Genomic DNA, 72089 nt, shown 5'->3' with positions numbered 1-72089 from the left:
CAATAAATCTAATAATGTTTCCTTCTGATTCAATATATGCCAAAGTTTGCAATTTCTTCATCTTACTAATACTTGATGGTATTCTTACAAACACAATTAACATAGAAGAAAGTACAAACACACCGAATATAAATGAATCCATGATCCAAATCTTAAAAGCTAATCGTCGACATACGCCTGCCCATTGTTGAAGCGACATATGAAATTTTATGAACATCAACTTTGGTATTATTTGATTTTCAAAAAGAGTAAAAAGAGTACTCATGGGTAAATTCTTCAATCAGGGTGGACTTGTTTCTGCAAAATACATAAAAAGACAAAAGCGATATTATAATAACAAACAATTTATAAGGCTTTACATCCAAATCATTAATTTTGGAAATATTCCAAATCATTAGGTTTAGGAAAGTCAATGAAAGGATAAAAGACACTTACATATGTTTCTTACATTTCTCGTCGACGAGTAGCATCCTTGGATGATCCACACCTCCTCCTTTTATGGACTCTCTAAACTTCTCTGAAACATTATCAAATCTGTATCCTCGTAGTTTAATAAGGTGCTCAATACCCTGTGGCAATGTTTCTAACGTCATGCAACTACGAATGTCTAAGAACTCAAGATTTGGCATCGTCCCTTTTTCTATAGTTATCTTATTTAATAATGCGAAATTCTGAAACTGCAAATACCAAAGCTTCACAAAGCCTCTGTTGAAACATAACTCTTTCTTAACAGAGGTATTATCAAGCCAAAGAGAACGTAGAGAGGGCAATGCTTCAATATGAGGTAGAAAATCTTCTTCAAGTCTAGACCCACGCAGATTCAAATATGCGAGAGAGTGGAGTGAACAAAACCGTTGTGGTACCTTTTCCAGTTTGCCGACCAATCTAAGTCTATCAAGGTAGGGAGGCGGTGAAGACAATGCGTCAACTCGAAGAAATTCCTCTCCATCAGCTACAAATAAAAGCAAGCGGGAAAGGACCTTCATCTCTTGAATTGAGGCACATAGGTCCTCCTCGTCTCTTTCTTTCACATTTGTAATGCCGAGGAACTTAAGCTGGGTCATACTTCCAATAAGTCTAATAATGTTTCCTTTTGATTCAATATTTTCCAAAGTTTGCAATTTCTTCATCTTACTAATACTTGATGGTATTCTTACCCCAATTATCTTTCTGGAAATGAACCTACCCATAAGTAAATGGCGTAACTTTAGCAACTTGGAAATCCCTCTTGGAAGTGCCTCTATTTTTGTCCCCGTGATGTTCAAGGTCTGAAGGTTGTGGAGCTGCCTAATGGATTCCGGAAGCTCCGTAATTGGAGTTCGACTCAAATTTAAGTATTTTAAATTAAATAAGGATGTTAGATTGTCTGGCAGATTATCAATTGGGACATCCTCCAAATCTAGAACCTTCAACAATTTAAGGTCAGAAGTAAATTTATTTGGTAAAGAGAATGAGGATAAGTCAGTGGCAAAGACGAGAAACGAACAAAGCCGTGATATACCTGTGCATGATCCAATTTCTCCATTAGTTGTTTGAATTGACAAACGGAGTGCTCCAGTTTCTTCTACTGTTTCACTCCCATCATGTACAGTGCAAAACTTTTCTTCTTTTGCTATAGACAAGGCAATCTCCCGCAAAAGATCATGCATCTTACATGCTGGGAGGGGTCCTCGAAACCTTTGCTGTAGCATGTTACGAAAAAAGAGTTCCATAAGATAGCTATTTGCAACTTCTTCTGGCGTGAGCCCTTCGACATGTTCAACAAATCCTTCAGCGATCCACAATGTGATGAGCCTAAGATTTAAGATCACATGATCTTCAGGGAAAAGTGAACAATATAGAAAGCATTGCTTCAATCGGTATGGCAAATCATTAAAACTAAACAACAAGATGCGCATCTTCATAGGTTCTAGCAAAGGACTGTTTGTTAAATGCCAATTTAAGCTGTTGTAGACTGTGCTCCACTCTGTAAGTGACTTCTTAGAAGACATGAGACCACTCAAGGCTACGATCGCTAGAGGTAGACCTTCACACTTCTCCACAAGTTCCCGAGCTAAAGGCAGAAGTTCAGGTGAACAAGATTTGTTTGGATAACTTGAGAATGCTTTCATGCTGAAGAGCTCCCACGCATCACCTTTTTCCAGCGGTTGAATCTTGTGAACATGGCTTTCAACTCCAAAAGAAGAGGATGCTATGTCTTCTCTTCGAGTTGTAAGCATGACTCGACTTCCAAGTTGTTTATCTGGAAATGAAAACCTTATTTTCTCCCAAAGGTGGACATCCCACACATCATCCAATACAACTAGGTACCTTTTAGTCTCCAAGTAGTTCACCAAAATCTCCAGCAATTCGTTATAACTCATGGCATTCATGTCTGCAGGGAACTCTTCCTTCTTTGCTTTGTGGAATTCTTTGATCAATCTTCTAAGTAAGTCTTCAATCACATAAGACTGGGAAATAGTAATCCACGCATAGCATTCGAAATGTCTCTTTACAATTTCATCTTTGAAAGTCCTTGCAACTAGAGTTGTCTTCCCCGATCCTCCCATCCCGACCACAGACACAACAGTTTGGCGTTGCTCTTCGTTCGTCAGCCATCCTATTAACAAGTTCTTATCACCTTCAATCCCGACGAGTTCATCCTCCTTATGATAAAGAGAAGACACCGCTTGAATCTGCACCCATCTGCGAATATCCTCAGAAGAAGTACTTTTTCCTTCTACAGCTGCACCACCACAATATCACTGACTTCTCTCTGTAATAGCTCTAATTGCCATCGCGATTTTCTGTAACTTGTTGGCTATTTTACGCTTAGACCAAAGGTGCTTTGGAAAGTGAATGGTTTTGTGGATCCACCTGGCAAATCGACAGCCAATTTGCTGCTCGTACACGTGATACATGAATTCATCAATGATGTTTTCAACATCATTGACCAAGTCTCGAACACTTACGATCCACACTTGCTCTACTTGTGTGTGTGCTTTGTTGCCCTCGTCAGCATTCGCTAAGAAGGCTTTCATGAATTCCAGCTCCCGCTTAATCTCATCAACATGATCACCAACACCCGCTATGGAGGCTGCTTCACTCTCGAGAATAGCTACAAATTTGCAAATGAGGAGGTCTGCTGAAACTGACGCCATAATGGCCTTATTTTGATATATGCTAACTTAATCAAAACAACACATCTAGAATTGATTCTGGGGAGCAATCAATTTAAAATTTTAAAAATCAAAATACATGAGAAGATAAGATTCCATTGTGTGGTGGTGGATTGGGGCTCAGCTCAAATTGACTAGAAGAGAGAGATGAACAGAAGTTATTGCTATGTTTTTATTATTGCTCTGGAAACCCGAAAAAGTAGATTCCATCTTGCTATGGGTCTATTATTGCTTTAAAAGTGGGCTTGCTTTCATCATGTTGCTGAAAAACTAGATTCCATCATTTTGCCCAATAAATGATATATTTATTTTAAATTAATAAATATATCTATATATATAAAGCAAAAAGCAGAGAATGGTGAAACATTCCAAATACTAGAAAATGCTCTTGATTAATGCAAACATTAAGAATTCAAATTATTAATTAAATGAGGATAATACGGTAAATTCACACTTTTTCATATTTTAAAAAAGAAAAAGAAAAAGAAAAAGCATATAATGGATCATATTTTTATGGAACACAACTACCCATTATCTTTTTTAATTCTAAAATAAATTTAAATTTTTTTTAAAAAAAAGCCTCTCGCAAGCGCGGAAGCGCGTGCAGATAGGCTAGTATAACATAATATATATTTTATTTTTAGAATTAAAAAAAAATAACATGGTTTTTTTTTTATATCAAATACATGGGTAGTTACGTTCCATAAAAGTATGACCTATTATCATATTTTGTTTTTAATTTTAATTTTTTTTAGTATGAAAAAAATGTGAATTTACCATATTATCTTCATTTAATTAATAATTTCAATTCTTAATATTTGAATTAATCAAGGGTATTTTCTGGTATATATATATAGATAATAATTAAAAAGTTTTAATGTATAAATAACTAATTAAATAATATTAAATTAAGTTAGATTACTCTATTAAAGTAGCATGGCCGCTATGATTTAGTAGCTGTATGTATAATGTACAGCCACATATCCTTTTCTTGTGCAAGTTTTTTTTTGTTTTCCATTGAGTGAGGATATTCATCTTGACGATGAATTGTTGATGAAAACAATATGTTGTATTAGTTTCATTAATTTTTACCCTATTTTTTCAAAGAAAATTATATGATTTTATTATTTATGTCAAATTGAATTGAAATGAATTTGAGTAGTTTAGTGAAACTTATAGTTCAATTGAATTTAATTAAGTTGAATGATAGTTTAAGGTGAAAGTGAAATGTAATATGGATAGTTTTTATATTTTTTAAATATATATAATTGGGGATTCGGGCGTGGTTTGGGGTATAATCCTTGAATGGGGACGGGGTCAGGGATTCCCCAAAATTTCATATCGGGGATGGAAGTGAGGACAATACCATCCCCATCCCTCTCCCATCTAATGTGTTTTTATTCATTTTTTTTAAAATTAATTTTTCTGCACATGTTGTATTTTTTTTTTTTGGCTGAAATATAGTAATTTAATTCAACTAAACTAAAAATGCAAGGCTCACATTTTAACAATCAACATTAAAATATTTTAATGCGAACTTTCTTTTTGTGCGCATTAAAAACATAAAACATCAAAAACACGATGACAGTGATATTTCTATACGTGCGAGATGGGCATGCACATGATGCAATATTGTTTTTTTTTTTTCCTTTCTTGAAGGTGTTCTGATTTATTTCAAAAGAGAGAAAAAAAAAAAAACTTTGGGCTCTTGGAAGTTCTGATCTAATTGAGCAAATGTTTGTCCACAATATGCGCTTACTTAAGGATAATTATACTTTATAATGTGTTAAAAGGCTCCAATTGGAGCTGTGATAATGGTGTTGAAGTGAGTCTTCTAATTAATCAAGGAGATTTACTTCCTTGATTAATTAAAGGATTTACTTTCCTATTTTTTATATAAGTGATAAATCATTGTACAATTAGGAGATACTTTTCTAATTCTTTACTATATCTAATTCCTTATAAAACCTTCATATGTAAACTCCTATATATACCTCCTTATGGAGAAGAATAAAGAACAACTCAAAGTATTCAAACCATATTCATATTTTAACAAATGGGCACTCAAGCGTTAATGGGAGCTATTATGGAGTCAAAAGGCGTGCATTGACCGGTTAGACAAACCTCACCGAACGACCTTAACTACGTGTAAAATAAAACGACCTGTCCCGAAATTTCTTTTCAATAGAGAAATTTTTGCTTACTTGGATGATTTTGCCCCTAGATTTTCAGATTTGAATTTTGAAAGGATCTTTTTGCATCCTTTTATTGTCAACAAATAAAATGCCGGAATATAGAGTGAGAAAATGATTAGTAACTCCAGAATGCGAGCCCACTTGATTAAGGACAGAAATTTTGAAATTTTACTTCACGGTATGTGCGGCAAGAAATTACTGATCATCCGGTCCTATTTTCAATAAAGCTGATGGTTTTATTTCTTAAATTGTCTCTAATACCCTTGTAATCATAACACGACATCTCTATAATTATCGTATGGTTTTTACATTATTTTTTCTCTTTCTGCTACCCAACACACACTTTTGCTATGCATACAACACATGTAGAATTGATTCCGGGGAGCAATAAGCCGGATGTAACACAAAATTTAAAAATCAAAAATAAGGTAAGGCAGTAAATGATATATTTATTGCTAGAAGAGAAATAAATATAAGATTCCATTGTGTGGTGGTGGGTCGATGCCCAAATGTACAGAAATAGGGTAAGGCAATAAATGATATATTTATTATTGCTAGAAGAGAGAGATGATCATAAGTTATTGCTGAAAAAGTGGGTCTGTTTTCATCGTGTTGTGATCACAAGTTCCTCATCCTCGAACCCAGCCCAATAAATAATATATTTATTTTAAATTAATAAATATATATAACATAATATAATATAATAATTAAAAAGTTTTAATGTATAAATAACTAATTAAATAATATTAAGTTAAGTTAGATTAGTCTATTAAAGTAGCATGGCAGTTGTAATTTAGCAGCTGTATGTACAGCCACATATCCCTTTCTTGCGCAAGATGTTTTCGTTTTCCATTGAGTGAGGACATTCATCTTGATGATGAATTGTTGATGAAAACACTATGTTGTATTAGTTTCATTAATTTTTACCCCATTTTCTTTAAGAATAATATATGATTTTGTTATTTTTCTCAAATTGAATTTAAATGAATTTGAGTAGTTGAATGAAATTTTTATAGTTTAATTGAATTTAATTAAGTTCAATGATAGTTTATGTTGAAATTGAAGTGTAATATGAATAGTTTTTATATTTGTTTAAATATATAATCGAGGATTCGGGTCAGATTTGGGATATAATCTCCCGATGGAGACGGAGACCGGAATTTTCCGAAATTTCATACCAGGGATGAAGGGGGGAGACGGGGATGAGGATGGGGAGCAAGGACGGGGACGGGAATGTTTTTGTCATATTAATTGAGCAAATATTTTATGTTTGTCCATAATGTGCGCTTACTTAAGGATAATTATACTTTATAATGTGTAAAAAAGCGCCAATTGGAGCTGTAATGATGGGCACTCAAGCGCTAATAGGAGCTGTTATAGAGTCAAAAGGCATGCACTGGCAAGTTAGACAAACCTCATCGAACAATCTTAACTACGTGTAAAATATAACGACCTACCCCGAATTTCTTTTGCATAAAGAAATTTTATCTTACTTGGATGATTTTGCCCCTAGGTTTTTATATTTGAATTTTGAAAGGAGCTTTTTTGCATCTTTTTGTTGTAAACAAATAAAATGCTGTTATAAAATAAATGAATTCCACATTAGGTAAAATTAGGTGGGAATTAGTGGAGATAATTAGGTAAGATTAGGTGGGAATTAGTGGAGATAAAGTTAGTAGGTATTAGTCAAAAGATGAGATAATGGGGTTGGGGATAAATCATTATGTCTCCATTAATTCCATTTGCTTTGCCTATAAATAGGCATTATATTTGCTTGTAAACACACATAGAGAAGAGGAAGAGAAGGAAGAATGAGGGTGAGTGAGTTGAGAAGAAAGAGAGCAAGAGAGAAATTCTCCAAGAGAGAAAATTGAGTGAGCCATACATATTGTAAACACAAAGTTGTAGCCCTATTATTTTACATAGTGGAAAAGTTACTGCTGCTGCTCTCCGGGGATGTAGGCATAGCCGAACCTCGTTAAATACTGTGTCTCATCTACTTTACGTGCAGCTCAATATTCGCATATATACCAGTTCATTTTACAACACGTTATCAGCACGAAAAGCTCTCAGGTATAATTTTTGTGTTGCACTATTATCTATACTACTAACCCTTATGTTGATGTAAGGAAGAAAAGTAGTGGAGGAGATGTGGTCTGCAAGAGAGATATACGAGCAAACCAACTGTGTGCAGATTACAGGTGGAAAGCATTTGATTTAAGAGACAAGCATGATGCCTTCCACAAACGATAATAATATTATCTGCTATACTATTTGATCGTGGTGTTGATGAGAACCCACCAATAATTGCCTTTACCTTACCGCAAATTTACTTTTACTTAAAGTAATATAATATATTATATTTACTGTATGGTGTAGGCTTATTACCCATACAACAGTATTTATTTAAAAGGGTGGTGCGGGTTTATCGTCCACGCCTTTACTTCTATTTAAATGTATGGAGCAGAATTAGTGCCCATACAAGCACCATTTACTTTACCGCACATTTAATTTTATTTAAAGTATGGTGCGGGATTAACGTCCATACAGCAAACAATTTAATTTATGAATTTAATTTACCGCACATTTACATTTATTTAAAAGGGTGGTGCGGGTTTATCGTCCACGCCTTTACTTTTATTTAAATGTATGGAGCAGAATTAATGCCCATACAAGCACCTTAACTTTATGAATTTAATTTTACCGCACATTTACATTTATTTAAAAGGGTGGTGCGGGTTTATCGTCCACGCCTTTACTTTTATTTAAATGTATGGAGCAGAATTAATGCCCATACAAGCACCTTAACTTTATGAATTTAATTTACCGCACATTTACATTTATTTAAAGTATGGTGCGGGTTTATCGTCCATACCAGTAATTTATTTACTAACAATTTATTTTATGGATTAAATGTGTTGTATGATGAGTTTTTTACAGTATGCAGATCAGGACCAGAAGTTCCTTGATCCTCATCATATAATTACATCAGGACTTGAAGATCCTTGATGATGATGTTAACATGAGAGCTGGCAGTCTCTCCGGTACTATATTTGTAAACATGTAATTGGACTTGAAGGTCCTTGATCCCTGACATGTAAATAAGGACCTGGGGTTCCTTAATGATGTAACAGTACCGTATTGGTTCATAATGCCGTACACATGGATGATAACTGTACTGGCAAATGTATTGTACACATGAATAGATACGTATTCATGACTTGATGAATAGTACCGGATATATGAATAGTGACGTATACATAAATATTAATCATTTTGGATAAACCATCACTATTCAAAAAGGGGAACCTGCAGTTCCTTAAACTCATGGATGAGCAATTAAATGAGATGCCAGAAGTTTCTCAAAACATGGACAATTATGTAAGGGCTTGAAGTCCAGAAATATGTACAGAAAATTGTAAAAATGTTCATACCATGAGAATATGTGATTTTGGCCCGAAGTTCAAAATCTAAGGGGATTAAATGTCCATACCATGAGAACATGTGATTTTGACTTGAGGTTCAAAATCTAACAGTGTTGAGAACCTGAAGTTCCAACAATTAAATGGACAGCCCTTGAGGTATTATTGCAAATTGTGGTACGCCACATATTTCTTTGGCATAAGAGAATGATGAATTGAGGCTCCCCTCACATTTTGTTATATCTGGGCCGGAAGCTCATGAACCCAAATATATAAGATATTAGCGTGGCTTTTACTCAATTCATATTTCATGTCCATTTGAAAAGGGTGAATAAATTCTGAGTTTTGTGTTTTGCACAGGCCAAAAGTTCCATACATTGAAATATGAAATTTGGGAGAGTCGATGTGGTTATTTGAACCTATAAGGCACAAGGTTCCAAACCGTCATTTTGAAAAGACGTAAAAACCACAATTGCAAGTTTAAGAATGTGCGCAATTATTATAACAGGAACATACAACAGATAGATTTTTTCCTGCAATAAAGGTGCAGGCCCTGTAAAATCTATAAAAATACATTATGTTCCGGAAGCCTCTGAAGAAAGAGGACGACGCCTCTTAAGCTTAGCCATGAGCCTCTCATGGTCTCCCAAAATTCTTTCATTGGAGACCTGCAGCATGTCTAGCCTTCTCAGTGTATCAACAGAGTACGAACTCACCAGTTTCAACAAGGCATTATTCTCTCCTTTAAGTTTCTCAACCTCCTGTTGAGACTCATGAAGCATTCTTTGGAGAGACGAATTTTCAGTTGTTAAATTCTCAACTTCGTTTGCTCTGGCACGCAAACGATCAGCCATGTTAGAAACAGAAGCAGCACTCTGAATGCTAAAAGCCATTGAGTCATCAATAGCCTCTTCCTCTGATCTCCCTGTCAACAACATTTCATCCATTGGAGTAATGAAATTCCTAGCTACTATGACAGCAGTAGCATCATTCATCATCGCAGAATCATTAACTGTGAGATGACGATTTTTGGATACAAAGGATGGACGCCAAACTTGGGCGTCACTGGTTGTTGTGGGAGTATCATTTAAATTGATATAATTTGGGCAGGAAGAAGAGGAAGTCATTTTTAAGAAGGTTTCGAAGAAAGCCTTAAGAAAACTAAAGTTTCAGAAAATGAAGGAAGTTAAGTTGAAACGCAGTTGCTCCAATCAAGTTTTGCAAAGGCAATATCTATAGGAGGAAATATGGCTACAGTTTTTCAGGATCCCAATATCTTTTCGGATCCCCATATTATCTTTTTCTTTCTCAGATTCCAAAACTTCACGTGGCCTCCATTAATATTTGTCGGCACTTTCTGCGTTTTCAAATTATTATTTTCGTCAAAAGCCGATCTTGCTTTACGGATTTCACGGAGCTACTTTTTCAAAAGTATCCCGAGAATCTCGCAATTTTCCTATGGTTAATTTGAAATTCACCGGTTCTACCTATTCATTGTATTTGTGTATAAATGTGTTACTAACGAAATTTTCTTTGCAGAAGACATCCAGTTTACTGCATACCTAGTGATGTGATATCTACTTATTTTTCTTATCAGTGAGCACTTAATATGCCCAAGAAGCAAGACTATCTCTGATCATCCATTCAGGAAGCGAGACTATCCCTGATCACGTTTTCGCCACATCCGGGAACTGTGAAGGCGACCTTATGCTCTAATATCCTGAGGTCCTTCTAGACTAGGAGAAATGAGAGCTTGTTGTTTGCTCCCACCAGCTTCCTTCCCTGATTGCTTACCTTCTCTTGCAATCAATATCACAATTTTTTGCATTTTTTCTCTTTTTGTAACTCTCTGAGGGTTATTTGTTTTTGACAGAGAAAAGAGTTGTGATTTTACTCTTGCAGGATATAACTAGATCATCAAGCGCTACATTTACTGGGCCGATACAAGCTTGAATGATACTTGAGAAAAGTTTCTCCCACCTAAGGACGTAAGCAATACTTGTGTTATTTTATGCTTATATACTTATTTGATATTTTATCTTGAAAGATAAGTCCGTTCCAAAAGAATGGCTTGTATGTATCCATGAATTATGAATGCAAATTTTACAGATTGCAAGTTGGATACATTGATAATACACTGCACAGATTAATGTACCATAAGAACAGAATATGGGTATAGCAGTGATCAATATGATGCACGCCTGTTGCGTAGCAAATGATGTGGATTGAAGTCCCGAAAGGACAATCCTTTGACATGTCAATATTGATATTATGCACGCCTAATGCGTAGCAAATTATATGGGTTAAAGTCCCATCATATGGGTTAAGGTCCCAGAAATTAATTGACATGTATGTATTAATCTGTAACATGCCTTCGGCATAACAGATATATGGGTTCTAAATGTTCCAACTCCCTAAATGGAGATTATCCACGCCCTACTGCTAAATAACGCTCCAATGGAGGTTATAATCCACATTCTCACATAATAAAAGCCCCATGAAGTGGCTTGGGTACCCAAAGGCAAATAAATGCTTATAATTGATGCATGCGCATGCACATGAGAATTGTGAGATCATGAATTGATGAATGACAATTTTTGGTTTTGGAGTAGCTACTCAAATCATCAATGGGCTGTGTTGATTGGAACCGCGTTCAATTATTAAATGTCGACAATATCATTGGCCAAAATGGAATGAGGTAATTCCATTATAGATGAGAATGAACGTGAAAGAACAAACTCACAGTACGAACCCCAAAAGATGTTAATACTGAAATTTATACTTGGGTGTTCGGAATAAAAGGGAATATACCTACTTTGTATGACACACTGTTTTCTAGCAGAAACAAGGAATGTTGGGTTTTCTCCATATTTACAGATTCAATTGTGCCCCCTCTTATTACACAATTACGGAGACCAACATATTATCTTTAAAGGTTATTAAATGCACGGAGCATATCGCCAAAAGCGATTTCCTAAAGATATATAAATAGCTGGGTAAAAGCTATATAATGTGTCATAAAGTTTAAACCCTTTTTAGACAAAATCCGTTGAGAGGATTGACATTGCATAAAGCAAGTCCCTAAAGGACATGTGCTTGAAGCACAAAATTTGTACTCAATATTAATAAGCATAAATTACCTCAGTGAGTACATTGATTATAATGTGATTGCAACACATTAAAGCTTCTGCAGAGTTCAAAGAAATATTTGTCTCGACTTAAGGATCGAGCATTATGCCAACGAGATTCTTGCTTATACTAAGAAAGTATTGAAGCATTTTTATGAGGATTATCCGTTGGACACTTTAATGATTTTCCGGAAGTATATTGGACCGGACATCATATTTTCCAGATAGGGCTCAACTCCATCACCATCATTTTGGGATGATGTGAGGTATATTTGATGCTATCTCCGCATAACACCATGTACGGGCATATTCTTTCAAGTGAACTTACAAATAGCCCAAGTTTTGTTAGAAACGCGGACTCTGAAAATTTCTATGATTTACATAGAGATAGCTCACTGGAAATATATTTACTTACTCAACTACGAGAATTATTAATGGCTATATCCTCCACTCACTCCGAAAGATTCTCACTCCAAAAGATAGTCATGAAGACATCAGGGGGAGATATTAATCAGGGGGAGCATCCAGAAGTATGCTATACAGATTGCTGTACTTTTTTTTTCTTCCTTCCATCAGTTTTCTACCTCACTGGGTTTTTCTCCAAGAAAGTCTTTAATTGTGCAACTAACATATCACATGTGGTCTTCAAGGGGGAGTGTTATAAAATAAATGAATTCCACATTAGGTAAAATTAGGTGGGAATTAGTGAAGATAATTAGGTAAGATTAGGTGGGAATTAGTGGAGATAAAGTTAGTAGGTATTAGTCAAAAGATGAGATAATGGGGTTAGGGATAAATCATTATGTCTCCATTAATTCCATTTGCTTTGCCTATAAATAGGCATTATATTTGCTTGTAAACACACATAGAGAAGAGGAAGAGAAGGAAGAATGAGGGTGAGTGAGTTGAGAAGAAAGAGAGCAAGAGAGAAATTCTCCAAGAGAGAAAATTGAGTGAGCCATACATATTGTAAACACAAAGTTGTAGCCCTATTATTTTACATAGTGGAAAAGTTACTGCTGCTGCTCTCCGGGGATGTAGGTATAGCCGAACCTCGTTAAATACTGTGTCTCATCTACTTTACGTGCAGCTCCATATTCGCATATATACCAGTTCATTTTACAACAAATGCCTGAATATAAAGGGAGAACATAATTAATAACTCCAGAATGAGAGCCCACTTGATTAAGGACAGTACTTTTGAAATTTTACTTCACGGTCCTTTTTCAATAAAGCTGATGGTTATTTATTTCTAAAATTGTCTCTAATACACTTGTAATCATGACACGACTTTTTTTTGTTTCTCTACAACGCACAATTTTGCTACTCTCTCACACATAAACCTTACCCATGCATACATTGTACCCCCACTTAGTGCCCGTTTTGTATTGCTTATTTGGGGTAATAAGTGATTTTTAAAAAATTTTGAGAAGTCCAATCCTTTTGGTAAACTGTGAGAAAATCACTTATTGTTAAAAATTGCTGTGAGAGAAAGCTATAAAGGAAAGAAACTAATGAGGTGCTTTCATTTTCTGATTATGCAGGAATCAGTTTCGAAGAGGCGCTGGGTTTAATGATTATGCGGCAATCATTTTCTAATTATGCATAAAATCAATACCAACAACACTTTTAACAAAAATTTTACCAAACGCCAAACTGCTTTCTCTCACAGCTAATTTCTCTCACAGCAAATCTGACAACGATTATTTTCACATCACAGCAATGCCAAACTAGCCCTTAATGATATTAGTGCATGTGTTTCCTCTTTTTTTTTTAATTTATTTTTTTTGGATTTTGTATGTTATATTTTATTTTATTTTTAAATAAATATATATATATATCCCTACATAATATTAATGGTTCTATTTTAAGTTAAATAATATGGGTAGAATATTTTTCAGGTTGTATTTTATTCTTCAAAAGAAGGTATTTATAGTACAAAGATGTAACCCTAGTAGGGTCAAACTAAGAAAAAGATAAAATCCTAATTACACAATATCTGTACAAAAGGAAAGAAATATAATCCTAATAAACTAGGAAATAAATATCCTAATTAAGCTAGGATCTCGCTAATATTTTACACAATTTTTTGTATGTTACTCCAAATATGGTTTCTAGAGGTTTTTTTTTCATTTTCCCACTTCTCTTTTGTCTACTTACCCTCTTTTTTATTTTTTAAATATTTTTTAATCAATTTTGTTCTTTTTTGTTCTCTCTCTTTCCTATTTTATTCTTACTTTATTTTAATTTCTTTTTAGTTTACTTTTATATTATTTCTTTTTTTTTATATACTTAATTTTCTAACTTGCACTCTATTTTCAACAGTGTTAATTATTTCTTACTCGATAAAAGGAAAAAAATATATTAAAAACCCAATTCTTCAAAATTTGGGTAGGTAATCTCAAACGTTTTATTCAGGTTTCAAATCAGATTCTCGAAATTGTTTTAGTTTCGATGAACTTTTCCAATCGATGGGCTTTATCAATTAATCTTAATGGATTATTTTTTTTTTCTATGTTGTTGCTTAATTCTCAAGTGGTATGGATCAGACAATGCCCACAATTTAAATTCAACTTTTTTCTTCTTTTTTTGTTGAGAACTTATGGGTTGTTTGGATTAGATTTGAAGAAAAAAAGGGTTGACGTAGGCCTTAGTTGAAGTTTGAACAGCTTAAAGTGATATGATTAGGATTAAGCTCCTTAATTCTTTGTTCATATGGTCTGGGTTTGTTTTCTTTGGCTTTATATTCTCAACTACGATGAGAATTTAACAAATTTAGGGAGCATATAGCTAGTTATTTATGATTCTAGAACCCTTATTTAGACCAATAAAGTAGTTGTCGGTATTGTTCCTAATTATATAGTCTTGGTTTTATTATATGTTTCACTAGGTGTTCTTTACAAACCTATCTTTTGTTTTTCAGTGCATCACCAACTGGACAAACATAATCAATATTTCGCCCAGTTTTGTTCTTTCCAATCTTTGTTTCTCTTTTTCTTATTTGTTTCCATGGAGTAGTATCCCACGGAAATGGCATTTTTCTCAGATCATCTGATTCTGAATTTTTTATTCATCCACATAGCCAAGAAATCAATGAACTAGATAGTGGCTAAATCGAAAACAATCTATGCGTCTGAGTGGCTTTTCTTCTTGTCGAAGTTTGGCTGGGTTGCTTTGCATTTGTGCAATAGGCTAATCCCCCTTGGGTTTCCATTATTTTCTTTTGGCCGAGGCTGTGAGTGCAGAGATTGGAAATTGATTTATTTTTCTTTATTTTTATTTTTTGAATTAGAATAATTAGGGTTTGTTTGGGTAAAACAGAGAGCAAGAGTGAAAGGTTTAAACTACTATCCACTACTAGCAACACCGATATTACCCCCAACTTAACCACTTATAAAGCCCAATAAGGGTGGGGTTTTATTACAAAAGGTCTCGGTGCAATTAATAGTGGAATCACTTATTATAAGTTGTAATTTATTTTGTCAAGTTTTCAATATGATATTTATATATTCTTCAACATGCTCCCTCACGTGGGATCACCACATAGTAGGCCACACATTGAGCCAAGTTCATATCAGAGTCAAACATTCAAATCCAACACATGAGCACTATATATTGGGTAAGGTAATTATGAAACAAATTAACTTCAATGCATGTATATATAAAGGAAAATACTTGCCTCATTCCCGTGGAAGGTTCGAAGATAGTCTCTATCCTACAAGCCACACAAGCCCACCAAACAATTAAGTTTGATTAATTTCTAATAATTGACTAAAATAAACATATATCTCAAAGGTTTTTATTTAATTTTAATTGATATTGATGTTTTATTGATATTTCCGTCAAAATTTGTTAGAACTTGCTTAACGTGTATCAGTTGGCATAAACTTTTAATATCTTGAAGGAGAGATCCTAAACGCCAAATACCTTGGCAGGCATTACTTGTTTACCATTGTTTACTAGGCGAATGTAATCGATTCGGATGACTTAAAGTTATCACAATCCATTCATCATCAAATGCATTGGAGAATCCCCAACAGTTGTTTAATCTCCGTACTTGTCTTATTGCGAAATGTGATATTGGCCAGTTGAGAGAGCATATTCCCAACAGTTGTTTTATTTCCTCTTATAACAACGATTACTTAAATGCTTTTTCGAATATACATAAGATTGATTGCTCCCCTAAATCAATGTCAGATTTGTTCTTTTGATTAAGCATTTACCAAAATTAGGCCATTATGGCATCAGTTGCTGCAGACATCTTCATTGGCAAATTTGTAGCCATTCTTGAGAGTGAAGCAGCCTCCATAGCGGGTGTTGGTCATCAAGTTGATGAGATTAAGCAGGAGTTGGTGGTCATGAAATCCTTCTTAGAGGATGTCAATGGCGGCAATAAAGCACACACAGAAGTAGAGAAAGCGTGGGTCGCAAGCGTTTGAGACTTGGCCAATGATGTTGAACACATCATTGATGAGTTTATGTATCACATGTACGAGCAGCAAAGCGGCGGTCCATTTGCAAGATGGATCAACAAAACCATTCACTTTCTGAAGACGCTTTGGTATAAGCGTCTGTAGAAGGAAGAAGTACTTCTGAAGATATTCGCAGATGGGTGCAGAACCAAGCGGAGTCTTCTCTTTACCATAAGGATGATGAACTCGTTGGGATTGAAGGCGGTAAGAAAATTTTAATGGGATGGCTGATGAACAAAGAGCAACGCCAAACTATTGTCTCCGTGTTGGGGATGGGAGGATCAGGCAAGACAACTCTAGTTGCAAGGGCTTTCACCAACGACGCTGTGAAGAGCCATTTCGAGTGCTATGCTTGGATTACTGTTTCCCAATCTTACGTGATTGAAGACTTGCTTAGAAGATTGATCAAAGAATTCCACACAAAGCAAGGAAAGAAGAGGTCCCTGCAGACATAAATGTCATGAGCTATAACGAATTGCTCGAGATTTTGGTGAACTACTTGGAAACTAAAAGGTACCTAGTTGTATTGGATGATGTGTGGGATATACTTCTATGGGAGAGAATAAGGTTTTCATTTCCGGATAAACAACTTGGAAGTCGAGTCATGCTTACAACTCGAAGAGAAGACATAGCATCCTATTCTTTTGGAGTTGAAAGCCATGTTCACAAGATCCCATCGCTGGGAAAGAGTGTTGCGTGGGAGCTCTTCAGCATGAAAGCATTCTCAAGTTATCATAACAAATCTTGTTCACCTGAACTTCTGCCATTAGCTCGGGAACTTGTGGAAAAGTGTGAAGGCCTACCTCTTGCAATTGTAGCCTTAAGTGGTCTTTTGTCTTCTAAAAAGTCACTCACAGAGTGGAGCAGAGTCTACAATGATGGAATAAAAGAATGATATTTTTGGTGGTGGGTACGGTTATGTGGAAGTAATAATGGGTAAGAGAAGAAACTTGTTCTCTTGTGATAATCAAAAGTCAGAAAGTAGTGGGAAGAGTAGTGGGACACTATTCTAGATATGATAATGTTCCTTCCTTGATTGATACAAATGAAGAGAAAAGGGTGGCTTTATATAATAGCCACTACCCACCTAACACGTTAAAAATACCCACCTAACACATTAAAAACACAACTAACACCAAACATAGTTAATTCAACTAACTTCTACCACACCATTAATTTAACACACAACTACTAACAAACTGCCAAATATTTCAAAGTTACCAGCCGACTATTAATGAAGTCTAGATTACTTTAACATCCCCCCTTAAGCTAGACTTCATTTACGCCAATTAATTTTCTCATCTTGATGAGCAGCTCCTTCTTCAACGGTTTGGTGAACAAATCTGCCAGCTGATCTTGGGACTTGCAATACAGAACCTCAACTTCTTTATCTTTGATTAGCTCTCTGATGAAATGAAACTTGATCTTGATATGCTTACTCTTGCTGTGAAACATTGGATATTTGGAAAGACAAATAGTTGATTTGTTGTCGCAGAACAACTTTGTAGGTCCTTCTTGAACTTGACCCATCTTTTCTAAAATGCTTTTCAGCCACCTAGCTTGACAACCCGCTGATGCAAGAGCAACATACTCAGATTCTGTAGTTGAAAGTGCCACTATAGATTGCTTTTTGGAGGACCATGAAGTCGTACTTGAGCCAATGCTAAAGACATAACCAGATGTGCTTTTGCAAGTATCAACATCTCCACCCAAGTCACTGTCACTGTAGCCAGTCAAATTTAGATTCTGAACAGGATTATAATGCAAACCATAATTGATAGTTCCAACCACATATCTTAGGATTCTCTTTCCAAGCTCCCAATGAACATCTTTTGGTGACTCCATGAAACGGCTGAGGAAGCTTACTGCATATGTAAGATCTGGCCTTGTTGTAGTTAAATACAAGAGGCCACCCACTAGACTTCGAAACAAAGTTTGATTTACCATTGTGCTTCCATCATTCTTACCTATCTTAACACCAACCTCCATTGGAGTAGCAATTGACTTTGCATTTTCCAACCTGAACCTTTTCAACAATTCCTTTGCGTATTTCTTTTGTGAAATATAGATACCATTCTCATTTTGTTTGACTTCAATTCCAAGAAAGAAATGAAGCAAACCAAGGTCTGTCATTTCAAATCTTTGTGACATAATCATCTTGAAATTATCACACATTTGAGCATTACTCCCAGTAAATATTAAGTCATCCACATATAAGCAGACAATCAAAATCTCACCTTGAGAGTTCTTCTTGGTGTAAAGAGTATGCTCATATGGGCATTTGTGAAACCCATACTCTTGGAAAAATGCATCAATCCGACTGTACCAAGCTCTTGGAGCTTGTTTCAAACCATATAAAGCCTTCTTCAATCTACACACTTTTGTTTCTTCATTTCCCTGCACATAACCTGGAGGTTGAGCAACATACACTTCTTCTTCCAAAAAACCTTGCAAGAACGCTGATTTAACGTCCATTTGAAAGACTTTCCAACAATTTTGGGCAGCAAGAGCTAACACCATTCGGATGGTGTCAAAGCGTGCAACTGGAGCAAAAACTTCATTGTAATCAATTCCATAATTTTGCTTGTAGCCTTTAGCTACCAAGCGAGCTTTGTATTTCCCAACTTCTCCTTGAGCATTCAACTTGGTCTTATACACCCATTTTACTCCTATAGGCTTCTTTCCTTGAGGAAGATCAACCAGCTCCCATGTGTCATTTTTCTTAATGGAATCAATTTCTTGATCCATAGCCTTTACCCATTTTTCATCCTTTGAAGCCTCTTCAAACATAATTGGGTCTGCATCTACAAATAGAGCAAAATTTGTGCCACCATTAGTGATCAAAACATAATCACTAGATGGGTACCTTGTGGATGGTTGATGAGCTCTTGTTGATCTCCTTTGTCCTCTGCAAATTTCTTCTTCCTCACTGCTATCACTAGAAGAAGTTGATGATGACCCTTGTGATGAAGATTCCTGTGATGATGGAGTTGTTGGTGGAGTTAAATTTGGATTTTCAAGGCCAATGTCTAACAGTATTGGACTTTGATTTTCAGCTTCACTCCAATTCCATGCTTCTTCTTCATTGAACTTGACATCACGACTAACAATAATCTTGTTAGTCAATGGATTAAACAACTTATATGCCTTGGCCTTTTCACTATACCCAACAAGAATGCACTTTTCTGATTTGTCATCCAATTTTCTCCTTGTTTCATCAGGAATATGAGAATAAGCAATGCTGCCAAATATCCTTAAGTGACTAATACATGGCTTGAGGCCACTCCAAGCTTCTTGAGGAGTCTTGCCTTCCACACTATTGGACGATGCACGGTTCAAGAGATATACAGCACATGCCACTGCTTCTGCCCAAAAACGATTAGGCATTGCTTTTGCCTTCAACATGCTTCTTGCCAATTCCATAATGGTCCTATTTTTTCTCTCGGCCACACCATTTTGTTGTGGGGTGTACCGAGCTGTGAACTTATGCTTAATCCCTTTTTCTTTTAGAAAATTTTCGAACACATTGGATGAGAATTCTCCACCTTGATCAGACCGCAAGGTTTTCAATGCAAATCCACTTTGCTTCTCAGCCAAAGCTTTGAAAACTTTAAAGTAATCAAACACCTCTGATTTATATTTGAGAAAATAGACCCATGTCTTTCTGCTATAATCATCAATGAATGTAAGAAAGTAGCGGTTACCTCATGTTGATGTTGTGTTCATGGGCCCGCATACATCTGAGTGCACCAGCTCAAGAGGATGGGATGCTCTCCAAGAATTTCCTGTAAGAAACGAATTTCTCTGATGTTTTCCCAGCACACATGCTTCACAAACTTATGTTTGATGCTGTATCGTTGGTAGGCCTCGTACCATATGTTGTTTCCCCATCAATGATAGTGTATTGAAACTCAAATGCTCATAGCGTAGATGCCACAACCATGAGGAATCCTTGATAAGTGCACTTAAGCAAGCAAAAGATTCATACTTTATGTTCAGAGAAAACATATTGTCTCCTGACATCTGGACCTTTGTAATTAGAGAGTTGTACTTGTCTCTAATTACACACTGGTCTTCCCTGAACTGAATATTATGGCCTTTACGAAGAAGTTGCCCCACACAAAGGAGATTGTAATTTAAATCTGGAACATATAACACATCAGAGATTCTTTTTTGTTCTCCAGACTTGGACAGAAAAAGAATATCTCCACATCCTTTGGCCACTAGCTTTCCACCATCACCAATCCTTACTTCTGAGTTGTTGGTATGCTTGAAATTGACAAAGGCACTTTTGTTGCCTGTCATGTGATTACTACATCCGCTATCAAGATACCATTTTTCTGCACGCACGTTTCCTTCCCTGGCAGCTGCATATGCAAGTAGAACCACATTATCATTTTCCCTTTCAGAAGCTTTTTCATGCACAAAGCTTGATTCGGCTCCTCCATTTATTTTGTTTTTGCATGTTGACTTGATGTGCCCATATTGCTTGCAATTGTAGCACTGAATATTAGAAAGAGAGGAACCTTGTTCTCTTCCTCTTCCTCTTGAATAACCACCATAATCTCATCTTCCTCTTGGAAAACCATAATCTCCTCTTCCTCTTGAATAACCATAATCTCGTCTTTCTCTTGGATAAACATAATCTCCTCTTCCTGTTGAATAACCATAATCTCGTGCAGAGCCTTCATCATTAGTTTCTTTCTGGTCATTTGCATAGCCACGTCCTTGATTATTTCTTCCTCGTCCACGAGCAAAGCCGCCTCCTCCTCTTCTAGAACTTCCTCTGAATGAGACTTGAGATTGAAAAGCTTGCTCAACAGGGCCAGAGTCAAACTGCTTCAGTCGTAACTCATGGGATTGAAGAGAACCCATTAAACTGTCAAGAGACAAAGTAGACAGATCTTTGGATTCTTCAATTGCCACCACAATATATTCAAACTTTCGGGACATACTTCGAAGAATTTTTTCAGCAACTCTCTGATCTTCAATTTTTTCTCCATTAATTCTCAGTTGGTTGACTAGAGAAATGACACGATTGAAATAGTATTCAACAGATTCTGACTCCTTCATACGTAACATATCAAACTCACCTCTTAGAGTTTGCAGTCTTGCCATCTTCACTTTATCTTCTCCTTTATATGATGCAAAGAGAGTGTCCCACGCCTGTTTTGATGTAGTGCATGATGAGATTCTTTCAAAGATAGCTTCATCCACTGCTTGAAAGATAAAGAATAAAGCCTTTTTGTCCTTCTTACGTGTCTCCTTCAGCTCTGTGAGTTGTTGTTGAGTGAGGACTGCTTGATCATTTGGCTCAACAAAGCCATTTTCAACCACCTCCCACAAATCTTGAGCAGCATACAACACCTTCATTTGGATGCTCCATTGACTATAATTCTTCCCTGTAAACTTTGGAAGTTGGGGCTGTAACAAGTTGTTGTTTGAAGCCATATGATTCTGAGTTTCCAGCTCTGATACCACTTTGGTGGAATAAAAGAATGATATTTTTGGTGGTGGGTACGGTTATGTGGAAGTAATAATGGGTAAGAGAAGAAACTTGTTCTCTTGTGATAATCAAAAGTCAGAAAGTAGTGGGAAGAGTAGTGGGACACTATTCTAGATATGATAATGTTCCTTCCTTGATTGATACAAATGAAGAGAAAATGGTGGCTTTATATAATAGCCACTACCCACCTAACACATTAAAAATACCCACCTAACACATTAAAAACACAACTAACACCAAACATAGTTAATTCAACTAACTTCTACCACACCATTAATCACTACTACGATTTACTATTTGCGCGACGGACGTTTGCGCGACGAACATATTTTCGTCGCGCAAAAATCACTATTGCGATGAAAAAAAAATACCGTAGCGCAAACAGCAGAACACTAGCGCGACGAATAATCTTCGTCGCGCAAACAATCTATGCGCGACCAAAAATAATTTCGTCGAGCAAAGGTCGGGGAAAAAACCCCAGTTTATGTTTTTGGCGCCAGAATCTTGCGCGACGACAACAATCGTCGCGCATGACAATATTGCGCGACAATCCAAATATTTCGTCGCGTAAAGATGGACAGAAAATTGTGTAATTTTTTTTGCTGTAAAAAACTTTGCGCGATGAACATGTTCGTCGCAAAAGACGCCTTAGCGCGACAAAAATATGTACCGTCGCGTAAGAAAACGAGGGTTACTTAATTTTGGCGGCAAAATGCAGGGTGGAAAAAACTTTTTTTGCGCGACGGAATTACCTTCGTCGCGTAAAGTGTAATGCCGGTGCTTTCTTGCGCGACGAAATAAATGTTATTTGCGCGACGTAATATAAACCTTGCGTGACGAATAATGTTATTTGCGCGACGGATGTTTGTGCGACGGATAATTATATTCGTCGCGCAAAAAACCTGATGTCGGCAGGTAATTGCGCGACGGAAATGTTTTTTTGTGCGACGGAAAAGTGGGTTTTCGCGACGGCATTTTGCGCGACGGATTGTATTGTTCGTCGCGCAAAGTCCTTCTTCTTCATTTTAGCCAATTCCATTGCAGAGGTGCATTCTGCCTCTCTCTCACTCTCCCACTGCATTCTGCCTTTCTCTCACTCTCTCTGCCGTTGCTCTGCTGTGAATTCAGTACGTTCATTGGGTATGTATTTTTTGTCGTTTGTTTAAATGTATTAATGTAAATTCGTAGTAACGCTATTAATTTTGTTATCGTTAGGGATATTTGTGATTGGTGGAGAACGATTGAGAAGGTATGTTATTGTAAAAGTTTGTTTGTTATGTTTGTAATTTTTTTGTGAAGTTATATGTGTATAATGTTGTGAAATTGTGCGTGACATAGCACAATGTGTTGTGATGTACGAAGTTAATTGAAATTAACTTCGTACTTTTATTTTTATGTTTAGTAACACGTAGTTTCCCGTTCGAGATTAGTTGGATTTCGTGCATGGATGCGTAATGCATGACTGCGGTCTAATTAATTCTTGAATTGTCCCATTATTTGGACAGTTTGGTAATGCATAGTGTTGTCACATAATCTTCGGCTACAGGATTAGGTTTCGATTGTGGAGATTTCGGTGTCATCTCGGTACGTTCTTCGGGTGGTACGTAGGTATTTATACCTATGCCCACTTCAAGAACTGTGTCGAGATGCTGCCGAAATTAATCCACGTCGAAATCTAATCTCATGTAGCCGTAGGTTACGTGACAGGACTATGCATTCCCGAATGGGATATGGCCCTTACCGGAGGCATAAGGTGACATTATAACTTCGTATGAAGTTGTTGTGATTGTTGTGTCGTGATTGTGGTTTCAGGAATTATGAGCAGAAGGTGGATACAGAACCCGAATAGATGCGCAGACGAATACTTGGATGGAATCGAGGATTTTATTGAGTTTGCACGTAGACACAACCCGGGTGCAACTAGAATCCGTTGTCCTTGTAGGAGGTGTAACAACACGTTGTGGGAGACAATTGAAAATGTTGGATTTCATTTAGTAAGGAATGGAATGATTGAAACATATAGCATTTGGAACCTTCACGGCGAACAAGTAGACCATGCTTCGTCTTCAAATGCCCCGAGAGTGGACAATGTTGAACCTATTGTGGATCCTAATGATCAAGTCATGGGTATTATACAGGATGCTTTTCCATTCGCATCGACCAACATCAATCAGGAAGGGGAAGATGACGTGCCTACACCAATAGATAGTGCGGAGTTTGAACAGTATGAAAAACTGTTAAAAAATACCAACCAAGAGTTATACTCGGGGTGCGAGAGCTTTTCCGTTCTCACTGCCATTGTGGAGCTAATGCACGGAAAAATAAAGTATCGTATGTCGAACTTGTGTTTCGATTACTTTTTGGGGGTTTTCAAGAGAATGCTTCCGACGGACAATTGTTTGCCGAAAGACCATAAACATGCACAGAAGGTGTTGCACGGTCTTGGATTGGGTTATGAAAAAATCCACGCTTGCAAAAACAATTGCATGTTATTCTACAAAGAGCATGAAACGTTGGATACATGCCCTATATGCAATGAGTCGAGGTTCAAAATGACATCCCAGAATAGAACGACTAAGATACCACAAAAAGTCATGCGTTATCTGCCCCTTAAACCTAGGTTGCAGCGATTGTATATGTCAACGCATACTGCCACAGACATGAGATGGCATAAGGAAAAACGGGTAGACGATGATGTGATGCGGCATCCTGCAGATGGGGAGGCATGGAAAGAGTTCGATCGAACGTTCCCCGAGTTTGCTGCTGATCCCCAAAATGTTAGATGACGGATTCAATCCGTATGGGGTTCTAAACCAACACCACAGCACTTGGCCGATTTTCGCATTCCCATATAATTTGCCGCCTTGGAAATGCATGAAAAAAGAATACATGATGATGACTGTTTTGATAACTGAGGATCCTGGCAGGTCAATTGATGTGTACTTAAGGCCTCTGGTTGATGAGCTGAAGGATTTATGGACAAACGGTGTTCGCACGTACGATAAACCAACTGGGAGGATGTTCACTTTGCGAGCAGCAGTTATGTGGACTGTGAATGATTTTCCAGCATATGCAATGGTTTCTGGGTGGAGCACAAAGGGTTATATGGCATGTCCTGTATGCAAGGAAGATGTAACTTCTGGTTGGCACGCGGGAAAAGTTTGTTACCTTGGTCATCGGAGATGGTTGCCATGGGACCACGAGTGGCGAGAAAAAGATAAAGAGTTCGACGGGAACACAGAGCGTCGCCTCAGACCTAGAGAATGGTCCGGTGATGAGATCTTGGAACAGCTGAACCGTTTGGATTTTGCTCCATTCGGGAAAACAGTTAGTCGGACCCGACCTTCTACACATTTGAACTGGATGCACAAGTCTATGTTTTTTGAGCTCCCATATTGGTCGAAACTGAAATTGAGGCACAATCTAGATGTGATGCATGTTGAGAAAAATGTATTCGACATATTGGTGGGCACGATTCTAGATATCGAGGGGAAGACGAAGGACACGATCAAAGCTCGTCTTGATTTGGAAAGAATGGGCATACGAAGGGGTTTATGGATGAATAGGGACAGTGATAAAGCTAGAAGGGATCTTGCATTCTTTTCTATGAAACCGAATGACAAAAAGGAGTTTCTAAAGTCTGTATCGTCTGTCAAATTTCCCGATGGGTATGCTTCTAATATCGCACGTTGCGTGAATGTCGATGGGGGTAAATTTACTGGACTTAAGAGCCATGACTGCCATGTGTTCATGCAACGCCTACTTCCTGTGGGTATTCGACACTTACTGCCGGAAGATGTGGTGAAGCCAATCATGTTGTTATCCAGATTTTTTTCCCAACTGACGGCAAAAACATTGCGAAGGACAGACATGTTTCAGTTGCGCCATGACATTGTCCAAGTCCTATGCAAGTTTGAGATGATATTTCCTCCAGCTTTCTTTACAAGTATGATGCACGTGATGGTTCACTTGCCAGAAGAGGCATTGCTTGCTGGTCCTGTCAACTATCGCTGGATGTATCCAATAGAAAGGTATATAATCTTTATCATTTGTGTATGCATCATTATCGACACTTTGCTAATTTGTATCATATCGTTTTATTTTGGCAGGCTTCTCGGAGAGCTGAAAAAAAGTGTACGCAACAGGGCAAAGCCCGAAGGATCAATTATAGAGGCTTGGGTTCAATATGAGTCGCTTACTTTCTATGGAATGTATTTAAAAGATGTGGAGATGGTTTTCAATCGTCCTCACCGCAATAATGACGGAGGTATGAGAAATGAAAAACTTTCTGTTTTTGCCCAAAGCGCACGACCATTTGGAGATCCTGGACGAGGAGAGTCGTTTTCTAAAAATGACATGGAGGTAGCGCATTGGTTCGTACTGAACAATTGTGATAAGATAATGGCCTACTTAGATGAGCATGAACAGATGATGAAGCGAGAACATCCATCACATTTGGTTGCCCGGAAACACCGTGAATTATTTCCACAATGGTTTTTGGATTCTGTAAGTTATAAGTGTTTTGTAATTGACAAATATAAATTGTAGTATTTAATTTTGTCAGACTAACATGTAAATGGTTTTGTATACTATTAGGTGAATAAATTGAAATCATCGAATTCCCCCACTTACAGTGATGAGTTATATAACTTGGCGTTCGGCCCAATTCGCGCTGATTGTTCTCGGGTTGTAATGTTAACGGCGTCAAATTTTTGGGGGCCGCACGAGATGACAAGTTGTGTACGCAAAATAGCGGTGTTCATGTCCCAGGTGGAGGCGAAAGTACAGACATTGATTTCTATGGCAAACTGACAACTATCGTGCAATTGCTTTACAAAGATCGATACCAAGTCATCATGTTTAAGTGTCGATGGTTCGATACAAACCCAAATAGGGCGGGAAGTGTTAAAATCGACCATGGAGTACTGTCTGTGAACATTAACAGAACTTGGTATGATGACGACCCGTACATTTTGGCAAACATGGCGTCCCAAATTGTGTATCTAGATGACCCTAAAGCCGGGAACGGGTGGAAAGTTGTGCAGAAGATGGATCATAGGAACGTGTATGATATACCAGAACTAGACCCAAGTGACAACGACGTCGACAATGTGGCTGACCAACGTTTAGAATCTTCAATGGAAAATGATGCGGAAACACTTCGAGATACAAATGTTATACAAGAACCGCTTCAAATAGAAGGAGTGTCTTCAGTCGAAATACCGATTCAGTCAATTACAATTGACCTCGGTGATCTTCCCCGATACGATGTTGCAGTGGGCCCTAGCAACGCCGATGATGCAGTTATAGAGGAGGAGGAGGAAGAAGATTGGGAGACCGAGAGTGATGATAGCGACGATAACGAAAGTTATTATAGTTCAGATGATGAATAATGAATTTATTTGTAAATTTATTATGTTAGTGTATTAATTTTGTGTAATACAAATCTTTGAATATGTGTAGTTGTCCATATGTAGTTGTGTATTCATTCTCCATATTTCATCACAAACTTCATTGGAATTTTCTGCGGAACAGAACAAGTTAAAGCTTCAATAAAAATAACAAAAGAAATGAATATTTCAATAATCAGAAAACATTCTTAGCATAGAGAGAGAGAGAGAGAGAGAGAGAGAGATGCTTACAATTCTGATGTTTTTAGAAGTGTCATCTACAATGATCTTGAAGAAGTGGGGTATGGGAGCTGAAGATGTTGGAGTGTCATGAAGAGAAGCCATGGCTGAATTAACTCAAAAGCTTGATTGAGAGATGTGTTCAAAATCAAAAGCTTGATTGAGAAATACAAAGCCTTTCCACAAAATACAAAGCATAAAAAATGATGAATACAAAACCTTTCTAAAAAATACAAAGCATACACAATTTGAAATCAATGAGGATTTATGGCGCCAAATCCTTGCGCGACGAAGGGCTCCTTATCGTCGCGCAAACATACCATACGCGACGCATACATAAGCGTCGCGTAATGTTTGCGCAACGAATACAACTGGTCGCGCATAGTTTCCGCGACGCATATATACATGCGTCGCGTATGGCATTTTTGCGCGACGATAAGCAAACCTTCGTCGCGCAAATATATATTAGGTAACGTTATAGTATAATATATACACACATATATATTTAAAATTGGCGATCGAAGTAGTTCATTGTATTCATATGGAGTGTAGGACTGTAGCTGCAAAAAATCATCAACATCGGAGTTAAAATAACCGTTCAATCATCACTTTTTATTTAGAACCGTCGAAAAGTTTTACCCCGTTGCTTAATCTCTGAATGTTTTTTTTGTCCGATTTTTGCTGTCTATGATCTCGAAGTCTAAAAAAACAAGTTTGACGGCTAGATGACTGAAACTTGTTTCGTAGACTGCATGTGCTATAACAATCATATATTCACCAAAAACCCTAAAATTTGTTTATACATTTGTGCAAATGTAACTTAACATTTATGTGGTATCCCCTAGTGTAAAAATCTGAAATTGAAGATCAAATTCAGTCATTGTATTCATATAGGGTCAACAAATGTTGCTGTCAAAAATGATCAAAATCGGAGTTACAATAACCGTTAAATCATGACTTTTCATTTATAACCGTCGAAATATTTAGTCCCGTTCCCTGATATCTGAATGTTTGGTCTTCTTGATTTTTGGCGTATATGATCTCCAAGTATCAAACAATAAGTTTGCCGGTTGGATCATTGAAACTATTTTAGGGTTTAGGGTTTAGGGTTTAGGGTTTAAAAGGGGGTTTAGGGTCTAGGTTTTGCGCGACGAATAATTTAACCGTCGCGCAAAGTGAATAGATTGCGCGACGGAAATATGCACTATTCGTCGCACAATCTGGGCGCCAGTTTTCACACCTCCATCCCCTTTGAACACTTAGTGAAAATTTCAATGAAAATCTTGAACTCGCGCGACGAACCAACATATGCGTCGCGCAAAGTGAAAGTGAAATAGATTGCGCGACGGAATATCCTCTGTTCGTCGCGCAATCTGGGCGAAAGTTTTCACACTAAACCCTAAACCCCAAATTGTTGGCGGAACGACAGCGTTTTGCGCGACGTTTACTGTCTTCGTCGCGCAAAAGCACAAACCCTTCAGTTTCAGCAGACAGCCTTTTGCCCGACGTTTACTGTCTTCGTCGCGCAAAAGCACAAACCCTTCAGTTTCAGCAGACAGCCTTTTGCGCGACGTTTACTGTCTTCGTCGCGCAAAAGCGTAAACCCTTCAGTTTCAGCTTCCCGCTAAACCCTAAATCCCAAAATTTTAGCGGAAAGACAGCCTTTTGCGCGACGAATATAATATGTTCCGTCGCGCAAGGTTACAATTGCGCGACGTTTACTGTCTTCGTCACGCAAAAGCGCAAACCCTTCAGTTTCAGCCTCCCGCTAAACCCTAAATCCCAATATTTTGGCGGAAAGACAACCTTTTGCGCGACGAATATAATATGTTCCGTCGCGCAAGGTTACAATTGCTCGACGTTTACTGTCTTCGTCGCGCAAAAGCGCAAACCCTTCAGTTTCAGCCTCCCGCTAAACCCTAAATCCCAAAATTTTGGCGGAAAGACAGCCTTTTGCGCGACAAAGTATGTCTGTTTCGTCGCGCAAAAGTTACAGACCCTAATCCACTTTCAGAATTTGGCGTTCTGACAGACCTTGCGCGATGGATATAGCGTCGCGCAAGATTCATTAATGGCATTTTGCGCGACGAATGATGTTCTTCGTCGCGCAAAGTCGTAAAAATTTGCAGAAACGGCCCGATGCCTCCTTCTTCCCCATTTCTGGTTTTTTCCTCTGTTTGCCTCTCTCTCCGCCGTCACCTCAGCCCTCTCTCACCGCCGTCACCTCAGCCACCGCCGCTCCTGCCGTAGCCTCCCCTGCCTTCGCCGTCGAGCCTGCCGTCGCACATCGTCGGTTTTTCCCCGATTCCTCGCCGGCCGATTTCTCTCTCCTTCGGCCACCATTTCCGACGCCTGAGGTATGATTTCTCGACTATTTTTTGTGCTCTAGCTGATGGTTGGTTAGGATTTGTTGAATTTTGGCTATAGGAAATAGGAATTAAAACCCTAGGTTTTGGCCGGTTTGGGAATTTCAAATCCGGCCACTTCCGGCCATTTTTCGGGGTAGGTCCGAGAACAAAAGTGGCTCCAATTATTGTTTTCAATCTAGGGTAGGAACCTTGGCCGTTAGTTTTTAGAATTTTCCGGCGAATGTTATCGCTTTGGACACAAACGCGCTGCCGGCGCGTGTGGTGGTGCGTGGGATGCTGTGGCAGTGGGGCATTGTGTCCCAGAGCGATCCCCTGTTTGTCACGAGCGCGTAGGTTTGCTCGGATTTGAATTTGGTTACCGTTTGAGTCTTGATCGAATTTCGCCTATTGTGCGATTTCCAGGTTTGATATGTTCGGACCGTTGGATCGAACTGAAACTCACGTAGTTGTACCTTTGTGTTTCTAGGATCGTTTAGGATTCGACCGATCGTTGATCGGAGTCCCGGATACTCCGAAATTCCAAACCCTAGGTCAGGCTATGCTTTTAATTAATTAGTTTAAATTCTGAATGAAATTATATGTGCAGATGTCAAACTTGATTAGACGTGGTAGGTCGATGACGACTGCACCGAGTTCGGATCCCCCAGCTCAGTTGGCATCTGCTGCCACTGCTCCTGCTTTGTTGGACCACGTGGTGGTTGGTCCCGGGGCGCCCCAGGCGCCTGTGTCATCTGCGTCATCCGTGGCGCAGCCAGCTAGTGCTAGGCGGCGGCACCGGCCCACCGACACCATCGACACGACATCGACCGACGGTACTGGTGCCTCGGGATCACAGCCAGGTATAACTACACTTTTGTATTGTTAATTTTATATTGAAATTTGACAATGTTTTTTTATTTAACATTAATACCTTATTTCTTTGCAGCGAAGAGGAACACCCGAGGACCGTGTCGTCAGCTGAAGACGGCGAAGGTCACCCGGGTGACCAACAGTCGTATCAGCATCGGATATGACGAGCGCCATCGGGCTGCACCGACGGCGGAGTTGCATAGCTCCTTGGCCCACGACATTGGCCACGTCGTGCGGACCCATTGCCCGATGCAATGGAAGTCTTGAAGGGTCATGCCTGACGAGATCAAGGCGGAGGTTCGCGGCCAGTTGTCGGTATGTACCTTACATTTTCATTATTTTTCTTTAAAATTGTGTATATTTCTATTACTTAACGTATCTAATTAATTGATTGCAGACGAACTATAACTTGGAGGATCTCGACGAAGAGTCGTTGACGTACGTCAACAGACTCTTCGCTGAGAGGTACAGGCAGTGGAAGAGCGACTTGCACCACCATTTTCAGGCCTATGATGATCCGCAAGTCGCTCTTCATGAGGGTTGCCCGAAGGAGCTTGAGGGGCGGGAGGATAGTTGGGAGTGGCTCTGCGCTCATTTTCAAGCGCCCGAATTTGCGGTATTTTTTTAATTATATTTGTTTAATTATTACTTATTATTTATTAATGTTTATTTTATTTTTTTATTTCATTATTATTTAATTTTTTATATTTTAACTAATACGTTTCATTTTTTGTATAACAGAATAAAGCCCAAGTGAATAAGGGTAATAGGAAGAAGAAGACCCTTCTCCACCATTCCGGCTCCAGACCCTTTTCGTATAGGATGGATGCACGGCGTCGGGTAATAATCACAAAATTTTTATTTCATTTTTAATGTCATTTTTATTAATTTATTTTTTTCATACTAATATTTTTCTTCTCTTGTTCAATTTAGGAGGGGTCCAAGTTCCCAGAGATCGACGTCTTTGGTGACGTTTATGTTCGACCCGGGAATGAGTTGGCCGAGTCCCTTCATGTAAGTATTATTTAATTTTAATTCTTATGTTACGCATTCAATTTATATGCATGTTTTAATTTATATTTTATGTTATGTTCAACAGACGACGATGGTGGAGAGAAGCCAGCTTGTTCTTCAGGAGTCCGCCTCCCAGCTTCCTCCCGAGACTCCGATCGAGTCTGTGGCTCCTCCACAGGATGCTGGATTTCAGATCTTGACGGAGACGTTGGATCATACTCTCGGGAGGAGGCCGGGGACATATTGTCGAGGGATGGGGAATGCCCGGCGGAGGGAACCTCGACCTCGTTCATCGGCGCAGTCAAACAGTCAGGTCACTGCTTTGACAGCACAGGTGGCCACTCTTCAGAGCCAGATGTCGGTCATTCTGCAGTCCCTCGCATAGTCCGGCATTCCAGTCCCGCATTTTGATGCGCCGATCTCTGAGCCCGTCCATCCCGGGCATCCCCACCAGACCACTGCCCCGGTGAACGCCCCGCCCTCCGAGCCGCATACTGGCGACGACTCGGTTGATTTTGATTCATTATTTGATTAGTGTATTTATTTTATTTGTAATACATTTATTTTATTTTATTTTATAACAAAATTTTATTCTAATTTATTTTTATTGCAATTTCATTGTTTAATCAATAAAAAGAAACCAATTTTATTTAAAATAAAAAATAAAAAAAATAAAAAAAAATTGTAATATTATTTTTGCGCGACAGAAAATATTTCGTCTCGCAAACCAACATGTAACAAAAAAAAAATCAAATTTTTTTTATCACTTTTAATTCATGCGCGACGAACACATACGTCTCTCAAACACGTTTTGCGCGACGAAATGTTTCGTCGCGCAAAATATTTGGCCGACAACATAATTTTTCGTCGCGCAATTATATGTGCGACGAAAACTTTCTCATCGCGCGAATTGTTCTGCGACGAACATATACGTCTCCCTAACATATTTTGCGCGACGAATAATATTTCGTCGCGCAATTCCCGTCGTCTCGCAAATATACGTGCGCCGCATACTTGATCGTCGCGCAAATACTTTTGCGACGAACGGTTGTTTCGTTTCCACACCGTTGGTGCAACGATGGTTTACCCGTCGCACACTTTTGCGCGACGAAGGGTTGTACCTCGTCGAGCAAAGGCTTTCTTCACGATCTTCGCGCGACGGAATATGCGCGACGACGTTTTTGTCGCGCTGAAATTGGGGCGACTAAATGCGACTTTGCGCGACGTTTTTTTCTTCGTCGCGCAAAGTGTAAAATGTAGTAGTGAATTTAACACACAACTACTAACAAACTGCCAAATATTTCAAAGTTACCAGCCGACTATTAATGAAGTCTAGATTACTTTAACATACAATAGCTTAAATTGGCATCTAACCAACAATTCTTTGCTAGAACCAATGAAGAGCATCTTGTTGCTTAGTTTCAATGATTTGCCATACCGGTTGAAGCAATGCTTTCTATATTGTTGCCTTTTCCCAGAAGATCATGTGATCGTAAATCATAGGCTCATTAGATTGTGGATTGCTGAAGGATTTGTTGAGCATGTCAAAGGGGTCACCCCAGAAGAAGTTGCAAAGAGCTATATTATGGGACTCGTTTTCCGTAACATGCTACAGGAAATGTATCGAGATTACCACCCAGCATGTAAGATGCATGATCTTTTGCGGGAGATTGCTCTGTCTATAGCAAAAAAAGAAAAGTTTTGCGTTGTACATGATGGGAGTGAAACAGTAGAAGAAATTGGGGCACTTCGTTTGTCAATTCAAACAACTAATGGAGAAATTGGATCATGCACAGGTATATCACGGCTTCGTTCGTTTCTCGTCTTTGCCACTGGCTTATCCTCATTCTCTTTCTCAAATAAATCACCTTTTGACCTTAAATTGTTGAAGGTTCTAGATTTGGAGGATGTCCCACTTGATAATCTGCCAGACAATCTAACGTTCAACTCCAATTAAGGAGCTTCCAGAATCCATTGTACAGCTCCGCAACCTTCAGACCTTGAACACCATAGAGACAAATATAGAGGCACTTCCAAGAGGGATTTCTAAGTTTCTTAACTTACGCCATTTAATTGTGGGCAGGTCCATTTCTGGAAAGGCAATTGGGGTAAGAATACCATCAAGTATTAGTAAGATGAAGAAATTGCAATCTTTGGCATATATTGAATCAGAAGGAAACATTATTAGACTTATTGGAAGTATGACGCAGCTTACGTTACTTGGCATTACAAATGTGAAAGAAAGAGACGAGGAGGACCTATGTGCCTCAATTCAAGAGATGAAGGTCCTTTCCCACTTGTTTTTATTTGTAGCTGATGGAGAGGAATTTCTTCGAGTTGAGGAATTTCTTCGAGGATAGACTTTATTTGAGCGGCAAACTGGAAAAGGTAAAACATTGGTTTTGCTCACTCCACTGTCTCACAGATTTGTTTCTCGGTGATTCTAGACTTGAAGAAAATTTACTACCTCATATTGAAGCATTGCGCTCTCTACGTTTGCTTTGCCTTGATAATTCGTCTATTAGGAAAGAGTCGTGTTTCAGTAGAGGCTTTGTAAATCTTAGATATTTAGAGGTTCTAAATTTCTCATTCTTAAATAAGATAACTATAGAAAAAGGGGTGATGTCAAATCTCGAGTTCTTAGACATTAGTAAGTGCTTGAGATTAGAGACATTGCCACAGGGTATTGAGCACCTTACTAAACTACAAGGATACGTATTTGAGAGTGTTTCAAAGCAATTTACAGAATCCATACGAGAAGGAGGTGTGGATAAGGATGCTAACTGTCGACGAGACATGTAAGAAGCACATGTAAGTATCTTTTATGCTTCCATTGACTTTCATAAACTTGTGTTCAAGAAATTGTTCTCATTCACACCTCTGTTAATGGCTGGCTGTAAAGCCATATAAATCATCCCAAGTCAGAACCTTCGTGTGCTACTAACTGGTTTTCAAATATTGATGGAACCTTCGGGTCAAAAGTATTTCTCAGATGATTTGTGAGAGCAGGAACCTTTGATATTTATATCCATTAATTCAATACAGTTCTTCCCAGCATATAATCATATTAAAAGTACTGTGTATTTAGCCTATATGTTTTACACACTGAACATAAAAGTACACATCGTCCAAATCTTAGAGACAAATCATCGACATACAGTTGCCAACTGCTGAAGTCAAAGATGTAAACTACACCCAAAAAATTTAAAATTTAAGTCGCAATTTATTAACAGAATCTTGGATATACTATTATACTACTATTCGATTTAAAATAGGCGGAAAAGAAGCCGAGATCAATCTTCACGCTTCACACAAGAACAGGCTCTTCCTGGGACAAACTAGGTAAAAACTTCAATTCTTGGACTTCTTGTTTCTGCAAAATATACAAAAAGGACAAAAGCAATAAGGTAATTATCAAACAGAACTTCAATGCATATGCATATAAATGTATTGTGTGTCTCATGAATTTCAATTGGAAGGATTTATATGGTTTGATATGCATTAACAGAGGGTGAGAATGAGAACAATATTTTCTTGTTTTAAGTACAGTTCAAATGATTAAATTTATGAAATTAATTCGATGCAAGGATAGAAGACATACTTATATTTCGGACGCAAGTGTTGCACCTTTGGATGATCCGCACCTCCTTCTTGTATGGACTCTATAAGTTGCTCTGAGACATTCTCAAATCCGTATCCTTCTAGTTTAGTAAGGTATTCAAAACCCTGAGGCAATGCCACTAAACTAGAGCATCTTTTAATGCTCAAGAACTCAAGATTTGGCATCGCCCCTTTTTCTATAGTTACCTTATTCAACAATGAGAAACCAAACAACTCCAAATATCTAAGCTTTACGAAACCTCTTCTGAAACACATCTCTGTCCCTACATAGGAATCGTTAAGGCAAAGCCATCTCAGAGACGGCAATGCTTCGATGTGAGGCAATAAATCTTCTTCAAGTTTAGACCAACGCAGGCCCAGAAATGTGAGCGACTTGAGTGAACAAAACCAATGCGGTACCTTTTCCAGTTTCCCTGACAAAAAAAGTCTGTCAAGCAGGGGAGGTGGAGAAGATAACGCGTCAACTTGAAGAAATTCCTCTTCATTCGCTGCCCGTAAATCCAAGAGGCAAAGGACCTTCATTTCTTGGAGTGAGGCACATAGGTCCTTCTCGTCTTTTGCTTTGACATTTGTAATGCCAAGGGTCGTCAGCTGGGTCATCTTTCCAATAAGTCTAAGAATATTTCCTTCTGATTCAATAAATGACAAAGCTTGTAATTTCAACATGTTAATATTTGATGGTGCTTTCATCCCAATGAGGTTTCTGAAGATCTTATAATCACGTGTGGAACGATTCATAAGTAGATGACGCAAGTTAAGCAATTTTGAAATGCCCCTTGGAAGTGCCTCTATATTTGTCTCCCTGATGTCCAAGCTTTGAAGGTTGCGGAGCTGCCCAATGGATTCTGGAAGCTCCTTGATCCGAGTTCTTCTCAAACTTAAATATCTTAAACTGAATAAATACATTACGTAATCTGGCAAAATGTCAACTGGGACGGCCTCCATATCTAGAACCCTCAAGAATTTAAATTCGAAAGGCGATGTCTTTGAAAAAGAGAACGAGAATATGCCCGTGGGAAAGATAAGAAAAGAACGAAGGCGTGACATACCTGTGCGTTGTTCAATTTCTCCATTAGTAGTTTGCATTGACAAGCGAATGGCTCCAATTTCTTCAGTTATTATTTCGCTCCCATCATATGCAGCACAAAACTTTTCTTCTGCTGCAATGGACAAAGCAAGCTCTCGCATAAGATCATGCATCTTACATGCTGGTTCCGTGTCGTAATGCCTCTCTTGTATCATGCTTCGAAAAATGAGCTCCATAAGATAGCTCTCTGCAACTTGTTCTGTTGTGAACCCTTTCACATGTTCAACAAATCCTTCAGCAATCCACAATCTAATGAGCTTGTTATTCACGATCAAATAATCTTCTGGGAAAAGGCAACAATAAAGAAAACATTGCTTCAACCGATATGGCAAATCATTGAAACTAAGCAACAAGATGCTCTTCATAGGTTCCAGCAAAGAATTGTTCGCCAGATACCAATTTAAGCTGTTGCAGACTTGGCTCCACTCTGAAAATGTCTTCTTAGAAGACATAAGACCACTTAAGGCCACGATCGCCAAAGGAAGGCCTTCACACTTTTCCACGATTTCCCGAGCTAAAGGCTGAAGTTCGGGTGAACAGGATTTGTTATGATAACTTGAGAATGCTTTCATGCAAAAGAGCTCCCATGCATCAATGGTTTCCAATCGTTGAATCCGATGCACATGGCTTTCAACTCCGAAAACAGAGGATGCTATGTCTTCTCTTCGAGTTGTAAGCATGACACGACTTCCAAGTTGTTTATCTGGAAATGATAACCTTATTTCTTCCCAAAGTTTGATATCCCACACGTCATCCAACACAACCAGATACCTTTTAGCCTCCAAGTATTTCACCAAAATCTCTAGCAATTCTCTATAACTCATGGAATTCAAGTCTGCCTTAACCTCTTCCTTCCTTGCTTGGTAAAATTCTTTGATCAATCTTCTAAACAAGTCTTCAATCACATAAGACTGTGAAACGGTAATCCATGCATAACACTCGAAATGGCTCTTCACAATGTCGTCAGTGAAGGTCCTTGCAACTAGAGTTGTCTTCCCTGATCCTCCCATCCCGACCACGGACACAACAGTTTGGTGCTTCCCTTCATCCATCAGCCATCCCATTAACATTTGCTTCTTGCCTTCAATCCCGACAAGTTCATCTTCCTTATGGAAAAGAGAAGCCTCCGCTTTGTTCTGCATCCATTTGTGAACATCCTCAGAAGTACTTTTTCCTTCTAAAGAAAAAACAAGAACATATCTCTGATTTCTCTCTGGAAAGGCTTTGATCGTTCTGGTGATTCTCTCTAACTTGTTCGCTATTCTTCCCTTATACCAAAGCTTCTTTGGAAAGTGAATGGTTTTGTTGATCCATCTCACAAATCGGCCTCCGCTTTCCTGCTCGTACACGTGATACATGAACTCATCAATGATGTCTTCAACATCATAGGCCAAGTCTCGAACGCTTGCGACCCACGCTTTCTCTACTTGTGTGTGCGCTTTCTTGCCGTCGACATCCTCCAAGAAGGACTTCATGAAGACCAGCTCCTGCTTAATCTCATCAACTTGATCACCAACACCAGCTATGGAGGCTGCTTCGTTCTCAAGAATGGCTACAACTTTGCCGATCAAGAGGTCTGTTGTGGCTGTCGCCATAATGGCCTTCTTTCGTATCAGCCTAAACAAAAAAAACATACAATTTAGTGAAAGGATCAGGAGGGCTGAAACTGGTTTTGGGTGGAGATCAAATTATATGGAAGAGCAGGTGAACAACAATAAGGATTTCATTGTTGGGGTGGGTGGGGCTCTGACGCAACACAATGCAACACAACGTATATAATCAATTATCAATTATAAATCGCCGTTAAGCATGACCAACAACTATATAATAACCAGACTGGTCTTATTGCAACTATTGACTAATTGGAGAGGGAGAGAGAGAGAGAGAGAGACCATTTCCATTGCACATTTTCCTATCAAATAAAAAAAAATATTATGTAGATATGGACTTAGCCAAGTTGGTTAGATCAAATGTGCTCTTCATTTTGCATCTGAGTTTAAATCTCTCCCCGTAGTTTAGAATAGATTAAAGTATAATATTGTTGGTGTAACTTGTGGACCATTGACTTACTTTCCTTACACACCAAAGATTTCCATTATAATTATATTTGATTTACTTTAATTCCTGATTTCCTACTGTAAATAGAAATAGAAATTTATTATTTACTTGCCCATTAAAGTTCCGTTGTATTATAAATATGACCTCCTCTAAGGACAAGAATACACAGAAAATTACTACAAACAAGTATTCTCATATTAGGTTTCATATTTTAGCATGGTATCAGAGCGGCGATCTTTGGAATTGTTGACTCTAGTTTCAAACCCCGTCTCCGCTATGGGGGTTGATGATTTTTTCCAACCCTCATGGAGGTAGCACCACCGACTCATTCTCTCCTTCTCAACCAATCATAGCCGAGTTGAGTGCCCAGGTGGCTCAGCTCCTACAGATGCATACTTTGACCTAGAACTACATTGTGAATCAGGATCCTATTTTGATGACCCCGAACCCGATCCTGAATCTGGATCCTTTTTGGAAGAACCCGAGCCCGACTCCTACTCCAATGATGACCCTGACCCCGAATTTGTCTTTGATTCGGACCAAAATCCCGACTTCAACTCTGACACTGGCCCCGACTCAGGCTCAGATCCTAATCTGGATTCCTACTAAACCTGTATCTTATGCATCTTCCGCTGCACAAATTATGACTTCTCAACTAACAACCCCGACACATGGACGAGATTGCGTATATTGTCGTGATTTGAGACACACTCGTGAGACTTGTTTTAAATTGCATGGCTACCCCGTATGGTGGGCTACTCTCAAAGATTGAACACAACGCGATACGACCAGTAACGGTACTGGTTTTGGATTCCATACTTCGGATAAGATTGATTCTAGGAACTGGATAATTGATTCCAGTGCAACTGATCATATGACGTTTGATCCTAATAATTTTCTGAATACTACACAACCTTGACGAACTTGTATTGCTAATGCCAATGGAGTTACTTATCATGTGATATGGGCTGGCACTGTTGCACTCTCATCCTCCCTCTCACTATCTAATACTTTACTTGTTTCATCCTTATCCAATAAATTGATGTCTGTTAGTCAGCTTACTGAACAATTGAATTGTTGTGTACTCATTTACTTGAGTTTTTGTTTGCTTCGGGATATTCACACTAAGGAGATTCTTGGTCGTGATACTAAGATAGGGGGCTATATTATGTAGATGACTTCAGTCCTGGCATGGCTAACAGTGTGACGCATCCCTCTGGTAGCAAACAAAAGCAAATCTGGTTGTGGCACTGTCGATTGGGACATCCGTCTATTAGTTATATGAAGCATCTTATACCAGATTTATTCTCAGGTTTCAAGGACTCTGACTTCACATGTGACACTTGTATTTTGGCTAAGAGTCACTGTGTGCCCTATCCGTTGAGTATGAACAAGTGTACTACTCTGTTTACATTACTTCACTCTGATGTCCGAGGACCTTCACCTATCACTACTTCTTCTGGCATTTGGTGGTTTGTCACATTCGTAGATAATTGTACACGGATGACATGGCCTTATTTGCTGAAGAATAAAAACGAAGTGTTTTCCTGTTTTCAGTTCTTCCATAAACAGATGAAAACTCAGTTCAATGCTCAAATACATATTCTTCGCTCAGACAATGGTGGAGAATTTGTCAATCATGACTTTTAGGCTTACTTCCAACAATATGGAATTATCCATGAGACGACTTGTCCTCAGACACCACAACAAAATGGTGTTGCTGAATGAAAGAATCGACATCTTCTTGAAACCGCCTGAGCACTTCTAATTGGCGCTTATGTTCCTCGCCATCACTTGAATGATGCTATTGTCACTGAAGTTCACCTAATCAATTGCATGCCTTCCAGTTTGATGTAAAGAATGTCTTCCTTCATGGAGAACTCACGAATGAGGTGTATATGCCTTACTACTCAGACTGGAACAATATGCAAATTACGAAAAGCGTTGTATGAACTGAAATAGTCACGACGTGCATGGTTTGGACGGTTCACCATGACAATGAAGAACAATGGTTTCAGATAGAGTAACTCAGATCATACTTTGTTCTTGAAACATCAGAAAGGGAAGGTAACAACTTTAATAATCTATGTTGACGACATGATTATTACTGGGAATGATAAACATGAAATATCTCAGCTATAAGACTATTTGGCTACTGAATTTGAGATGAAGAATCTAGGTGGACTCAAATATTTATTGGGGATTGAGGTAGCCCGAGCACAACAAGGCGTATTTCTATCTCAAATGAAATATGTCTTGGACTTATTGACAGACACAAGAATACTAGATTGCAAACCTGTAGACACTCTTATTATTCATAATCATCATCTTGGAGTATACCCAGATCAAGTTCCAACTTACAAAGAAAGATACCAAAGGTTAGTGGGAAGATTGATCTACTTGTCTCATACTCAACCAGACATTGCTTATGCGGTGAGCATATGTAGTCAATTTATGCATTCTCCGAGTGAAGACCACATGAATGCAGTTATTCGGATACTTAGATATTTGAAGTCTGCACCCGAAAAAGGACTTATATTCTCAAAGCATGGTCATCTGAATATTGATGGTTACACAGATGCAGATTGGGCCAGGAAGTATAACAAATAGGAAATCCACATCCAATTACTTCACATTCGTGGGAGGTAATTTGGTTACATGGAGAAGTATGAAACATAAGGTGGTCGCCTTATCCAGTGCAGAAGCCGAGTTCAGAGGTATGACTAAAGGAATTTGCGAACTCATTTGGTTAAAGAGGTTGCTTACTAAACTTGGGTATAGACCTACATCTGTAATGAATCTCTTTTATGACAACAAGGCTGCAATAGCTATTGCATAGAATCAAGTTCAACATGATCGTACAAATATATTGAGGTAAATCGACACTATATCAAACAGAAGCTCGAATCTAAAGTGATTCAATTTCCTTTCCTAAAGTCCGAGGATCAATTGGTGGATATTTTGACAAAGACAATTTCAAATAAAGTATTTCACAATTCACTGGGACCAGTTGGGCATTGGCGACATCTATACACCAACATGAGGGGGAGTGTTGGCGTGACTTGTGAACTATTGACTTTCTTTCCTTACACACCAAGGATTTCCATTATAATTATATTTGATTTACTTTAATTCCTGATTTCCTACTATAAATAGAAATATGAATTTATTATTTACTTACCCATTAAAGTTCTGTTGTATTATAAATATGATCTCCTATAAGAAGAAAAATACATAAAAAATTCCCACAAACAAATATTCACATATTATGTTTCATATTTTAGCAAATATCGGTTTTAATGGTTTGGAGTAATTGCACCCCCAAGCAAGGTCTTGAGTTCAAGTATTAAAATCTGTGTAGTATATATGAATTTAATATAATATCATCGCTTTCAATAAAAAAGTCCTCAACCAAACAAAATCTTATTAAATGGAATTACGTGTCTAATTTGCGTGGTCAAATTTCCTTATATATAAAGCAAAACACTTTAATGTTTGTATGGTCAAATTTTCTTATATATAAAGCAAAACACTTTAATGGTCAAATTTTTAAATGTTTGTTCAAATACCCTCTGATTAATTTTATTTTTTTTAAACCGTAGTCCAATAAATCAGAAACATTCGATCAAAGCATGGGGAGGGGAGGTAGGAAGAGCCTATTCACACTTGACCCGAAAAAGGCTAGTAATGATAAAGAACAAAACAAGACCCAAAAATATATTAACAACTAAGAGATGGATACGAGCAGTTGGCAAGTATCTTCTGCAACTAACTTCAAGACTTTTTCCAATTTTCCGGTAGTATATTTAAATAGCCTCTTTTTTTATGATAGAATTTTTCGTTTGAATCATCGGTTAGAGATCTTCCTTTCTAAGTAAAACATAAATATTCTCAATATTCTGCCCAAAAAAAATTATATATTGTGCTCACACACCTGCAGTCAACTTTGTTTAGGAATAAACGAGATAAAATATACTAGTTATTAGAGATAGGAAGATGAAGTAGTGAAAAGAAAAACATGGGAGGATTTTACTTTTTATTTTATTTTAAATAGTTTGTAATTATTATTTTGCCCTTATCATATTAACTTCTTTTTTAATTTAGTGTAATAATTGCGGTCTTTCAATATAGACCTATTCAATGACCAAAATGTTGGAAAAAAACCTTCGTATACAGTTGTTGAAAAAAAAAACCCAGTTTTCATTTATCACTTAGTTTTTAAAACTATTTTGCCCTTAAAGATAAAGAAATTAAAGAAATTTAAAGTGCTTCATCTGATGCATTTGTTACTCCCAAATTTTGATTTTGAATTGTGAACAATCTGCCTCCAATTAAACGATTTGTTAGCAATTATGTACATACAAGTCTAACCCATAAAAATTCAATTACAAACATATAGTTTTACTCAACCTCATGCACAGGTAAACAACAATACTATTAGCAGGAAGACATAAATTAGTTTACCTATAAATGAACTCGTAAATCGTATTGCTCTTTGTTAGGTAGACTATCTCGACACCCCAACCCATTTGGTACGTAGTTACACAAATGACCTAAACAAATCTCTACCACCATGAACAATAATTATCTATAAAAAGAATCAAGAAGCAAAAAATATGCTACTGAAGTGAGTAAAGCTAAAGCAACGGTAGTATTTGTATCATTTGTGGGTGCAGCTAACTCCCCATGAGGTAACTGTATGATTTTCCAAGATAAAAGAGCCCCCGACCAATTTGACACAATCAACCAAAAAAACAAAAGGGAATGCAAGAGAAAAAGAGCAAGGAAGAAGAGGAGTAAGATTGGGAAGGAGAAGGAAGGAACCCCGTCCCCTTGGATATGAGCAATGGCTAGGGTTTGAGAGGAAGAGAAGTGGAGAGCACTTGGAAAGGTTCAATGTTATTCATTTTAATCATCACGAAGAGCATTCTCTTAGATAGTATAGATTATTTTTTATAAGGGAGAACATATTCAATCAATATATCTATTCTATTAATTATTGTTCTAATGAGTACGGAAAATTGTAAAAGTAAAACATTCAAAAATATTTAAAATATTCTTGCTTAAAAGATAATTGTTGAAATTGATTCTGCTATTGCTGTCCATCTCATTCTGCAGCCTGTTTTAGATACGCTCCATTCGCTTGTTGGTATTGTGGCTAGTTGTGGTAAGCTCATGAACCAGTTTGATAGCTGTGCTGTTAGGCATATCTACAGAGAAAAGAACTGTGTTGCAGATGGATTAGCTAACTGGAGCTATAACATGGGTCTTAGCGTGTGTCATTTTGACTTTGCTCCAAGTTGGATAGGTTCTTTAGTTTTTGATGACTTGATTGAGGTGTCTCGTCCCCGTCTTGTTTGTGTTGATTTGTTGTAGTTCTATTGCTTGGGGTCTTCCCCCCAGTTCACCAAAAAAAAATATATATATTTGAATGCCACAATTTAATACAATTATGTCAAATAGTAAGAATTTAATTTGCTAAAAACAAAAAAATAAATTATGGAAGAAGAAGTTACTCCTCACTCCACCCTTATTACTGGTTTTTTAGTTTTTTATATTTTTATATATCTATATTAAAAAATAATGTATGAAAAAAGAAACTAGTTAAAAAACAAATAGTGCAATGGCACACGCGCCAAGAGGCTAGTCTCAATAACATTTTTTATTTTCAAAATAAATACAAAAGCATGACAACTTTTTTTTTTATTAAAACGTATCAAACCATTGAGACTTATCATAATTGTAACTCATTACATCACCCTCCCTCACTAATTGAACTAGCCCCAAAAGCTACTTTGATGACATTGTCAATTCAGTGGTCCATCGATTAAGGTTAAAAGACAGGCCAACCCAGACCGTGCCTGCCTCTACATCCAACTCAAAAGAATGATAGGAGTCAACACATGAGTCGTCGCAACATATGATTTTATTCTGAGGTCCCCTCATCTCATACTGCGCCTCATTTGAGAAAAATAATTACTTGAACGATGATATATATTTAGCATCACATAGTTGATAGATCTGTCCAAGATTCGGATGAATCATGTACTTCTTTTTAACACAGTGGGGTTGAATGTTACATTCATATATCTCATCAATTAGTAACTCAACTTTCCCCAAACTATAGATCATATTAACCAGAGTAAGGTAACCTGCAAAACAAAGAAAACACAATAGAAGAATTAGAGAGAGAAAAAAAATACAGAGTGAAGCAATTTTTCTAGAGAAATTACCGTAGTTTTTTTATTAATTAGCTGACCACGTTATGTAGCAGTCACTCCATTTATAACTGTGGATTACAACTCATGTAATAAGTGGATTCTACCTGCCGTATAATGTTCGTCGCTAACGTACTTCATGGCAGGTGTTAGTAGCGACATGTCCATTTAAAATTGGAAAATGCTTTCTTGCCAAAGTAAATATAGGCATGCAAAGATTAATTCGGCTCGTCTAAACAATTTTTACTCTAGAAAAATTGCTTAGGAAAATGGTCATGAGAATTGGATTAGTAATGCAACGGGTGTATACAATGGTCATGAGATTTGGATTAGCTAGCGCATGAGAGTTGATTGGGAGAGGATGAATTTTCTTAAGATTAGGGCATATCAGTAGAAATTAATGCATCATATCAAGAGTATTGATTAGACTAATTAAACGCACCCCAATTTGAGAGACGTATCTGAGCTCTCATAGTCTTGAGGAGCGCTGTTAGAGTTGCAGAGGTTGGTGGTGACAGACTCTGATGACTGACCCTCCTCCATAACTATGTTTTCTGAATCGGCCCGAACCGGCTTCTGGCTATTATGTTTCTCCAGCACCTTCAACAACCATACCAAGAACCATTACCAGAGAAAGACTCGAAACATAAACATAGATGAAGAATTAATGGAGAGATCTTATACTTGCTGTCTCAGCCGTTCATTCTCTTCAACCAATCGCATCGCCTGCACGTTCATATACAAATCATGTCAAGGAAATAGAGAAGAGGAAAATAATTATATGGAGGACAATATTTATTGTCCTCACCTCATGCTTTTTTTTTTCTTTCAAAATAAGCATGAACCATCTTTCATTTGCATAAATGGAATGCGTTAGAAGATTACAAATGAAATCATTTTCAGGCTCAGGGAAGTCTACTCCCATGGTCGCCCTAGGAAACAGACGGGGCACAACAAAGACGATAACATCCACATAATCAGATCCTCAAATCATTATACAGATACATTAGTTCGTATTGGTAACGCAGTACCCTAAACTTTTGACATATGTTTAGTTACTTGAAACATGGGAAGTCGTGAAAATGATAGAAACTGAATTGAAATTGGATCAACTACTCCCCTAATCAATCTAATTTCTGATTTTTCATGTACTAGATCACAGATTGTGATGTGAAGTTCACATTACTTTAGGAAAAAAAATAATTTCAATACTCATGTGTTAGTAAAAGTAAGAGAAGTCGGGAATAAGAATAATTCCAATACACATCCCAATCCGGACACATAATATGTACGGCCTTTTAATTAACCCAGATATTATGTATGTCTGAAAGCAATGTTATATATCAAAGGATGATAACTTTAGGTATGATTTTATAGGCAGGCGATTTTATAGTTGAAAGAGTCTAACATTGCTTTCGAGATCGCTGATCTCTTTCATAATCTTTTCACCCTGAAAAAGACATACACAAAGATTTCCATTAGACACACATATACAGAGACCCCAATCTAGATTCAAGAGACTAAATACAGACCTTTTTCTCTATTACGCGGCCCAATCCAGCTTCAAGAGACTTCTCCAGTTGCTGCAATTCTTCCAAATTTAATCCCTGGATTTCTTCTCCCCTTATCTGCCTATATGTCAAAGATTTTATTTCTAAATTATGGAGTATAAACAAGTAATTATCATTTGAAACAGAGACTTATAAATACCTAAGTTGTTGACTTTGTGCTGTAATTTCCTTGCTCAACGCAGAGTAGTTACTGTTCTCCACTAGCTACATCAGAGTTAATAATTCTTTAAACCAAAATATAAAAATGAAAAATAGGAAAAACAATATATAATCCGAAATAAATTCAGACACTTGTTAATCAAACTTTGATTGTATACAGAACAAAACCCCAAAGAATTACTCGTTTAAAATAAGCTCTTTTTCCGACTCTTTTACATAGAGCGGAAACTTGAGAAAACACAATAAGTCGTTTTCCTAGCATTTTCCTTAACCGAACATGCAGTGTGCATGTAGCATCCACTCACACACACATCCACAACGCACGACTCAATGAAAAATTTGATTTCATTCTAGCTAGGGCTCACATATAAATACTATCCAAGACTTCAAAACAAAAGGAAAAAAATCTCGAATTGGACCGATATGTTGAATCATTGAGATTAATAATTGTGGAAGGGTTAGCTCAACCGTTACTTCCTAGATAACAAAGAAAAACACAAGGCTTAAGATTACCATACAAAACACTTCAAGAAGATGAGATCAAAGTTTTAATGAATTGGGAAGGAGAGAACACATCACATTATATGCATTCATTTATGTCTACATATGTTATGTAAAGGACGAACCTGTAACTCAAGAGATGGTTGTTCTATTTTCGAGAGATTCTTTGCGTGCAAGTTGTGACGTTCTAGAATTTCCTTCATGCTTCAGAAAAGAAAAATAATACACTTCACTAGCTGGTTAACTAGAAAGCTTCAAAGCAAATAGCAGTAAAAATGGAAAAGACATAAAGCGATGTTATTCACATTTTAGTGCAACTTTTTGGTTTAGCATTTCGAAGATGCTGCTGCAACTTGTTACACTTTTAAACTTAAAATGTTTTTCCCCTCTAGAATCTTACATATATAGTATATGAGCAATTTTTGTTGTCATCGTGACGCTATAGCATGATATGACAAATTTATTTTAAAATATTTACCTGTCGTTTATTTATGTTATAACACGTGAATTAACAACACTATGACCGTGTTTTTAACAGAAACAAAATTTTCTCAAACAAATTTGAAGCATTGTTACAAAACCCAATAGAGGGAAACTTGAAAAAGAAAAATAGATGGCTGTAATTTATCAACTCCTTAAGGTGCAATTTCTTAATTTTGGCTGTTTTGATTTCTTTCTAAGTAGTAAATTGTTTAGTCATGGTTGGTCAAACTTGTATTCGGTGTTCATTTTTGCGTCACAAACCCAACCATGGTCAAAAATGGGCGGTAGCCAATACGAACAGCAACTGATTAGACCCCAATAAGAACAGTGTCTTATCCCTTGTTTGTTGTTATGTATATTATATGATTATATTCATCCCAGAAAACAACATCCACATCCAAGTTGCAGACCCTTCACCCTATTATATATACATTTATATACACACATACATATATATACATATATATATATATGTATATATACACCCTCTTAATATTATTATAATATAGCTTGACTACCGGAGCAGCTACTTCCATTGACGTGGTTCTTCCTCCTCCTCATTTTTCACCCCCCAAAAAATAAACAAAACCGTATCCTCAAATTTTAAGCCTATCTATTTTTACGGATGATAAAATATATATATATATATATAATAAAATAAAAATAGAGGGCTTGAGTTTGTGAGATAGAGAGACCTGGAGCTGGCGTATTCAAAGAGCTTTCCAGTGGAAGAAAAGATGATAAGAGCAATATCTGCATCACAGAGAACGGAGAGCTCCTGAGCCTTCTTGAAAAGCCCTCTCCTCCGCTTGGAAAAGGTCACCTGCCTCGCCGTGGCGTTGTCGATCTTCTTGATCTGAATCTTCTCCCTCGCCATCGATCGATCTTCTTCTTCTGCTTCTGCTTCTTCTGCTTCTTCTGCTTCTTCTGCTGCTTCTGCAAGCTTGTGAAAAAAGGAGAATGATATATTATAGAAAGAAAACTCTTAACTTTGTTTGGAATGGAATATTTTGCTTTCTTCTTTAGGGTTTAGTTATCTTCAGTCAGAGAATATAATCAGCAAGAAACTAACCAGAAAAGGCAAAGAAATTAGAAGCAAAAGGAACGAAGGCTAATTGGAGAGGGACAGGTCCGGTGCGAGATATGGCGGCATTTTGCCAAATTTAGCCAAGAATCTCTGGGGGCAAAGGCAAACCCTAAATATGCAATGAAATGAAATGCAAAATTTTAGAGAGAAAGAGACCCATCACCTATCTCCATCTCTAGATTCTTAGATCCAGAGAGAGCTTTTTCAACACCAACAAGGCTCAGAAAATAAAAAATATACCAACCAATTGGAGAAAAGAAACAATTTCTCAGGATAAGCTAGGGGAGGGGCTTCTAGATTATTAGGTAAAAAGGGGATCTGTTTGGTGCTTTTTTAAGTTTTTATTTGCTTTGTATTTAATGATTTACTTACCAGTCTGAGTAAATCTGGGGTTTAGTGTTCTGTGAAACTTCAAGGCCACCAATGAGATTGGGAGAGAGAGAGAGACAAAAAATTATAGAGAGAGGGAATGTTTGTGGAAGTGTGGAAAAGGAAGGTCCTTTTTATGGTGAAGCAAACTACTGGCTGTTTTCCACGTCCTCGCCCTTTGGTTACTATTTTTTTGCCCTTTGGTTACTTTAAAAAAGGTCTAACCGATGGTGTGAAAAACTGAAATGTTGAGGTGCAGTGCAGGGAAGCATTGAGCTCAATTTGGATATATATTTTCTTAGTATACGTAATGGTACAAACTAAAGGGAAAAGAGATTTCTCACACACACAAATTATGTCATGTGAGTCGAACTTAAAATCTCATCTAACTAGATAAACACAAATATAACTAAACCAAAAGCTAGTTCATCGTGCGAGATATACTCTCTCACTATTTTTTTAAACTAAATTGGTAAAAATGGTTTAAAATCGTTGATGAGCAAGTGTTTCTGTCATGGTAGTCCCCACGCCCCCTCATCTCATCTTGAATATATATAATTTATCACATGCAATATGCCCCTAATTAGAATCATTCTAAAGCATTTTCTCCATTCATCAATGTCTTTCTCATCTTTTCAGGTTACAGTATTTGACATTCACATAATAGAACGCGGCTAAAGTGAGTTATGAGTTTGATTTGTGCCCGCAAACAATGAAGAATGTCCAATTAATTGTAGGAAGCTGTTGAAACCAATTTGTTTAATAGAGACATCAGCAGAACCTTTCCAAAGTTGCATAAAGGTTTTAATAAAGTCAAGTCATCATGATTGACGGGTTGATCTGTAAGAACTTGAGCTACAAGACAATATAGATAAAACCAACAAAAGTGTCTGCAACGTCAGAAGAACCAAAACCAAGCCGGCCTATTCACGAGGCGTGAGTACCAGGCTGCTACCAAAGGATTGCTCAATATCAACCACAGACGTAGACATACCAAAACAATAGACAACCCACCAAACAGCAAGAAGGGGAAAGGACGACAGTCAACGAACCAGTCCCTAAGTTAGGGGAACGATTACCACGATGATGGACTGGGGCAATGGTGCACAGTGTTGATGCCGAGAGTGCAGACGTGATTGGGCAGGGAGGATGGGGGCGTTGAGGCGCGCACAGAGAGCGCAAGGAGAGGAACCGAGAACGACGAAAATGGGCCGTAAAATATTACCGAACGGGACTTATTGTAGAAAGTTTTGGGGAAGGATCCCGTCGTTAGTGTAAACCAAGTTTTGAGTTTGAATTTGGTTGAAATGGATGTCACAATTTATGTCACATACCCGCGTCTTTTTTCTTTTCTATTTTTGGACAAAAGTCATTACTTCTGCTTATTAAATACACATCCAAGGACTAACTTGGGACCAAAAAACCTTAAAGACAGTTGATGGGGCAGTTTTGTAATTAACTCAAATGTGAAACCTTAATTGGAGAGCATATAGCATAGTTGAGCAAAACGTGAGTTGTGGGACTGAAATGAGCTATATTTTAATTACGTATCCCTTTAGGCTTTGTTTGGTTCAAGAAAAAGATTTGATGAGAAAATAACTAGGAAATACTACCTTATTTCTTTCCTCATATTTGGTTGGCGTAGGAATGTAAAACAAAATTTATTTAATTTTTTAATTATATTCATATTAAATTATATATAAAAAATACATATAATATTATATTGTAATTCTAAATTATTTTTGTGTCATGAGAAAGGTGCATTTAATGCTGATCTTAGTTTCTCACAGGTAGGGAAAATGAAACCCAAGGGCAGTGAAAGCTTTCATTTTCCCCATATTTTCCCATGTGCAAAGCAACTATTTCATGCATGGACTTACCAAATATGAGAAATCATTCTCAAGCCCCATTTCTTATGAACCAAACTCACGTTGGTCAAATGGTAACACATAACCAATTTTCTCGAAAGCTTTGTTAGAAAACAATATCATGAACCAAATGAATGTGCACACCAAAAAATGAAGGGTCACATTATTTGATTTGAGAACTTATGAACTAAAATGAGACTTTTAAGAACGTTCAAAAAACACTTTTTATTTATTTATCAAAGAACAACTTCATTACAAATTCTTCAATAATGCAAATTAAGACATCAACATGACAGTCAAAGCACCAAATCCAAGAGAGCAACAAAATAACACGCTATAAAAGCAAACTAAAGTGGGATAAAAGTCGCACCAACAACTACTAGTCCACATAAGTACAATTAAACATAATCTCAATATATGCCCACACAACCCTATATGACTGAACCTCTAAAGCAACTCATGAGTATAAATATGTAGGGTGTTGAGATTTCATTCCAAAATCATTGTTAAATAATTAATTAGCAAGGAATTTTGCAACCACAAATATGATAAAATAAAAACTTTTTTTTTTTGTGGTCGAAACAAAATAGAAACTTGTGGTTGTGATCGTAAAAGTAGAGTTTTTATATATATATTTTTAAAATTAATATATTTTTATCACAGTCCTGATTTCTTAGACTACAGGAGTCTAAGAGATTTATGGTAACTCACCGTTGGATGTAAATTCAACGGTTTACTCACTCTTGCACTCATTTAAAAAAAAAATTTCAACCATTGAATTATTATCCAACGGTGGGTGACTACAATCTCTTGGACTCCTGTGGTCCAAGAAATCGAGATTGATTTTTATCATCATTTATTGGGATGGTGGTGGTGGTGGTTGTTAGGTGATTGATAATGAAGACACACACGTACAGGATAATTTGCCCAATGCCCATACTGCTGATGTGACCTGTGGTCGGTGGGTTTCGAGATTGTCTGTGTTGCTATGTTAGCTTTTTACGGAGAAACCAGTGAGCGATGGTGACTGGCCTCTACACCTAAACCTGGCCAAGCATGTCCCCTCCCTCACCTCCTCAATCACACCGCACGGTGTATGTGATTCACACCACTAATTTCTTTCTCCTTTATTTTTACTTTAATAATTAATCATGCCTCTTTTCTGGTTTCTTGGGTTGGCTGCCTTCCCAACCCAACTCATTAGTATTGGCAGGCAGCAATGGCTTTTCTGGTGCCGTACTTCTGTTCAGTTTGTGTGTGTGCCTTCAACTCATGCACACAAAAACGAAAAAACTTTAACCATTAAAAAAAAAGGCACATATATTGATTTCATTTTTCGAATTAATTTGATCTAGAATAATTAATTCTACTAATTTTACTATTGGATTTAAATTTGGGCAGATTAATTTTCTTTTAGAGCAACTCCACTCATGAGGGCAAAGTCTAAGGCAAGGGCAAGTAAGGGCTGCCACTATTCACGTGAATAGTGTCAGCCTTGCCATTTGTGGTTCCACCCACAAGGGCAAAGTCTAGGGCAAGTCTAAGACAATTACTATTCATTGTACTTTATTTCCTATTTTTTTATACTTTAAATCATTAATTTTGATAATCTTTTGTAATTAAATTTTCGGATAAGATTTTCGGATGAGAATCCCGGTTGCCACGTGTCTTATTCCAGATAAAATTTTCGGATATTCATTAATAAAAATTATAATCTCAGATTTCCGATAAAATTTCCACCCTCTAAAATTGTGCCACGTGTCCCATGTCAGATAAGATTTTCAGATATTTTAAAAAAATTATAATCTCATATTTCAGATAAGATTTTCACCCTCTAAAATTGTGCCACGTGTCCCATGTCTAATAAGATTTTCAGATATTTTTTTACAAATAGTGATCTCAGATTTCAGATAAGATTTTCACCCTCTAAAATTGTGCCACGTGTCATCTCTATCTTCTGAATCCCTCTATAAAACTACACTATCAACACCACTCCTCTCACACCATCTCTGATATATTCCTTCATTTCTCAGATTTTACAAAACACATTATAGTCTCAATGTCAAACTTCAGGAGGGTGTTGGAGAGGCAACATAAAGAATGGGAAGAAATCCGGCGTAGACGTGAGGAAGAAGATCGGGACGCCGATGAAGAAGAGGAAGAAATGCTTGAAGTAGTGGCGGTGTGTATGATGAATCAATCAAGCCAACACCATCGTCGTCGTGCCCCGAATGTGGACAGACGCAGAGAGTCTCGGGGTAAGAATCTCTTGGAGGATTACTTTATCCCAAATTCGGTTTATCCTGCTCATAAGTTTCGAGAGAGATATAGAATGCAGCTACATGATATTTGTAATTACGACACATACTTCATTCAAAAGCATGATGCTGTTGGAGTTTTGGGTCTTATCCCGGAGCAAAAACTTATAGCTGCTTTACGGATGCTTGCTTATGGGGCATCTGCAGAGCAGATGGATGAGATTGCAAGGATGGGAAAATCTACTATCCTAGAGTGCTTAGTGAGATTCTGTGATGTAGTGGAAAATTTGTACACGATGGAGTACCTTCGCAAACCCACTCCGAGGGACCTGCAAAGGCTTGTACAAAAAGGCGAGGCTCGAGGTTTCCCAGGAATGATCGGAAGCATCGATTGCATGCATTGGCAGTGGAAGAATTGTTCTACTGCGTGGCAAGGAGAGTATGGGAATCGGAAGGGCCAAAAAAGTATCATTTTGGAGGCCGTAGCTTCATTCGACACTTGGGTTTGGCATGCCTTTTTCGGGGTTGCCGGATCTCAGAATGACCTCAATGTCCTTGGTCAATCCCCGGTGTTCGACGAGGTATTGCGAGGTCATTCCCCTCAGGTCACATACCAAATCAACAATACTGTATACTCTGGTGCGTACTACCTTGCCGACGGAATTTATCCTAGGTGGACGACATTCGTGAAAACAATTCCGAATCCCCAATCCGAGAAGGAAAGAAGCTTTGCTTCCTTTCAAGAAGGTTACAGGAAAGACGTGGAAAGGTGTTTCGGTATCTTGCAAGGTCGTTGGACAATTATCAGGGGTGCTGCTTGGATGCTAGACGAGGAGGTGCTGAGGAGTATTATGATGACTTGCATCATCCTCCACAATATGATTGTGGAGGATGAGTATGACTACGATGCTCCAGAGGTATTTGAACCCGATCCTATGAACACGGCGTTGACAAGAATATATGAAAGGCCGATGGGACCAAATGGACTACCAATGGAGCCCGAACCGTTACTTCAGGATGGTCGATTCAACAACCTCATGATTGATCGTTATCAAGAAATGCAATCTTCATATGTTCACGAAAGACGTCAAGTTGACTTGATCGAGCACTTGTGGCAGATGAAAGGCAATCACAATGGATGAAGGCTAGATTCGTGCTTTGTTTGGAATTATGCTTTGTTTTTGTGTGTGGTGTTTTGTGGAATTATTGCGAGGTCTTTTTTATTATTATGCTTTTATGTATGGTTTGTTTTGTGTGTTGTTTGCAATAAATGAAGGTTTATTTTTAATTAATCTTTGTGAGGAATGCTCAAATGTTTTTAATAAATAGTCCAATTATTGAATGCTTTTTTGATTGAATAAAAAAGAAACAATACAACAAATTAAAGGATAATACAACAATTTAAAAAAAAAATACAACAATTATAAAAAAATACAACAATACAATCTAATGGTTTTCATCATTTAGCCAATCCGTATTGCTAGGTCCGTCGTCATGGAAAAGTTTTCTTCTCATCACATCCCTTCGTTTATGCTTCCAATAGGCCTTTGTTTCAGGAGACATATGGCTCGTATCCATGGCCATGATTTTCATCTCTCTGTCATCGTCGTCTTTTTCTTTTGCATGTTGCTTTTCAATTGCAAAGGCTTCCAATCGTGCCTTGTCCGCTTCATCTCTCCTCAAGTCTCTCTCAAATCTTAGAGAGTTGTTCTTAGCTATTTGCTCGAATATTTGAACACAATCAATGTTCGAAGTGGCCCCTCTCTTGGCCTTTGCCGCCTTTCTCCCAATAGGTCTCGGCGGACGTGGGAGTGGTGACTCCGTTTCCATTGGGGAGTCCAATGGCGAATCGGTTGATGGCGATTCGTGGAGCGGTGTCTCATGCAACACAACCGGGGGTGCGGTAGGAATAATTTTGAATCTGGAACAATCCTTGACAATTTCCTAATATTGGAAATGCACAAAACTTTTTTTCCCTTGCCCCGTGGCACCGAACCACATTTGTGCTTGTATAATCTATTCAAAATAAATAATTGGAAGTGCATTAAAAAAATATACAATGCAAGAAATTATAAACTATTTTGAAATGCAAGAATAAAATTGATTATGTAAATAAATATAGACAAATTGAAAATGCAAAAACAAAAATAAAGATTATGCATGAAATTATAAACTATTTTGAAATGCAAGAATAAAATTGATTATGTAAATAAATAAAGCCAATTAGGAAATGCAAAAATAAAACAAACATTGTGCAACAAAAAGAAATAGAATATGCAATAAAAAAAAAGTTACATTAAATTGATTAAAATGGCAATTAAAAATATTTTACCTCATCGGAAAGATTCGCACCGCTCCGAATGTTCTCCCTTGCTTTTGTCAAGGCATTTCTCCATTTCCCTAACTCTTTGTTTAGAAGTTTCCATCTACTAGACAAAGCCATTTCGGTCCGAATGGAACCCGATCTTTGACAAAATTCTCCATGAATTTTGCTCCACATATGATGGAACTTCATCTCATTGCCCGTGATAGGGTCATGACTAACGTTCACCCAAGACTCGCACAATGCAATATCTTCCTGGGTTGACCACGAGCCTCCGATTTCGACAGAAGATACCATTTGTTTATTTTCTACAAATGGAAAGTAGTACAAAAATGTGAGTGGATAGTAAAAAATATTGGAAGGAGAAGAGTTTGTATGGAATTGGTGTGGAAAGTGGAAAATATGAGTAGAGAGTAAAAAATATTGGAAGGAGATGAGTTTGTATGGAAATTTGGTGTGGAAAATGAATTATGTGAGTGGACAGTAGAAAATATTGTATGGAGAAGAAATTGTATGAAGATTTGGTGTTGAAAGTAGATAAAATGGTTATGTATTTATAGGGAAAAAATACATACTTTTTTGGTATTTTTTTAAAAAAAATTTCAGAATTTTTTCGGATTTTTTTAAAATTTTTTTGGCCAAAAAAATGAGAACCGTAGGATTTCGGAAAAAAATCCAATCGGAGCCACCTGGTGTTGACACATGGCAGGTTACCGTTGGTGGTGACGTCAGCGCTGACGTCAGACGTCGTCGTGATGTCAGCGCTGACGTCACCAGAACTCGGGCTCGAGCCCAGTCTATTTTCGCCCTTGGGCCTGCCCGGGCTTGTGGGACCCGCAGCTTGCCCGAGCTGCTTTGGCTGCGCTGGAGCGAGACTTGGGCTGATTGGGGCCTGTTGCCCGGGCCAAACTCCTGCGCTGGAGAAGCTCTTACAGTTGAGATTGTTTTGTTAAATCCCAACGGTAAAAAAAAGAAATTATTGTGTAAAACCAGCTAATTATTGTGTAACCAAGAATAAAAAAGAATCACCAAAACAAGACAAAGGATGAAATTCTTTTTTGGTAGAAATCGGTCCGAGGCCCATCAAACGGGCCCTAGACATTTTGGACTTGATCCTCTGTGAGAACTGTCCCTTCGCTGGCACCACTTTAGTAAATGTACTATATTTTCAATATGGCCCATATACAAAGCCCAACTGATAGAAGATCCATAACTATCCATAAATATTTTTTTAAAATATTAAAGAAATATGGCATGTGCAAACGGTATGAGAGAGATGCTAATGGGCTCTAGTCCAGTTTAAAAATATTTTGATGTTCAGATTAGTAGTTTTATGTTCGAATCTCCAGACATAAAAAATAGGAGAGAAAAACATCTCTACTATTACAAAAAATTAAATTTCTGAAATATTACAATATAACGAACCCATTGGGCTAGTTTGCTTTGCTTTATGTTATTCAGCCTTGTTTTTCCAATTCAACCAAAAAATAAAAAATTAATCTCTAAAATAATTTGCATGGAATTATTAAGTGAAAATTAGGTAAAATAAGTGAGAATTACGCTTATTTCACTATGTTCATTATGCTTTCATGCACGCTTGTTTCAAGTTCAAGTCATTTGCGCTCTACATAATTGTCCATCTAATAGAATCATAAACTATATATATATATATATTATTTATCAAAGGCATAATTTACTTAAAATATCATAGCAACTTGGGTTTGATTAATCTGTACATTTGCAGGATTGATTATTATTATTATCGAATTTGTCTATGGTGTGGGCCAAATACCACCAAGCCCCAAGTGTTCCATCATCATTACTATTGGGTATAAAGAGCAAACAAGGACCAAAACAGCAAATTTTGAATTGAGCTGGGCGGGTCTTTCAAGCCAAATGACCCACCACCACACAAGTGCATTATGCAAATCCACTTGTTTTTGTTTTTTCATTCTTTTACTTTTTATCCCCAGTAAAATAAAATAAAATAAAATGTACCATTTAAATTTTTAAAAAGGGTTTTTAATTGTAATCGTCCTTCAATTTATACCCGAGTGTCCTTCAATTGTGTTACTCGTGACAATTTGGTCATTCAATCAATTTTGTCGTTAAAATAAATAGATAATTTTATTGGTTATTTGTATATGAATTGACCGTTTTACTCCTTAAATTGATGATGATATTAATAGAAAGTACCGCTATAATACAAGTAGAGCCCCATCCATACAAAGTGGTACATAATGTTACACATAAAGGTGGCATTTTCTCAATTAAAACCCCAAAGAATTTAACATTTTAGGACCAAATATTCGAAGACTCGGGCTAGAAACTAACAGTTGGTGAAAAGTCAAATTCTCAGACCCAACAAGGAAGTTCTGAACAATCCGCACGCACAGTCACGTGCGCTGCCTTATCTAAAAACTGCAAGTCTACAATCGAAGGCAACCCCATCTGAGAGCGAGGTGTGAAGTAATAACGAGCGCAAAAATTTTGTGACTCAAAAAGCCGAGAAGTGTTCCCCAAAATGTCCAAACGACGTCGTTCCCAGCCCAACCACAAGGCAGTAAAGTACAGACATACATACCTGTGCCTTCACTCCATTTATATATCCCAAAAGCAAAACATTTAAAGAAAATGGCTGAAATTAGATGATCCCTATTCTCTAGGTCCACAGAGCCCAAGCCAGAGCCACTGAGAAGCAATTTTGGCTTCTTTTGGGGTTTTGAATTTTGGGTTTTCAAACTTTGGGGCTACGTTTGTGTGGGAGACGGCAATGGCGGAGCAGAGGAACAACAATAGGTGGAACTGGGAGGTCAGTGGCTTTGAACCGAGGAAGTTGTCTTCTTCGTCGTCGACGGCTTCGAGCTTCGACCATGACGATTACAAGCCTGGTGCGCCTTTAGTTCGGAGGTACTCGATCTCTGCTGCCTCGGCTTTGGCTCAGTCTGAGTTCTCCAACCACTCTGTGACTTCTAAGCTCCAGAAACTCAAGGACCAAGTTAAGGTAATGCGATGTTTGATTTTGGTTTTTGGTAGTTAGGGTATGAGGCTGTGATTAATGGAGTTTTGAGCTGAATCAGTGTTAAAGTCCGTGGTTTGTGGTTCAAGAGTGTGTGTTGTTGGAAATGCATTTTGAAATTATGATAATTTGGCTTGGAGAATGTGAACGCTTTTTGCATAATGTGAGAGATTGTATTAGTGAGAATAAGTGGTTGCATCTGTTCTGGAGCCTTTTGAAGTTATTTTACTGTTTTTATGTGAAGATTATGTTGGGTTTAGGAGGTCTGCTACAACATTTCTTTTTGGACAGCTTGCTAGAGAAGATTACTTGGAGTTGAGACAAGAAGCAAGTGAGTTGCACGAGTACTCTAATGCCAAACTCGAAAGAGTTACACGTTATCTTGGTGTTCTTGCCAATAAAACCCGAAAGCTAGGTAAGAGATTTGGTTATGCTGTTTGATTGTGCGTTAGTCGGTTTAATGGATTTCTGAAGTGGGTGGTATGGGACTTTTGTCTAAATTCAAGATGAGTGATATTTTTTGACATGGGTACAAGGTTTGATGTTACATTGCAACAAAATAAAACTACTTTTTTCTTTTTCTTTTGTGATGTATTTGCACTTTAAGATTAGTTAGTTCAAGAAAACTTAATGTCCTTCACCCCAGCGTAACTTTTTGTAAGGTTTTTTTATGTTCTGGGTTATCTTAATGGATTTGAAAACTTGTCTACATAAAAATGCCAGATCAATTTGCCCTTGAAACTGAGGCTAGAATTTCCCCGCTGATCAATGAGAAGAGAAGGTTGTTCAATGACTTATTGACAGCCAAAGGTACTCATCTTCTGTGAGTTTTCTCCTTTTGGGACTCTCTCTCTCTCTCTCTCTCTCTCTCTCTCTCTCTCTCACACACACACACACACACACACACACAGTCACTCATACCCATAAAAAAAGGCATGCCACACATAAGCACTTTTAAATTGTAAGATCAACGGGGTTGTATTTTCTAACTAGCCTTTAATTCCAGGAAACATAAAGATATATTGTCGTGCAAGACCATTATTTGAGGATGAAGGTTCCTCAATTGTTGAATATCCTGATGACTACAACATCCGTGTAAATACTGGTGATGATGCCTTGTCCAACCCCAAGAAGGATTTCGAACTTGACAGAGTTTATGGACCTCATGTTGGACAAGGTGAGCATAACTTTCTTATTTCATTGTTTTCACCTTCCTATTGTGGTTGTGCTAGGTGAAATATTAAACATACTCTCCTATTTTAAAGTTGTCTTTGGCTAAAACATCTTTTACTTTTGTTTGTCAGCTGAACTTTTCCGTGATGTTCAACCTTTGGTGCAATCAGCATTGGATGGATATAATGTTTCTATATTTGCATATGGACAAACCAACTCAGGAAAGACACACACAATGGTTGCTCTCTTTTCTCCTTTTCCCCTTTTCCTCCCTCTGCATTTGTTTGTGTGTGTCTTTGCTGGAATGTGTTTCTGATGCATATAAATTTGTACTTGTATGCTGACTTCTATTCCTCTAGCCAGTTCAGGGCCTTGTAACTTGATATTTTCTTTTACAAATTTGTAAAATGAATTGATTAAAAATTCTACGTTGATGTATTAGGGACTTTAAAAAATAAATGAGAAGTGATTCTTCACTATTAGATTTGAACCTTAAAGCGTGGTGGGCTTTTCATTGTTTGTTACATTCCTTTTTGTAATCTGGATAATTCTTTCCACTGGTTTACCACAAAATAAACAATGGAATTCAATGTACTAGAGCATGAATTTAAATTGCCACAATGAGTGGTGTGCCTTTTACTGTTTTTGGTACAGTAAGAGATTTAGTGGTAGTTGTTTCATTTTATTTATTATGAAACTAGTTTCAAGTTGTGCACGAGTTTCATGATATTTGGCCTTCTGTAACCTTTTTTCAGGAAGGATCTAGCCATGATCGTGGTTTATATGCTCGTTCTTTCGAGGAACTATTTGATTTGGCCAACTCTGATTCAACTTCTACGTCGAGATTTAAATTCTCCGTTACAGTTTTTGAGCTCTACAATGAACAGGTACTTATTTTTTGATAGTAAATTGTCATGATTTCTGGTTTATGTTTGTCTGAATGGCTTTTGAGCAAGGAATCCTCATGATGGTTTGATGTGGATCCCTTCCATGCTCTTGTAGATAAGGGATTTACTCCCAGAATCAGGAGATGCTCTACCAAAGATTCGCATGGGATCACCGGAGTCCTTTGTAGAACTTGTGCAGGAAAAAGTTGATAACCCACTGGACTTCTCTAAAGCATTAAAAGATGCATTTCAGAGCCGAGGAAATGATCCATCAAAGTTCAACGTTTCTCATTTGTATGTTCCAAATTTTGTAGGCTCGTTATATGTCTGTTATAGTGTAAGGTCGTACTTTTAGTAACATAGTTTAAAGTACTATGGTAAGCTTGACCTTTCTCTTAGAAAAAGTCCCGTCAGATCACTGAATGAGAAGGCCATGCTTAAACTGTGAAATATTTATTTATTTTATTTTATTTTATGATCCTCAATTTGTTCTCAACTTTTCTATCGCATCACTTCTGTGCGTTCACTTGATTCAGGAGAAAGTGGTCATTATCACTTGTACACCTTTTTTCTGGAAAAAGGATCTATTTGAGCACGCTAAAAGTTTTGTTCCTTTTGAGAGAAAAGATAGTCTTTAGTTAATTGATCTTAACAACTTGAACTAGTTTGTTCACTTTCATCTACTAAAATACATTTAATTGCTACATAGTTAAAATAAATTTATTGCTGACATCTTTGATCTGCTGTTGACTTGGTGGAATATTGTCTGACATTTTACCAACTTGGTTGAAGCTAAAATCAAGTGGCCTATTACAGGGTTTCTTTTTTACTTACCGGTGTAGTCTCCAAACTTGACAAACGGCCACTGTTGCACTGTCCAGTTTTTAGGAGTGAAAACAGTTGAAGAAAGGGAATAGTGGATAGGAAATATAACTGTACCATTAAGTTGGAAAACTAGAAAAAGAAGTTCAGTATATGCAGTCATCCATTTTTTTTTTAATTTTTATGTATGCTTGTCTATGTGTTACAAGTGGTCGTTTATTAATTTATCTAAAATAGATTCTTGTTCACTATTGTCAGGATCATCACGATACATATATATTATAACAATTTGATCACTGGAGAAAACACATACAGCAAGCTTTCTCTAGTTGACTTGGCTGGAAGTGAAGGTTTAATTGCTGAAGATGACAGCAGTGAGCGTGTGACAGACTTGCTGCATGTGATGAAATCACTTTCAGCGTATGTTTGGATGACTTATCTCATTTTCTGATATTGAAAAGTTTTGGTTTCTAGCCCTTCAGGTTGCCTATAATTTTAAGGATGGTTCACATTGGTCTTAAACTTTTGAACGATATACGGTTTTCATTTTGCATGATCTTGATACCATAGTATGGCATTTCAAATCTATTTTCTTAGCATGTGATCACCAATGTTGAACGGATACAAATTTGGGATACTAGAGACGATACGAATATCTCCAAAAATTAGGATACATATACAACGGTTAAAATAATATATATATATATATATATATATGGGAAAAGGGAATGTTTGTCTGATTGTCTGGCAAATTGTGAATCTAGACCCTTGATCAAATTGAATTTTGTCAGAATCTGTGGTACAGATTCACAGTATGGAAACATAAGCATTTTTTTGGCAAGAGAACATTAATCTTCTATAGATATAATATGTATTATTTCTTCTCTTTAATCAGAAACGTTGAAAACCTATACCCCTTTCTCATTTTGTTGAACCACAAAAGAGAAGAGACTTATGTGGCCGGTTAAAATTAGTTTTTGAACAGTAGACCCCTTTTATAAAATTTCAGAAGGACCCATTTTGTATCCTGACCATGTCTTTTTCTTAACAACCGCATATCCTTGTTTTATTTGAAAGTTAAATGTGCCCAAAAAACACATACTCCAAATGCTGTACCTGATATGTATGCGGCCGTATCCGTATTGAATACTCCATATGGCCAAATTTGAAGGATCTGTGCAACATAGGTGTTCACATTACTAAAAGGATGGTTAATAAATAAATAAGTGATTTTCCGCTGGTCCCAACAGTATATCAGATTTTCTTTTCCAACCCGTACTGAATTTTTGCATGGTGGCTGCTTATATCGATCTGTTATCTTTTATTTTTGTATAGATTGGTGAAGCAATGACATCATCATGTGCGAATATTGTACCTTTTGAATTTACTCCTGCCATCATGTACTGAAATGTTAGTGCAATTGATGTTGTGCATGTAGGTTGGGAGATGTTTTGTCTTCCTTGACTTCCAAAAAGGATGCTATTCCTTATGAAAATTCAATGCTTACAAAAGTACTCGCAGACTCGCTAGGTATTCAGTTCTCCTTATTGTTTATGTTAGTACTGATATAGCTGTGTATTTGTACCATGAAGCGAAAATAAAGAATGAGAAGTAGTGTATAATGCTTTTTATGGTTGTATGTGTTGGTAACTGGTCAATGGTTACTTGTGTCAGATTGATCATGGTGTCCGTTACCCTCTGTTCCACTGTATGATTGACTGGCATTATCATTTGGTTTTTTTTTTTCAGTTGATTTATATTAATTGTCTTTCATCAGTCTGGTTGGAGAACTATCTTTGATTTCTTATTGAAAAAAACTTCTGTAGGTGGAAACTCAAAAACTCTGATGATTGTTAATGTCGTTCCAAATTCTGCGAATTTGTCGGAGACACTATTATCTCTCAACTTCTCTTCTAGAGCTCGAAATGCTGTTCTAGGCCTTGGGAATCGAGATACCATAAAGAAATGGAGAGATATTGTAAGTTCTCTCTCTCCCCCCCCTCTTTCTATATATACTATAAATATTTTGCTTTGGACGCTTGAGTTTTGTTTTCTGTCACACGAGCACATCGAAGCAAGTAAATTGCATCAAAATGATGTACATTTGATTAATACTGGATATACTAAATTGACCAAAAAAAAAGAATGGAGCCCCTAATAAATAACTTCTTACCTTCCGAATTTGTTCTGTTTAAGACACTGTTATGAGCAAAGTTATGAATTCATTTCTTCTGAATTTTTATTTGTGATGGTTCTTGTAGGCAAATGATGCACGTAAGGAGTTGTATGAAAAGGAAAAAGAAAGTCAGGATTTGAAACAAGAGGTTTTGGGACTTAAACATTCACTCAAGGATGCAAATGATCAATGTGTCCTACTCTTCAATGAAGTCCAGAAAGCGTGGAAAGTTTCTTATACATTACAGTCAGATTTAAAGGTTTTATAACTTCCTGAATTTGCTACAGTTTTCCAATTGACTTGCATGCTAGTGAAAGTCAGAAAAATTTCTTCCCAAATAATTGTTTGGACATGTTCTTGATATAAGCCAATTTTAATGTGTTTTCCTTTATTGTTCAAACTGTTAATCACTAGATTTGAATGTACAATACAATTAAGGAATTTCTCCAGAGTTGCCTCTCTAGTCATCTAGTTTAATGATTTTCAGTTTTATCATAAAATTTTCTTGTAAACTATACGCTAGCTTTCTTGATCTATCTATTTTCACATTCCAATTTTCTAGTTTGTCACCATGTTTGACAATTTTCATCTTATATCTGGGGAATGCATTTGTAGTTTGTATTCTAAATTGGTTTTTGGTAATGTTTGACATTTTGCACTGTATCACCGGGGAATGTATTTGTGGCTTTTCTGTATTTTAAATTGGTGTTTGGCGCTGTCTTGTCTACATGTGTGATTCAACACTGATCATGTACTTTCTTCTAGTAAGCATGTTGCTAAACTGGTTTAATATTCTCATTTGATGCAGTCAGAGAATATTATGCTTGCAGATAAGCAAAAGATAGAAAGGGAACAAAATGCGCAGCTCAGAAATCAAGTAGCTCAACTGTTACAGTTGGAGCAAGATCAAAAAGTGCAGATAGAACAACGAGATTCTACAATTCAGGCCTTGCAGGTTGGTCATGTGTCTGTTTAGTCTTCCTCATTTATATTTTGAGCGTTCAATATTTATTTTGAAATGTTCAGGAACTCCCGTAGAAAACCTGTTCAATGTTATTGTTGTGTTACATTCATATTTTAAGTGTAACCTACGCTACATACTTGGGATGGGTGTTTCACTATAATATGATTGAATCATTTGGAGCTTATTTGGGTCAGCAGTTAGTCTTTTGCAGCATGGTTATTTTTGACACTGTTCCATAATTAACTCAGCCCATGATATTATAATTTTTTTTTGGGCAGGTAGCCCCTGATATTATTTGAATATCAATGTTTTCAACTGTTGCTTAATGTGGTTCTTCATTAAAGTAACTATGGCACATATTCATTTGTCAATGTCTAGAGGTTTCAGTTTTGTTGCATTATTAAAGAGTTGAATTATGATGGACGTATGCTAATGTATGAAAGTTTCATATTTATGTTTCCTAATAAATAAATTTACTTTGCAATATTGTTGCACCATATGGTGTTCTCTAACTTTAATTGTCTCATTCAGGCCAAAATGAAAAGCATTGAATCCAGACTCAGTGAAGCCCAACATTCCAGTGAAGATCAGTCAGCATTAGGCTCATATCTATCAAATGCCAAGGCAATTGGGGATGGCATGGATTCTCCACCAGTTACTAAGAAATTGGAAGAGGAGCTTAAAAAACGTGATGCATTAATAGAGGTGTGCTATTCTACCATAAACGTGATGCATTAATGATCATGAATCATTATTACATGACCTCATATTTGTATCCTTGAACATCTTATTGATGCTATTTGTAGCCTGTATCAATATTCATTTCCCATGCAAACTAGAAGTTCACGAGCCTAAGTAGAGACTTGAACCTTTCAAGACATTAAATATTGACATTTAGAATTAAACTCACAATGGCAATCCATTAAATCTGTAAAAATAAGAAAGCTATAGACCCAAAATGACCTAGCTAACAACTCTGCTAATGTCATGAAAAGTGCCACATGAATAGTAATCATGCTACATTACCGTTAACAGTGCTCAGTAGTCTGAAGACCATTAGACTGCAAAAACTAGAATGAAGTACCACAGGCTCCTGTTTTGGTCTCCTTGGGACCAAAAAGTTGTGTTATGAGGAGTCTCTTCCACAATGACTTGGTATCCTCTACCAAGTCATTGTTTGTGTGTGCCACATGAAAAGATCATCTATTTAAATCTATATTTCAAATCTCAATCGATATGCTCCTTTATATATAGTTATATTTCGTTCTAAAAGCTCTCCCCCTCTCTCTCTCTCTCTCTCTCTCTCTCTCTCTCTCTCTCTCTCAACAGAGGTTACATGAAGAAAATGAGAAGTTATTTGATAGATTGACAGAAAAAGCATCTTTGGCTGGATCACCAAAGGTAATTTCTATTTATCTCATTTTAGATGTGGTTGTGTGCTTTCATGCTATAGATGTATCTTTGTGCAGTTGATTATTTTTTAAGCATTTCAAGTATCTGCTACAGTCCTTTGGTTTTATTTTCTTGTGGCATCTTTTGTGCTTATTGTTGCATTCATTGCTTTTCTTGATTCAGTAATTCATGGAAATCTGAGGAATGCAGTTGTTAGATGTAATTCTGGGTGTTTATTGTAATAAAACACTTGAAGATTCTGGGCTGAAAGTGTTTTCAGTTAGCAATCTGACTCTATGGTAGCTGTTTCATTTATTCGTATGATATTGATGGTTCTGTTTTGTAAAGCCATTTGGACCGACTGAAAAAAGTTTAGGAGAAATTCAAAATTCTATGAAAAAGTTAGAGTTTGCAGAATTCTGTTGTCCTATTCGAATCCATTGTTAGATAATAAGCTGCTTCCTTATTTGATTTCATGTGATCATGTAAACTATGTTCACGATTTTTTGTCTCATTTATGAAATTTAAGCAATTCTACTTCTGTGATTTGTTTAGGGTATTGCTCCATACTTCTAATATGTGTTTGTGTGTGTGTGTTGTATATTTAGCTGTCAAGTCCATTATCCAAGGGGCCACTAAATGTGCAGTCTCGGGACCTTGTGAGGTAAGACTTTTGGCGACACTTTGTGGTTAATGTAATTTTTGTCTTATCTTTCTTTATTCAAAAGCCCTTATTTCCTAAAAGAATTATTAAACTTTATTTTTTAATACCATAAAGCAGGAATGATAGTAGGGGGCATTCGATGGATGTTGTTCCTTCATCACCAGCACTTGCTGCAGACAAGACTGAGGGTACAGTTGCTGTAGTGAAATCAGGTGCGGATAAAGTGAAAACAACCCCTGCAGGAGAATATCTTACGTCTGCCTTGAATGACTTTGATCCTGAACAACATGACAGCCTTGCTGCCATTTCAGATGGAGCAAATAAGCTTTTGATGCTGGTATGCGTGGTTTTTTTAATTTTTCTTTTCATTTGTGTTTGTAATCATACTGACATAATATGGTGTTGTCATGCATTTCTTATTTTGAAGTGAGTATTAAAACTTCAGTTTCAACATTTCACCTTTAGTTGATGTTGAAAATGTCATACTAACTGAGGCTTTTTTTCTTGATAAATTTTTTTTTTTGGGGGTGGGGGGGGTGGGGGGTGGTGGGGGTTGTGGTGTGTTGGTGAGCTTTACATAGAGGAGCTTGTTAAATTATTGATTCATAAGTATGTATAATAAAAAAGATTCTTGTAAACCATTCTATATATTATCTGATCTCTCATCACCCTTCTCACTTTCCTCTCCTTGTTCTTTCTATTTCTTTAACTGAAAACAAAAACATTACTGCACGATACCTAGGATCATAAAAATTAAACCACTTTTTACTTGGCTTGACTTAGCTTGTATGGTGGATCATGATGTCAGAATGGTAATGCTTTATTAGTCTTTCAGGTTTCATTTGAGCACATAATCTTTCTTTTGGTCGGAACATGTTAATGGTTGATGATAATTATTCTGCAGCTAAAGCTTAAGATGTGATGATATGTGTTCACTTGTCTAGTATGGATTTTCTGCTATTTGGCTTAAAGTATTTTACCTATTGGTCTTTCTATATACAGAAGTTTCAACAGTTTGTCAATAACAGGAACTTGTACACCTACGGCAAATCCTGAGTAATTTGTATCTTAGAAGTAGAAATTCCAAAAGTAACTATATTTACAAATTACAGGTTCTGGCTGCAGTAATCAAAGCAGGGGCTTCTAGGGAGCATGAAATACTTGCTGAAATAAGAGATGCTGTTTTCTCCTTTGTTCGTAAAATGGAACCACAGAGGGTGATGGACACCATGCTTGTATCCCGTGTTAGAATTTTGTATATTAGATCTTTGCTTGCTAGATCACCGGAGCTGCAGTCCATCAAGGTAATGAAAGTTATGAAACAATAGAGACCTTACCATTCTATTTGTATGCTCTCTCTTTTTCCTGGGGGGTTGGGGTCAAGAAATGTGATGTCAAATGCATATTATTTAATGCTGTTTCCGTCTTATTATTTATAGGTTTCTCCCGTTGAGAATTTTCTGGAGAAGGCTAATACTGGACGTAGTAGAAGTTCCAGCCGAGGTAACAGCCCTGGAAGATCTCCTGTGCACTATGTTGATGAGCATATCCAAGGCTTCAGAGTGAATCTAAAGCCAGAAAAGAAGTCCAAGTTTTCATCAGTTGTATCAAAGATACGCGGTCTTGATCAGGTAGCTGCCATCTTTATGCTCTGTATCTCTGTCTCTCTCTCTCTTGCTCCTGTCTGTTGATATAAACAAGAAAGAAAGGATAAATAGAAAAGAGAATCCCAATACACATGCAGAAGGCTAGCTATTCTTCCGTCAATTTTCTGTTTTAATGGAGAAGTCTGGAAGTCAGATGTATTCTCTTTACTTTTCTTGTACCTGTCTTTCTCATTCTTCTGTTTTTGGGTGCTTCTTCACTATCACTACTTAGTTTAAACATTTTCTGCTAGAATTCTCTTTTGTTGCAAATGGTTTATATGATGTGGCCCTAAGCACTCAAATGTACAGGATACTCCACGGCAGCAGGTAACTGCTGGAAAGCTTAGAGAAATAAATGAGGAGGCTAAAAGTTTTGCAATTGGAAACAAAGCTCTTGCTGCTCTCTTTGTTCATACACCAGCTGGTGAGCTGCAGCGCCAACTTAGATCCTGGCTTGCAGAAAATTTTGACTTTCTCTCTGTTCTTGGAGATGATGCATCAGGAGGGACAACTGGTCAGTTGGAGCTTCTTTCAACTGCAATCATGGATGGTTGGATGGCTGGACTTGGTGCTGCAGTGCCTCCTAATACAGATGCTCTTGGTCAACTTCTATCTGAGTATTCAAAGCGGGTCTATAGTTCTCAATTGCAGCACCTGAAGGTATGTCTGGATCTTGGGTTAGTCTCCTATTTTAAATAGTTGGCTTAATATTTCTTTCAACCCCTTTAAAATGGTTGAGGGCCTAAGGACTTATTTACATTAACCTGGGAAATCTCCATTGTTTTTAATGGTGGTCCATATACCCGTGCTTTCTATTAGTTTTCGGTAGCATCTCAGTTGTATTTATGTCCATTAGCACATTTGTGGTTTACTTGCTAAATTTGGTGCGAGACGTGCATGATTTTCCTTCAAATATGAGATGCCATAAAATTGTTATTTATTTATTATGTAATTGAGATGCCTGCCTACTTGTTCTGTGCATCTCTATCAATGAATTATTGGTTTTTGTTGATTTTTTTCCCCCCCCTCCATATTCCAGGATATTGCTGGTACGTTGGCATCAGAAGGGGCGGAAGATGCAGCACAGGTTGCAAAATTGCGATCAGCTCTCGAATCTGTTGATCACAAAAGGAGAAAGGTAATATTTTTTATTGATATTTGTGCACATCTTAGAAAGTATATATTTTGCATATTTCATGTACATTTTTTTTGGGTCTGAAATCTATCATGCACTTCATAAATGCAAACTTGCGTGTTCAACAGAAAAGAAGAAGAAATCCTTGTAACAAAAAGGATGTAATCCTTGGGATATACAAGTTTTTACCTTAGTTTTTGTTCCTTTTCTCTAATTTTAAAAGGTTGGAAATTCATGATGCCAATCAATGCTTGGGTCAGACAGGGAACATTCCTTTTTCCTCCTTGCTCAGGAAGTTATTTTGCCTGTACTTTATTTTTCCTTTTCATTTTAAACCTGTTTGTTTTCTATGGTTGTCCTCTTGTTTAATGACATCTCAAATTTATGTTTCTAAAAGATCACGCATAGAACCTCTCGTCTGAAGGAGGTTTCCTGTGTCCTCAGTTGATATCTAGGTCTCTCAACTGAATAAATAGATTTAAAAATAAAAGGTATATCAGAGTTCCTATGCTTGACAAGTTATTCAATAAACCATCCACTGGCATGCAAGTCAAAATTCTTTTCTTTTTATGTTTCCATTTCCTGTGGTGACAAACAAGTTGGCTGAAATGATCCTTGTTTCTATCATCTTCTTGGACCAATTGTTGGATATTATGCTAATTTCTTGGTTTCATCAGATTTTGCAACAAATAAGAAGTGACGTAGCCTTATTGACATTGCAAGATGGTGGTCCACCTATTCAAAATCCTTCTACTGCAGCTGAAGATGCACGATTAGCATCTCTCATTTCCCTTGATGGCATAGTGAAACAAGTCAAGGTTTACCTCTTTGCACCTTTTTATTTTATTTTATTTTATTTTTTCCAGGTGATACCTGATGATTGGGCTATTGTTAATTTGAAACAAGAAAATGTAATACATTTTTCTTGTACAGGATATAGTGAGACAATCCTCTATGAGCACCTTGAGCAAGAGTAAGAAGAAGCAAATGCTTGCATCTCTGGATGAACTTGCTGAACGGATGCCTTCCCTTCTTGACATTGATCATCCATGTGCGCAAAGGCAAATTGCTGATGCTCGTCATATGATCCAGGTATCTATGAAATGCTTAACACTTACTCTTGTCAGACTTATGTTACCAGACTGAATTTGAACACATTCAGTCAAAAAGTTAACCTGATCAATGGTCCAACATTGTCCGGAAACCTAAGCATCTTATGTTGCCAGACAATCTGGTTAGAAGATATTTCCCTGCAGATACACACACACATGCTATTTTTTTCTTTTTAACACAGGTTGCTTCTTGTAAAATTGATGGGTAACTGTATAAAATTGGTTTTTAAGTTTGCTTTTGGTGCATTAGTGCTTTTTCCTGACAATGCAGTTTATTATTAATCTCTTACTTCACCCCCTGAATCATCTCTATGTTTCAGTCTATTCCCGAAGAAGATGATCACCTTCAAGAGCAATCTCATGCTCTCAAACCATCTACAGATTTAGGGTTCGGTACTGAAACTGACGTGGCACAGTGGAATGTCCTGCAGTTCAATACAGGCGCTACGACGCCATTTATCATCAAGTGCGGAGCAAACTCTAATGCAGAACTAGTCATTAAAGCAGATGCCAAGATTCAAGAACCTAAAGGGGGTGAGGTTGTGAGGGTTGTCCCAAGGCCATCTGTTCTGGAAAGCATGAGCTTGGAGGAGATGAAACATGTATTCTCCCAACTCCCTGAAGCTCTAAGCTTGCTTGCCTTGGCAAGGACTGCAGATGGAACGCGAGCTCGTTATTCTAGGTTATACAGGACTTTAGCCATGAAAGTGCCGTCGTTGAGGGATTTAGTCAGCGAACTTGAAAAGGGGGGTGTCCTAAAAGATGTGAGGTCATAAAGTGCAGAAATCTGTCAAGCTTCATGATTTGCCTTGCTTTTCTGATGTATTATAAGATTATTTCATTTTGGGTTGTCCAATATTTGTTGAGCTGTGAATCTGTGATACTCCACGCATCATCTACACGTACTCATGCATGCACAGTGATACCCATCACTGGCATATAGCAATCTCTTTGTATTTTTGCATCCTCTTTATTATGAAAAGTTTTTAAATTTCTGTCTTTGTTCATCCCTAACAGCCCTGCAGTTGCCGTAGTTTTTATTTTAAGATGACGCTTTCTGGTAGAATAGTGATGCAACAATACTCATGCTAAGAGCAACTCCAGCGGCAAGCCCAGCCAGAGGCTGGAGGGAGAAAAAAAAAAAACTCAGTACCAGCGAGGAGCCCATGCCTGGGTTGGGAGTGAGATCCAAGAAGTCGGGCTGGCCCTCAGGCTAGGTTGGCGTCAGCCCACTCATTTTTATTTTTTTTTGTTGCCACGTGGCGTTGTCTGGGCTCTCCGATCGGATTTTTTCCTCCAATCCGACGGCAGCCAATTTTTTTTGCAATAAAATACTGAAAAAAATTCGGAAATTTTTTTAAAAAATAACCAAAAATTAATGAATTTTTTTCTATAAATACCAGCTTTTTTTAAAAAAAATTTATCTGAAATTTGAAATTAAAAATTTTATCCGATTATGAGATATGAATACTATTGACACGTAGAGAAACAAATCAATTGGTGGACAGTTTGGCTAAGAAAGGACATGCCACTTTGAAAACTTGTACCTGGTTCAGGAATTTTCTATCAGAAATTTTACACATGGTATTTTGGATTTGTGTAGTTCAAAAATCCAAGGGGCTCATTGTAATCATGTTTTGGTTTGAAAAAGTGGAAACTTATTTTAAATAATTTAATTTTTGTGTGGGTGGAACCCAATATCTCTACTACTTTTTTCTTATTGTTTTCGTTTAAAAAAAAGTAAATTTTGAAC

The 72089-nt window shown here is 37.3% G+C and overlaps 4 protein-coding genes and 1 pseudogene across 12 annotated transcripts; 2 read left to right on the top strand and 3 right to left on the bottom strand.

The window, feature by feature from the left end:
* The window catches only part of LOC18773291, a 3268-nt pseudogene extending 4 nt beyond the window's left edge, over nt 1–3264 (bottom strand).
* LOC18774025 (disease resistance protein RPM1) lies at nt 15963–17494 on the top strand. Its single transcript, XM_020565324.1, is given in 2 exon segments — nt 15963–16791; nt 16794–17494. Coding segments are annotated over 2 exon segments (675 nt in total). The 5' UTR covers nt 15963–16593; the 3' UTR covers nt 17271–17494.
* LOC18772787 (disease resistance protein RPM1) lies at nt 34740–38094 on the bottom strand. 2 transcript variants are annotated; one of them, XM_020565390.1, is made up of 2 exons: nt 35345–38094; nt 34740–35116 (listed from the first exon to the last, which is right to left on the bottom strand). In XM_020565390.1, the coding sequence occupies exons 1-2, from the start codon at nt 38083–38085 to the stop codon at nt 35095–35097; spliced, it is 2763 nt and encodes a 920-aa protein (XP_020420979.1). In that variant the 5' UTR covers nt 38086–38094; the 3' UTR covers nt 34740–35094. The 2 variants fall into 2 exon arrangements, with proteins under 2 accessions (XP_020420979.1, XP_020420980.1); XM_020565391.1 differs by lacking the exon at nt 34740–35116 and having other exon boundaries at nt 36212–36256; nt 36414–38094.
* On the bottom strand, nt 44154–49014 carry LOC18775017 (MADS-box protein SVP). Of its 6 annotated transcripts, none has more exons than XM_020566728.1 (9): nt 48901–49014; nt 48137–48384; nt 47084–47162; nt 46438–46502; nt 46260–46359; nt 46136–46177; nt 45412–45453; nt 45170–45327; nt 44154–44661 (listed from the first exon to the last, which is right to left on the bottom strand). In XM_020566728.1, exons 2-9 carry the CDS (start codon nt 48316–48318, stop codon nt 44643–44645), a joined length of 687 nt encoding a protein of 228 aa, XP_020422317.1. In that variant the 5' UTR covers nt 48319–48384; nt 48901–49014; the 3' UTR covers nt 44154–44642. The 6 variants fall into 6 exon arrangements, with proteins under 6 accessions (XP_020422317.1, XP_020422318.1, XP_020422316.1 ...); XM_020566729.1 differs by having other exon boundaries at nt 48137–48377; nt 48901–48999; XM_020566727.1 differs by lacking the exon at nt 48901–49014 and adding an exon at nt 48514–48837.
* LOC18773199 (kinesin-like protein KIN-14B) lies at nt 57945–71337 on the top strand. Of its 3 annotated transcripts, none has more exons than XM_020565954.1 (23): nt 57945–58350; nt 58657–58780; nt 59089–59175; nt 59372–59542; nt 59670–59776; nt 60294–60425; nt 60541–60719; nt 61506–61667; nt 62686–62777; nt 63074–63225; nt 63509–63682; nt 64232–64378; nt 64919–65092; nt 65717–65788; nt 66388–66443; nt 66558–66780; nt 67556–67747; nt 67883–68074; nt 68399–68749; nt 69129–69227; nt 69902–70042; nt 70158–70316; nt 70768–71337. In XM_020565954.1, exons 1-23 carry the CDS (start codon nt 58120–58122, stop codon nt 71110–71112), a joined length of 3762 nt encoding a protein of 1253 aa, XP_020421543.1. In that variant the 5' UTR covers nt 57945–58119; the 3' UTR covers nt 71113–71337. The 3 variants fall into 3 exon arrangements, with proteins under 3 accessions (XP_020421543.1, XP_007208135.1, XP_020421542.1); XM_007208073.2 differs by having other exon boundaries at nt 57946–58350; nt 66561–66780; nt 70657–71337; XM_020565953.1 differs by having other exon boundaries at nt 57946–58350; nt 70657–71337.

The sequence above is a fragment of the Prunus persica genome, chromosome G6, assembly GCF_000346465.2.
Source record: "Prunus persica cultivar Lovell chromosome G6, Prunus_persica_NCBIv2, whole genome shotgun sequence".
Lineage (NCBI taxonomy): Eukaryota > Viridiplantae > Streptophyta > Magnoliopsida > Rosales > Rosaceae > Prunus > Prunus persica.
This window is presented reverse-complemented; position numbering and strand designations above follow the sequence as displayed.

Coding starts and splice junctions, on each gene's coding strand:
- LOC18772787 (XM_020565390.1), bottom strand. CDS start 38,085: ATGTTTTTTTTGTTTAGGCTGATACGAAAGAAGGCCATTATGGCGACA. Junction 35,117..35,344: donor CACTTGCGTCCGAAATATAA/GTATGTCTTCTA, acceptor TATATTTTGCAG/AAACAAGAAGTCCAAGAATT.
- LOC18775017 (XM_020566725.1), bottom strand. Junction 46,360..46,437: donor GCACAAAGTCAACAACTTAG/GTATTTATAAGT, acceptor TTTGACATATAG/GCAGATAAGGGGAGAAGAAA. Junction 45,328..45,411: donor ATGAACGGCTGAGACAGCAA/GTATAAGATCTC, acceptor TGGTTGTTGAAG/GTGCTGGAGAAACATAATAG.
- LOC18773199 (XM_020565953.1), top strand. CDS start 58,120: ATGGCGGAGCAGAGGAACAACAATAGGTGGAACTGGGAGGTCAGTGGC. Junction 60,426..60,540: donor TTGAGCTCTACAATGAACAG/GTACTTATTTTT, acceptor ATGCTCTTGTAG/ATAAGGGATTTACTCCCAGA. Junction 67,748..67,882: donor CGGAGCTGCAGTCCATCAAG/GTAATGAAAGTT, acceptor TATTATTTATAG/GTTTCTCCCGTTGAGAATTT.